At 43.5% G+C, this 72,089-nt stretch overlaps 3 protein-coding genes and 1 pseudogene across 3 annotated transcripts in view; 1 reads left to right on the plus strand and 3 right to left on the minus strand.

Moving 5' to 3' along the window:
* Positions 1-6,999: 6,999 nt before the first annotated feature.
* LOC140554332 (GTPase IMAP family member 5-like) lies at positions 7,000-11,454 on the minus strand (annotated as a pseudogene).
* Positions 11,455-31,786: 20,332 nt separating this feature from the next.
* Positions 31,787-35,300, plus strand: cdkn2a/b (cyclin-dependent kinase inhibitor 2A/B (p15, inhibits CDK4)). Its single transcript, XM_072677175.1, has 3 exons — positions 31,787-31,870; positions 31,981-32,122; positions 35,007-35,300. Exons 1-3 carry the CDS (start codon positions 31,824-31,826, stop codon positions 35,274-35,276), a joined length of 459 nt encoding a protein of 152 aa, XP_072533276.1. The 5' UTR covers positions 31,787-31,823; the 3' UTR covers positions 35,277-35,300.
* A 6,179-nt stretch (positions 35,301-41,479) lies between these two features.
* Positions 41,480-58,486, minus strand: mtap (methylthioadenosine phosphorylase). Its single transcript, XM_072677176.1, has 8 exons — positions 58,389-58,486; positions 57,441-57,527; positions 57,201-57,259; positions 55,597-55,764; positions 54,416-54,518; positions 53,208-53,447; positions 43,661-43,783; positions 41,480-42,197 (listed from the first exon to the last, which is right to left on the minus strand). The coding sequence occupies exons 1-8, from the start codon at positions 58,425-58,427 to the stop codon at positions 42,159-42,161; spliced, it is 858 nt and encodes a 285-aa protein (XP_072533277.1). The 5' UTR covers positions 58,428-58,486; the 3' UTR covers positions 41,480-42,158.
* Positions 58,487-68,575: 10,089 nt separating this feature from the next.
* The window catches only part of toporsa (topoisomerase I binding, arginine/serine-rich a), a 6,158-nt gene continuing 2,644 nt past the window's right edge, over positions 68,576-72,089 (minus strand). Inside the window, exon 3 of the mRNA XM_072678620.1 lies at positions 68,576-71,379. Within this exon, the coding sequence (XP_072534721.1) occupies positions 69,164-71,379 (2,216 nt within the window). The 3' untranslated portion in view covers positions 68,576-69,163. The remainder of the gene's footprint in view (positions 71,380-72,089) is intronic.

The raw sequence follows: 72,089 nt of genomic DNA on the forward strand, positions 1-72,089 counted from the left end.
ACATGTTACCACTGGGCTCAGTTATAAGCAGACATGGCGTTAATTTCCACTGTTCTGCAGATGACACACAGCTCTATATATCAGCCAAACCTGACGATAAATTTAGACTACAGAAAATGGAGGACTGTGTAAAGGATATAAAACTCTGGATGTCACATAACTTCCTTCTTCTTAATAGTGACAAAACCCAGCTTCTCCTTTTAGGTCCAAAAGACTCTAGAAATAAACTATCAGACTTAATGTTAGACTTGGCTGATTCTTCCATCATTCCTGGTTTAGCAGCTAAAAATCTTGGCGTCACATTCGACTCAGATTTATCATTTGAGCAACATATAGCTAATATTAGTAGAACAGCCTTTATGCAGCTTAGGAACATCTCCAAACTAAGAAACTCCTTATCTCTACAGGACGCAGAAAAGCTAGTACATGCTTTTATTACCTCAAGGCTAGATTACTGTAATGCATTACTGTCAGGTTGTTCCAGCAGGAACCTCAATAAACTTCAGCTGGTGCAAAATGCTGCAGCCAGGGTCCTTACTAAACCTAGAACATCTGACAATATCAGTCCAGTTCTATCAGCACTTCATACAAAATTCTTCTATTAACATATAAAGCTCTACATGGCCTCGCTCCTGAGTACCTGCAGGATCTTATAGTATATTACGAACCATCAAGACTACTTAGATCTCAGGGTGCTGGACTCTTACTCGTTCCCAAAATTCAGAAAACCTCAGCAGGGGGAAGAGCCTTTTCTTATAAAGCCCCCCAACTCTGGAATAACCCTCCAGATAATGTTGGGGACTCAGACTCAGTCTTAGTCTTTAAATCTAGGCTAAAACTCATCTGTTTAGTTCAGCTTTTGGTAATTAATGTTTCTTAGATAAGGGCTGCAGGTCCAGGGTTCGAGGACACAGGGAATTGTAGTACACTGAGATGCTGGAGCTGTCTTCTCGCTGCTTACACGCCATCACTCAGGTTTGTTGACGGTGGAGCAGATAAATGCTGGTGTTTTCAGGGTGCGCCCGTGTCCGTGTTACCTTCTGGCTCTCCCCTTTTAATTAGGCTGTTATAATCAGACCTACCGGAGTCATCAGACACTCTCTGATGCTGATGCTCAACATTCTCCGCCCTCCATAAAATTCCTCTCAGAACTAACTTTCTCTTTCTCTTTTTACCTTCTCAGAGTAAATGACCACCCAGCCCGACCTGCTGGAAGATTGCCCGCTGAGGTCCCCTCTACGCTGCTTTGTGACGACAACAGTTGTAATAAATATATAATATATATTATACAAATAAATCTGACTTGACTTGCATGTTTTGTTCTCGTTTTGTTCCATGTTGCACCTTATTCTGGAAAAAACATAATTTTTTTTCACTGTGTACTGGTACAGAGCTGAAATGACGATAATAGCCCCTTGACTTAAACTGACTTGAATTAAACAGCATGTCCTTGTAATCCCTCTATAGTACTTTTATATATCTATGCTGATGTAATACGATTTCAATCCAATACACATTTTGCAGCAATGAGGAGCGTTCATTTTCATGAAAAGGATCAGGGGAAAGGAAAGGGTAGGGGAGACTGTATGTCTGGCACTTTCTAACTACATGTTGAACTACATGCATTGCAAAGCCTGAAACTTTGTAGTAACATATAATAAAATCTTGACTTACATAATCCTTTTCCACTGAACACAGGAAATCACCATTTCCTTTTACTTTCACTTCTGCCTTGAAGAACGTCTGAAATGGGAGGTTAAAAATCAGCTCTGCATTTTGCTGCCAAGGGAGGGTTTCCTGGATTTCCTTCTCATTACTAACACACTCCTTATTTAATTCTCTAACCTTAACTGGGCCAGAAAAGTATTTTCCTTTTTTGATATACAAATACCAGGGTTGGGAAAAAAGGCCAGGCCCTCACAAATCTAGGATCCAAACTAAGGAACTACGAATCTGAAAGAATACCCAAAACAAAATATTGTACTGTGTTGTGTTGTCAAATAAAGCCATGGATCTCTGTGGTGTAGAGTAAATATCTGTCTGTATACTTCCTAGGATTCTGTTAATTGGAAAAACAGGATTCTGTCACATTAGCCACAACTATTTATTCTCAGCTGGAAATGTGGGGTCTTCATTAACTTGCTTGGAGACAGGGTTATGATAGGGCCTCAACAGTAAGCGTAAAAATTAATGTGCAGAAGATAAATCAGCCAAATCCAACCAAATCTCTGTACAGTGTAGGAGTCATGCTCTTAATCTTTTCTTGGTACATGGATGTTCAGATATTCCATTACTGAGAAACACAATGCTGAACAGAATTTCTGTATCTGCCACAAGTAAAAGTGCACTTCAAGCACTTTGGGAAACCAGAGAGAGTAACCAACCATCCAGAAAAGCAGGAATCCCTATATGACACTAGACAGGGTTCTAGAGTGAGAACACTGGAAGCATTTGTTGAGAAGTTCACTGCTGAACTTCACATCTGAAGCCACTGACCACAGAACATCAATCTATCAACACTGGTGTAACTGGAGCAAACAAAGAGGTATAAAAAGTAAAAAAAAAATTCAGATGCTTTTAAAAAGCCACAGAGCTAATTCCAGCAAAACATACAGAGCTCGCATTCCCACACAGTCTACTGAAGAGCATTTACTGGTTAATGTTTCATCCTTTCACCACATCACTGGTGAGCTGGATTTGAGATTTGCATTGCTAGCAGTTCTCTTGGTACCAAAAACAATGCACCATCTCACAGACGAGGAAGAGGAAGATCCAGACATTCAGACACAGTGGAACAAGACATTCTGAGCTGGAGGCACACGTTTTCAGAGACCCGGCAAAGATATATAAGCTTTTCCTGTTACTGCACTTAAAACACTGAAACACGGTCTTGACATTCTCCCTAACATTAGGAGAAGACTCCAGATCTTTCTGACACGTCCTGTCACAACATGTTCAAGATTACAGTGGAGCCAGAGAAGATTCTCACACACTGGGATGCTCTGGGCACTGGAGGATTGTTTGTGCTTTAATGAGGAAGAGTTAATATGTTTGTTTTGCTGTGGAAGGCCTAGTTCCTTAACCTATTCCTAAAGTGAACGTGTTTGATTATTAATAGTATTTTTATTTATGCTTTTCAGTAGTCAGTAAGGAGTGAGAGAGAGCAAAATGTAAACCAACATAAATACAAATTACGTAGTCTACGTGAAGTCAAAGCAGTTTATGGGAGAATAGATGAGTAACAATTTAGAAACTAGACTTTTACTGTAACCTATATACTGTCAATATACTTAATTCCATGTCATTTTGGATAATTAATAAACATCAACTAGTGTCTTTAAATGTTAAAAAATAGAGCTACATATTTTCTGGACAGTGATGCTGCAGATCCAACTTACCTCTTCAGGAGAACATCTTCCTCTCTCAGTGAAACCAGCCTTTATGGCTGTTCTGGAGGAAGTAGGGGTTTTAAACAGGGCAGAAAGAGCTTTCAGTTTCAGGTTGAGAGACTGGGCTGTATTTTGGAATGTGTGACGAGGAGTGTTTGGATTATTAGACCCCACCTCCTCAGGTTCACCAAGTTAAGTGGTTGGGACAGAACTGAGCCAGCTGCAGTCAAGTCAAGTTCAGTCTGAATAAATAATTGTGTATTGTTTGTAATCCATTCTTCAGACTAGTCAGTACATGTTGTGTGGTATTTTTTCTCAAGCAGTACGAAGAGCAGTCCTCAGCCAGGCCGTCAGCCCAGCCGCCAGCCCAGCCGCCAGCCCAGCCGTCAGCCAATGCTTCTCACAGGATGGAAAACAGACCTCTGCAAATTTCTGAACTGGACTTCTCACAGACACTGACAGAGGGTTGTTTATAGTGTAAATTATTTATCTACATTTTTTTGTATCTGAGTGTCTTGCTCTCCCTTTTCTGCTGACACTGAGAATTTCCCCACTGTGGGACTAATACAGGACTATCTTATCTTGTCTTATTTTATCTTATCTTATCTTATCTTTATGATGTTCAGATGAAACAGTTGAATGAGATGGTGATGATGGAAGAACTTTCTGATCAGGAAACTGTTCTTCTGTCTATTAATCATTTTATTAAAGTTATAACTTACCTATGAGCAGAGGTGACAAATGGAAAAGCTAGGATAATTCTAAGGGCCTGTGACTGATAAGGGCCCAAAAGGACATAATTATTGATACAGAACATTTACACTGAGTTTATTTCATCTTTTCACTGTGATCTGAGCTTGTGCCATGCCCTCTCTGCTTCTTTAAATCTGATGTGCTTCTTGCAGGATCAGCATCCTGACGAGCCCTGTATCTACATTTACATTTACAGCATTCAGCAGACGCTCCTCTCCAGAGAGACCTACAGAAGACTTTCACTGTTTACTGAAGAAGAACCTCAGCTCCATTTTGCTGGGGTTGAGTTATGGGTTGGGGTTAAGGTTAGGGTTAGGGTTAGGTTTTGGGTTGAGGTTAAGGTTAGGATTAGGATCAGGATCAGGGTTAGGTTTTGGGTTGAGGTTAAGATTAGGATCAGGATCAGGGTTAAAAAAAAATCCATAACAAATACAGATCAGGTGCGTACGTATCTCCAGTGGTGGAGAAGATGTTCCTGTGTTGATTATGTAAACCATCTTCACCTCCTGCAAATCCTCGTATGTGCCGAATGTCCTGAGATCCTTCAGCTGTAGTTGAGTTTACAGAGAGTGAAGCTCAGGGGTTTAAGCTGCTCTCCTCACTGGTTTTACAGATGAAACTCTTGTATGTGGCGGGTTGAGTCAGGTCTGAGTTTGTTTAGAGAGTGAACTGAAGACTCGTGTTTCTGTCTCCTACAGTCCTGTCCTTCTACTACAGCCAGAGGAACTGAGACAGTTCTTCAGTCTGAGCATCTGAACTAATATAAACACTGATACCCAAACTTTTGACTGCTTTCTGTAAGAGCTACAGAACACAGTACAGAGCAATGTACTTTTACTCAAGTCTGGGTCTCTAGTCATTTATACATGTCTGTAACTCGCACTGCACGTTTGGCTTGTTCGTCATGTACAGATAAAGCCAGGTCACACGGTAGGAAAGCAGTGGGTCTGACTGGCGCTGCGCTGTGAAACGCTGCCTCTAGGTACAGTTCTGTCTACATACAAGCACTCAGTTCAGCAGAATACGCTGCCCTGTATTTTAAAAATGATGAGAAAGCACATTGCTTTGCTAACTTGTGCTGAAATTTCATGAAAAGACAGTACACAAACATGGACCCATAGGTGGCTGGAAAGATGTGGACAATGTGTTTTGTCTGTTTTGCAGACAGAACTGGAGGTAAGCTACAACTTAACTGCATGTGTCTAGCAGTGTCCCATTTCAGCTCGGGCTGTGTATTCTGTGATGGACTTTCTCAGCTGGCAAATGAAACTGTCAGTATCAGTACGTAATCAGTAACTGTCTATAATCAATAAATCAATGTGCATCTTTCCAAAGCAAAAAGGTTGTGAAGTGAAGAAATTGGCTCGTGAGACTGCTCAAACTGTCAGAAACCCATCCACTGACTGCTCACTCAAAGCACTCAAAGCTTGTTTGGGCAATAATCGGATGGCCCAGTGTAAGCCTGGCTTTAGGGTGAATCTCATTATTTAAAGTTATGCCTTCTCAATTTCTCCGGTCCTAATTATTCAAGGTCTGCCATGCTTCATGAGTTTATAAGGCATTATAAACGGTATTTGTAATACTGCATAATGCCTGGCATAAGATTTTGCCATTTTGATTTGTTTATAAAAACAGTTGTGGGGTAAGGCTTTCATACACTCATTATGAAGGTCATATCAGTGTGAATGAAAGAAAAACTAAACTTTATCTAGAGCAGAATGAGTGACATCATACATTTATACCAGAAACAAACATCAGTTTGGATCAAGTGTTCATTTTATGAGGTTTCTGAAAATAATACAGTATTAAAAATGGGCTTAATTTTTCAACAGGGTTGAGGTCAGGACTTTGGAAAGGTCATTCCAAAAGCTCATTGTTAGCCTGTTATTCATTCCACATCACCTCTGATGTGTGTTTGGGGTCACTGTCCTGTTGGAACCCAACTGTGTTCAGGTTTCAACCGTCTAGCTGATGGTTTGAGGTTCTGCTAAAGAACTCCATCCACTCTGTGTAATATAGCGGTTCCACTGACAGCAGAACAGCCCCAGAGTATGATGCTCCCACCACCATGCTTAACAGCTGCTACAGAGTTCTTGGGATTAAAGGCTTCACCTTTACTTCTCTAAACATCCTTGTCTCATCTGACCATAAATCTCTCCTCCAGAAAGTTTTTACCTAATAAGTAACTTACATACACTGTTTTTAATTTGTAATATTGTTCATTGGTTCGACTGTAAATCTACAACTGTCTCTCTCAGATCCTCTCACATCCTACTCTGAGCTCATTGTCTTTGCCATTGTACTGTGTTGGTCAGTCCAATCGGAGCTGTCAACAAACCCTTCTAATGTGACACAGAGAAGCTACCAACTGTAGTCCATCCTGATCACTAACAGGAAGTTAAGAGCGCTTGGTCTTGGCAAGTTAAAAAAAAAAAAGTTCAAACAAATAATGGAAATTATCCCAGTATTACAGTGACCTTCCTCCCCAGAACTGAACAGTCAGATCTTGAAGGTGATGAAGGTGATGAAGCATGAAAAATGGACAAGCATAAGAATCTGAGACACTTTAACAAGAACAGAATGTTCTAGACAATGACTGGGTCACAACTATCAGGACTTAAAGGATCTGCTGCTAACGTTAGTCTTGGTGCCAGATACCACAGGTCTTGTGGGATCCATGCCTCGATATGTCAGAGCTGTTTTGATAGCATGAGGGGGACCTACTCAGTATAAGGCTAATGGTGCTAATGCTATGGCTGATCGTGTACGTATTAATATCTGTTTGTAATAGTGTTGTATTTAAGAACAGTGTAACAGCAATCTCACTTCCCGATTACACTGATGCTCACATCCAGAACTAACTCTCTGACTTCTTTGTGATGATTTTCTCGAGGACATCAAACAAAAACTGTGTGATTATGGAGATGTACTTGTTATTCTTCTCAGCTTTCTCTCTCGCCTCTTTCTCTTGACTCTCCAACAGCTCCAATCTAGCTTCAAGAAGAGCCTCCTGCTTCAGTGCCTCAAGCAGTCTGCAATGCTGCTCTTCATGTTCCTTCAGGATGCGCTGTTTCTCCTCCTTGATTGCTTGCTCTGCCATCTGAAGCATTTCATTTCACTGAACCTCATTGTTGAAAACGTGGTATCGCCTTCTGAAGTTGTTGAACAGTCTCACCAGTTCTGGGTTGTGGCTGATGAACATCTGAATGTTCTTCTCTCCAAGCCTGTCTCCATGGGTGAAGAGCACCACAGTGTGTCTGCTGGAATCTTCTCCAAAGACCTTCAGAAAGATCTCCATCACCTTGCTGTCCTCCTCAGTGAACCTGCCTGGTGTAAGCACCACCAGGAAGGTGTGTGGACCAGGAGCAGAGAGGGGGAAGCAGAGCTTGACCCTGTTGACCGTCTCCTGCAGGGTAAAACTTGGGTCAAACAGGCCTGGCGTGTCGACGACAGCAACCTTCCTCCCACTGACTTCCTTGGTGACCTTATGGCAACCCTGTGTTACAGAAGATGCTGATAGATCAGATTTGAAGACATCATCCCCCAGAATGGTGTTTCCAGCAGCACTTTTACCAACTCCGGTCTTTCCCAAAACCACTATACTGAGCTCTTCACATGGACTCTGGAGGTCTTGCTCTGTGTAAAGGAAACAGGAACAGAGTATTGCTGTAACTGTAGTGATGCACAACACAGCTTATTAGGAAAAAAAAGGTTTTGAGTTTTGTCCTGTCCATGTTTTAACACTACAGCATTGAGCTGAATATTGATTTGGAAAAATGTAATTGTTCCCTAAAATTATCATTAAGCTTAACAATACTTACATTATATTATAATAATATTCCTTATATTAGTTTATTAATTTCACTATTCCTTTTCTTATTTCTTTATTAATTCTTTATTATTAATGTATGGGCAGTATGGGGCAGTGGTGGCTCAGCGGTTAGAGCGCCGGGATATCGATAACAGGGTTGTGGGTTCGATTCCCGGGCTCGGCAAGCTGCCACTGTTGGGCCCTTGAGCAAGGCCCTTTACCCTCTCTGCTCCCCGGGCGCTGGAGTTGGCTGCCCACCGCTCTGGGTGTGTGTGTGTACTCACTGCCCCTAACACATGTGTGTGTGTGTGTGTGTGTGTGTGTGTGTGTGTGTGTGTGTGTGTGTGTTCACTACCAGATGGGTTAAATGCAGAGGACACATTTCGCTGTACAGTGCACACTGTACAGTGACAAATACGTGCACATTTATCCTTATGTATTTGGAGCACTGCTATGTTAGTTATAAATATTAGAAACAATTATATTGTGTGTACATGTAACAGCGTCACAAAATCAGGATACAAAAAAACAGAAAGTGTAATTCGTTACAGTTAAAACAGCAAGTAATCAAACTCCAGCTGCATGTTAAACCCTGATAGGAAAAGCATAGCGGACCATTGTTAGCCCAGCGTTTTCTAGGCTGGTGCTTACAGAGAGTATTACACTGCAGTCAGGGTTCTTACTTAAACTAGAACATCTGACCATATCAGTCCAGTTCTATGCACTGCTCCAGTTCAGTTCAGCACTGATGATAAAAGACAATCTGCCCACCCTCCCGCCACTGCTGTCGGCCTAATGACTGCGTAGAAGGATCACTACTCTTACTATGTTTGTTTCTGATTGAATGAGTGAGTATGTTTGTGACACGCTGTTGTTGTTGTTGTTGTTGATGTTTTAATGACTCGTATGGGGCTAGTTGAGTAACTGTGGGGCAGTGGTGGCTCAATGGTTAGAGCGCCGGGATATTGATAACAGGGTTGTGGGTTCAATTCCCGGGCTCGGCAAGCTGCCACTGTTGGGTCCTTGAGCAAGGCCCTTTACCCTCTCTGCTCCCCGGGAGCTGGAGTTGGCTGCCCACCACTCTGGGTGTGTGTGTGTGTGTGTGTGTGTGTGTGTGTGTGTGTGTGTGTGTGTGTGTGTTCACTACCAGATGGGTTAAATGTGGAGGACACATTTCAATTACGTGCACCACCCTTTTACTGGGATTTTTAGCTTTCTTTCCTGACCGGCTGTAAAAAGGCATTATGGAAAATTCTAAAGAAACATTTTTTCAACCGAAATGGAAAAGAAACCTGCAGTAAATCAGAAGACTCCAACCAGCATACACCAGCAAACCAGCCCAGCAGCAGACCAGCAGAAACCAGTGTACACCACTTCAGATGAAGCTGGAATTCATGCTGGTTGAAGCTGTTGTTTTCAGCTGGATGTTTGAACATTTCATCAAACTTTGAATGAATTCATTTAACTTTTTACAATTGGTATTTGATGTAGACGCACACCTTCATTTATACATTTTTCATTTTGTCTTCATTTGAATATGTGGCTTTAAAATGTAATCTAGAAGTAACTGAAAGTAATCAGATTACATATCTTTAATATAGTAATATAATTACAAGTAATCAGTATCTGTAACAGCCCTGTACAACCCTGCAGAATACAGATACCATGATGAACCACAAACTTTCATTAACTTTCCCAAAACCTCCGTTCTCACTGTATTCCTTACTGCTCATTCATTTGCACCTTTATTAGGATAAAACAGCAAACCAATCATCGTATGTTCACGCACCCAAGAGTGAATCAAATTACACAACAACATTGTATCACCTATCCAAATACCCTCCCGCTACTTCTGCTGGGAGCGTTTGCTGATATGGTGCCAAATGTCAAATAACTATTAGTTACCCATATAGGACTCGTGTAACGATTTAACACATGATTTATTAGGCTGTAGGCCTAAATTTATCAACTCCACAAAATAAATGCAAATTTAATTTAATTAATTAAATAAATAAATGAATAAATGAATAAATGATGCATTTTAACATTTTAAGTTACAGCAGAAGCTTTAGGAAGCAATGCCGTTATTTCTCTTTCTAAAAAGAGCCTTAAACCTCAGAGCCTGAACCTTAAAACCTCGTTTCCTCATCCAATTCAATCCTAATTATTTAGATTGTATTTATAGATAAATCACTTTCTTTTATTTCATAGTAGAGTGAACAAATTAAAGGTATTTAACTGCTTATGTTATAAATCACAGCTATCGTGTGGAACACCCAGTAACTGTATAATTAAATCATTTAATCACTGATTAATTACAAAATAAAAAACAATTAAATCAACATGCATTATGTTCTGTTTCCTTATTAAGCCACGTGCTGATTGTTTAGTCCTGAGTGTAAATCTGCAGTAAAAGCTGCTGATCTGCTCAGTAAATCACTGATATCAGAATAACCTCTAATAATATAATATATTAATAATAATAATATAATATAATAATAATATATAACAGAAAGTGGTGGAGGTTCTCCATCACTGTGTTCATCATTAGAACATCTCCAGAGTTCTCCTCATGGAGTCTATTGTTATTTAGAGTTCTCCTCAGATCAACACCTGGTTTGGTGGTAAATCAGGGCTTAATGATGGTAAATCAGGTGAGCTGCTGCTGCTGCTGCTGCTGCTGCTGCTGATGGAGTTGAACACATCCTCCACGCTGTGCTGGCTGGACTGGGGGGCGTCCAGGAGAACCCTGGAGGAACCGACCGAGCTCTGTTCTTCAGACTAGCTCACCGACAAGATCTCACTACTTTCTTTCTTCAGAATGAGAAGATCTTGTTTCTCCTTTTTACTGGATTCATGTTCAGCTGCTTTATCTGATCTGATGAGATCTGGAGCTTCTACAGTAGAACCCTCTCACTGCTGAGAGACATTAATACACTTTAATACACCAGCTTCACCAGTCCTCATCCTAAATGTCTATTTTTATATTCTCTTTTATATTTATATTTTTGTGTCTAGATTTTTATTTGTTATATCTACATGTATTTATCATTTTATTCTACGTATTTATTGTGGCTTTTGTCCTCTATATATTTGATAGTCTATATTTTTATGTCTATTTCTTATCTCTGTATTTTTTTGTATTTGTATATATAACATATATTTCTAATAACTAAAATGTTCTTTATTTCTTTATATTTATATTCTTTATTTCTATGTTCATTATTAATTAGATTTTATCCATCTTGCCTTTTTTAGTTTTTCATGTGATCAGACAGTGACCAAAGCAGTTTCTCTGTTATTCGTATGGATGGGTATGTGACAGATGCTGAGTTTCTGAGGTTTTTCTTAGCTTCTGTTGTTATGAGTTCCTGGTATCTTTGCAACAAAATAAACTAAAATAAAGAATAAAGTGTACTTACTGTTTGTAGTTTCTGCTGCGCTCATTTTCAGTGCTGGTGCTGTGTCCGGTATACTCACAGAATCCCCGTCTTTAGACATTTCTGCAGTTACAGACCTTTTATATCCACTCTGGGTTTGCAGTCCTCTCTCTGTCCAAGACCTCCCCCTTCATCACTGTAAACATATGTGGGGTTTTTCCCAGGTACATTGTATCTGTAATAGTATTTTTATTAGGAATGAAGAGAGGATTTGGATCAGGGGAACGAGGCTCCACGCAGTGAGTCACTTGGCTCTGATTTTCTTTTTAACATTTGGGTGAAAACTGGCACAACGTTATTTTTCCTCATATACAAGCAGATGCAGTATAACTAGTATAACTAGTATAACAAGGCTCATACTTAAATAAAAGTGCAGATACTCTTAGAAAAAACTTTCTAAAAAGTTGAAATATGGTTTGTATTTTTACTCAAGTAAAACTTGATTTTACTATTAAAGTACACACTCCTAAATGCACTTAAAGTCAAAATAAAGTAAAAGTACTTATTTTTAAAGAGTCTGCCAACTGTAGTTTTTACTTGATGAACACAGGCATGACAGTGAGTGTAAATAATGGTTTATGGTACAACTAAACGTTACATACGTTACATTTTAATTGAAATGTTAATTCTACACATTCTAAAATCAGCTTTTGGTACCAATACACTGAATTGACCAGTTTCATGTTCAGTTTATTAAGTGTGGTAATAAATGGTCCTCAGCTCTAATATCCTGAACATGTTATTATCCGGTGTGGACCTGAGGTGGACGGGTTCCCCTTTGAGTCCTGGTTCCTCTCAAGGTTTCTTTTTCTCAACCCAAGGGAGTTCTTCCTTGCCAGCTGCTCAAAATAGGCTCGGACCTGGATCATTCGTTGTGAAAAAAAATATAGAATATAAAATGGAATTTAATTAAATTAAATTAAGAGTAACAGCATGTTACTGTCTGTTCATTCATTCTAACTTAACTTATTTTACTAAAATTCTGTTTTAATGTCCAATTTGGCATCAAATCATAGTCATTTTTGTAATGCACTACTGTCAGGTTGTTCCAGAAGGAACCTCAATAAACTTTAAAATGCTCAAAAATGTTCAAAATGCTGCAGTCAGGGATCTTACTAAACCTAGAACATCTGACCATATCAGTCCAGTTCTATCAGCACTTCACTGATCCCAGTTCAGTTCAGCACTGATTATGAGACTCTGTCTGTCCCCCGAGTTAAACATAGTTTTAGAAAAAATCAGAAAGTCTTTAACAACGTAATCCAATTAAACGTGACCTACCGGCACCTTTCATCCAGAACTGGGACTAACAAAAGATCACGAAGATCTAAAACAGAAGTTATCAATGAAATTATTACTGATTAGGTCCTCCGCAGAACTTCTCTAAACATGATAAATGCTTTCATAGAGGTGTGTTATCATGAAGACCCATACATGTGGTAGGGTCTAACCCTAACCCTAACCCTAGGGAGAGTCCTGGGCATTTGTTTACAAAGACTGGTGTGCAGGCACTGATGAAGGATGAAGGTCCCCAGCCCAGAGAGAAACAAGCCTGATGCAGAGGTCCAAGCAATGTTTCACCATGGTCCTGATAGTCCTCCAACTTCATCAAACATCTGTGGATTGACAGCAAAAGAGCACAGTAGCAAAATGACCCAAGAACCTCACAGAACTTCACAGAGCTAGAACCTTCTGCAAGAACTAGGAGGCTCTGAGCTACTGAAGAAAAGGCTTTACAAGCTGTGCTGCTCACCGAAGGGGGGTTACTCAGTACTGACCATGCAGGGTGCCCCAAATGTTGCTTTGTGCTCTTTTCCTTCAGTGACTAAGTGTGCTGGATGTTAGAACGCATTACGGTTCTGAAGAGTTTCCCGAAGGTGATGCCTGCCATACTGTCCAATGAGAGAGGGACCTTTAAAGGCAGTGATAAATTAGGCAGCTGCCTCCTGAATAGACCACACTGTGTGTGTGTGTGTGTGTGTGTGTGTGTGTGCGCGTGTGAGCAGTTGTCCGTTAAACCCAGAGGCAACACGTGTCTCAAGACGTTGAGTAGCGGCATGTGGTTAAATACACACACCCTGACGAACGGAATAACCCTCTCTCTCTCTCTCTCTCTCTCCCTCTCTCTCTCTCTCTCACAAATGCATCCTTGTTCTCTAGAAAGATGTGTGTGTGTGTGTGTGTGTGTGTATTGAAGTAGAGGCTGTTAAAATGTGCTTCAAAAGCACTTAAGTAAATGTCATCCAAGCAAGTCTGAACAATTCCCCACCTCTCAGACACGACCGCAGCGTCCAGCAGCTCAGAGACACTGAGCATCTGTTAAAGCAGTAGAAGAGGACTCTCTGGACGCTCTGCAAAACATCTTTCCTCTCTAATCTGCAGGACTTTTATCAGGCAACAAGACAATGACCCAAACCACACTGCCAGCACCACCACAGGACTTCATCAGGGGGGACAGTGGAAGCATTTAGACTGGCCACAAAAGTGCATTCAGAATCATTCATATCCTGTATCTGAATCTGAAGCTTTATTTAAGTGTGAGTTTCTACTCCAGCCTCTATTCGTCCCTTAGATTAAACAGACCGTTTCTGGGTGATAAACACTGAAGACACTGGTTTTACTGGTTTACTGGTTTTACTGGTTTTACTCACGTTCTGACAGTATTGGATCACATTGTGATAAATTTCATTACTGTGATGCATAAATACACTCTTCCTGAGCACCTTGTGGGGATCGTCGGTGCTTAACGAGAACACTGACCCACCTGTTTCATTACAGAGAGATTGTAATTAGTAGAGTTTGATTGGATGTAGATCAGACTGTAATAAATATGGAGTGTTGGGATGTTTAGTATCTGCAGCTGCGTGTGAATTTTCTCTGCATGTCAGAATATGAGGCTTCATGAAAATGTCTTTAAATATTGTGATATTATATTATCTACTAATTCAAATTAAAGGCTGTGCTGCGCTTACATACACTCAGAACAGGGCAGCCAATCAGAACAGAGCTCATTTGCATATATTAATCTTACAGGTACAGTCTGATTCATTTTAAGGGAGGTCGATTGAAAATGAGCTCTGACTGGTTTTGGTTTATAAGCCCTCCGGATGCTGCAGGTGGAGCTCAGGATGCTGCTGCAGGTGGAGCTCAGGATGCTGCTGCAGGTGGAGCTCAGGATGCTGCTGCTCTGCAGGACTGGAGGTCTGCTCACGCTCTCTTTATGATCAGTGTGTTTTTTGGTGTTTCCAGGTTATGGCATCATGGCCTCAGCAAAGACGAAACTCACCGTGCTGAAGAAGAGCTCGTCCACGACCGCGCCAAAGACCATCTCCAAGGAAGCGTCTCCGGACTCGAAGTGCCCCATCTGCCTGGACCAGTTCAAGAACATCTCCTACGTGGACAAATGCCTGCACCGCTTCTGCTTCCGCTGCATCCACGAGTGGTCCAAGAACAAAGCTGAGTGCCCGCTGTGCAAGCAGCCCTTCAGCTCCATCTACCACTCCATAAAGGCTGAGGATGAGCACAGCTAGGTCTCCTCATGGGCAGCAGTGCTAATAACAGTGATGCTAATGATGCCAGTTCCTCTAACATGACTCCCAGCATCCCCGTCCACAGTGTGAGCCTCACTGCTACCGATGCTAATGGTGCTAATGATGCTAATGATGCTAATGGATCTAATTCTACTGGAATGCCTTCACACAGCCCTGAGCGAACATCACGACCAGACCCTGCAGAACCACCAGTAACGCTGCCCAGCCACACGCTGTAGAGCACAACACATTAGCCTTTGCTGGACACAGGTCATCTAGTGACCCCTGGTGACGGCAGAGCTGCTCAGCAGTGCGACTTCTCGCGTAATGCCTGGGAGCAAATATACCCCACGCTGATGCCAAATTCATTTCAGAGTGGAGAAGATTCTGAACTACAGTTCTGTTACCCTTATTATTGTGTACACCGATCAGCCATAGCATTAAAACCACCTGCCTGACACTGTGTAGATTCCACTTGTGCCTTCATGACAGCTCTGACCCATCGAGAGACCCATGGACTCCAGATCCACGACCTCTGTGACTAAAGGTGTCCTGTGATCTCTGGCACTCAGACTTTGGGGTTTCACTGGTTGTTCATCTTAAAGAACTGACTGTTCACTTTCTGCCCAAGCTGTCCACTTCAGGAGCCACTGGAGCCAATCAGGGCTGTTCTGTTCAGCTGGTGGTCCTAATGTAATGGCTGATCAGCTCGGTGTTTGTTTGACACGTTTGTGTAAAAGCTGGATGATCTCAGGGATACAGACTCTCTCTCTGCTCCTCGCTGCTGATCGAGTCTGAATGCAGAATAAAGTTGTTTCTGGTTTAAACTGTAGATTCATTGGATTTCAGCTCGTTTCAGAACCGCTGGGCTGAATCGAGGGTCAGAGCTGGAAGCAGAAACACGTCCCCTACAAAAACAGCCGCACTGATGACGATGACCTCGAGATCAGGTTCACTGTAGACTAGACGGTGTGTCCGACTGGTGGCCGAACTCCTCTAAAGGTCCATAAACCTTCCAGATGTTTAAGAAAGGCTCTAGGTTGAGAGCAGAGGGTGACCAGAGGGCCCACGTTTATGTCCAGCGGTGGACTTCACTGGTGTGGATGGTGTTTATGGGGGCAGAGAGTAGAATATTTATCATCAGCAAAAACAAATCACCCAACCCTGATCTCAGTTTTTAATGTTAAACGTTATGTTTAGCTGTTTTGGCCTCGTCCCCGACCCCGACCCCGACCCCCGACCCCGACCCCAACCTCCACCCTTCTCTGCACCAGTAAAGTAATAAAAAGTGATCAGATTATGAATAAATCACCTTATTTTTAATAATAATTAAAAAATATAAAATAATAATAATAATTAATAAGTACTGTCGTGTTTCTCCTGATCATGAAGTGGTTCAGTGTTGTTCCCGTTCACACTGTTCCAGCTCTGTCTGTTATTTAGCTGTGCGGCTCCTGGCAGCCGTGTAGGTGGTCAGAACCCCCACAGCCGGAGCAGGTCACTGCCGGCGCTGGGCTGGGCTGGGCTGGGCTGGGCTGGGAAGGGCAGGTCTCCAGGGTCACCGTTAGTGTTTTTAATAACTGTTCATTACAAACTCACTCAAACTCATCCTCACTTTTTTGGTCAGTGTGGTCATTAGACATCAGCAGAGCTCCAGAGAACACCGAAAACAGTGAAATGTGCAAAAGTAAGTGAACCCCTGGGAGCTGAATTTCCCGGTCTGTGTTGGGTCTGGACGTCAGTAGAGCTACATTGTTGCTAGTTGTGTTTGTGTGACTGTGAAGGAGCCTCAGATAGAGGGAATCGGCGGCTCCCTGGAGGCTCTGCTGAGGGTCGTGTGCAGGGCTGGCTTTAAAGGCTGGGGCTGAAAGGATCCCTCTCCACGTTTTAGGACACTGTTGTGTAAATCAGCCACTTCTCTCCGAGTGTCCGACTCCTGGAGTGGAACTGGGCTGATTTTGAGGAGGCCATAATCTCCCACAATGCACTGGTGATTTGTAGTGAACAGCATTGCACTCAGAGCTGCTGCTGCTGTGAGGGAGGAGGCGCACCGGAGACCTGTACACCGTCCAGCCCCCACACCGTCCAGCCCCCACAGCAGTCCAGCCCCCACAGCAGCAAGGCCTCCCAGCGTCCAGCTCCCACAGCAGTCCAGCCCCCACACTGTCCAGCCCCCACAGCAGTCCAGCCCCCACAGCAGTCCAGCCCCCACAGCAGCAAGGCCTCCCAGCGTCCAGCTCCCACATCGTCCAGCCCCCACAGGGCCCCTATAGCACCAAGGCCTCCCAGCATCCAGCCCCCACAGCGTCCAGCCCCCACAGCAGTCCAGCCCCCACGGCACCCCTACAGCGTCCAGTTGAACAGCGGTTGCTGGAAGGTGGATTTAGGGGCTTTTGGCTGTAATGTCTGTATTAAAGCTGGTGTTTCTGGGAAATTCAGTTTTGTGCTGAAACTTTATTAATATAGTCTTAATCAGGAATCATTCATCTCTAATAAAAGAATTAGGAAGGAAAATACACGTCTTTCAGACACCAGGACCACGTTTCAGACTTTCAGACATGCTGAACGTGATGGACGTCTGAACTCAGTTTTTAGGTCTTTGAATAACCGGCACCACATTTGGTATTAAGAGTAAATGTTAGTGAATAATTAAACACAGGACTTTTCATCTGCAGGTGCTGAATCTGTTGTTGTTAGGAAAACATGTTCTGTTCAGTGAAGAGTTAGATAAGCAAAAAGCTTCTGGAGCTTAATGAACACAAATCAGTCCCTGATTCAATTCAGTCCCTGATTCAATTCAGTCCCTGATTCAATTCAGCCCCTGATTCAATTCAGTCCCTGATTCAATTCAGTCTCTGATTCAATTCAGTCCCTGATTCAATTCAGTCTTTGATTTAATTCAGTCCCTGTTTTAATTCAGTCTCTGTTTTAATTCAGTCCCTGATTTAATTCAGTCTCTTATTTAATTCAATCCCTGATTTAATTCAGTCCCTGTTTTAATTCAGTCTGATTTAATTCAGTCCCTGTTTTAATTCAGTCTCTGATTTAATTCAGTCTGATTTAATTCAGTCCCTGTTTTAATTCAGTCTGATTTAATTCAGTCCCTGTTTTAATTCAGTCCCTGATTTAATTCAGTCTCTGTTTTAATTCAGTCTCTGTTTTAATTCAGTCCCTGATTTAATTCTGTCCCTGATTTAATTCAGTCTCTGATTTAATTCAGTCCCTGATTTAATTCAGTCTCTGATTTAATTCAGTCCCTGATTTAATTCAGTCCCTGTTTTAATTCAGTCTCTGATTTAATTCAGTCAGCGGCACGCACTCACAGCGACACGCCCCCACAGTGGGCCGCCCTCACAGCGACACGCCCCCACATTGAGCCGCCCCCACAGTGGCCCGCCCCCACAGTGGCCCGCCCCACAGCGGCACGCTCACGCAGCGACACGCCCTCACAGCGACACGCCCTCACATCGGCCCGCCCTCACAGCGACACGCCCTCACATCGGCCCGCCCCCACAGCGACACGCACTCACAGCGACACGCACTCACATCGGCACGCTCACGCAGCGACACGCCCCCACAGTTCCCCCGGTTCTGTAAAGTGTTTTGTTCTAGAACGCAAACTGGAGCGCGAGTGACGTAACAATCACAGGGGGCGTGGCTTGTGTCGATTCTCTAATGTGTTTTGTTCTGGAACCACTACAGCGCGAGTGACGTCACAATTACGGGGGGCGGGGCTAGCGCTGTTGCCTATAAATACGGCCCCACAGCGCCACCTGGACGCAGTCGGACTACAAGGGACTGAGAGAGAGGTGGTCCAGGATGAGTGCGAGCAGCACAGAGTCAGGGTTCGAGGAGATGGAGTTCACAGGGAGTCTCAGAGAATCCACAGGGAGGGTGTACTTTCTGCTGGATAGGAGGGCGGAGCTAAGGCAGGACACAGCAGCTCACCAGGTGGAGGAGCTGGTCAAAGAGGAGCCAAGCCAGCTCAACAAGAAGGAGAAGAAGAAGAGGCAGGCCCTCCTGAAGAAGGAGGAGAAGAAGAGGCAGGCCCTCCTGAAGAAGGAGGAGAAGAAGAGGTTGGAGCTTCAAAGGAAGAAGGAGAGAGCTCTACAGAAAGCAGAACATCAGTCAATGAAAGCTCTCTTCAAAGAAAAGGAGAAGAAGCTGAAGAAAGAGCTGAAAGAGCTCAAGATCCAGTACAAGAAGGACATCAGGAGCATTAGAGAGAAGAGGAGGGGGGTGGAGAAGCTTGAGGAGGAAGAGAAGCAGGAGGTGGAGATGCAGGAGGTGGAGAAGTTTGAGGTGGAGGATCTTGAGATGGAAGAGAAGCAGGAGGTGGAGAAGTTTGAGGTGGAGAAGCTTGAGGTGGAGGATCTTGAGGTGGAAGATCTTGAGGTGGAAGATCTTGAGGTGGAGAAGCAGGGGGTGGAGATGCATGAGGAGGACTGCAGGGGGGACGAGAGCCAGCACAGCAGCTTTGGTAAAGTAAAGACCACCTGGCTCCTCACACTCAGAACCAGGGTCCGTTTATGGTTCACGAGGGTCCGGATGGGTGTGAAAAGCTAAAGCTGCAGAAAGAGGAGGAGGACAGAAACCGAACTGAAACCGAACCGAAACCGAACAGAAACCGAACTGATAGAAATAATCTACTATAGGAGAGATGGAGAAGGAAGAGGAGAGATGGAGAAGGAAGAGGAGAGATGGAGAAAGAATAGGAAGGTGGAGAAAGAATAGGAAGGTGGAGAAGGAGAGATGGAGAAGGAAGAGGAGAGATGGAGAAAGAATAGGAAGGTGGAGAAGGAGAGATGGAGAAGGAAGAGGAAGGTGGAGAATGAGAGATGGAGAAGGAAGAGAAAGGTGGAGAATGATAGATGGAGAATGAAGAGGAAGGTGGAGAATGAGAGATGGAGAAGGAAAAGGAAGGTGGAGAATGATAGATGGAGAATGAAGAGGAAGGTGGAGAATGAGAGATGGAGAATGAAGAGGAAGGTGGAGAATGATAGATGGAGAATGAAGAGGAAGGTGGAGAATGAGAGATGGAGAAGGAAAAGGAAGCCCCCTCAAACAGACCAGACAAAAATATGATGTAAATAAAGTAAAAAGATGAATTAATGAGCTCGTTTTCTTTCTTCTTTTATTAACTTCATTTTCTGATTCAGTTCTTTAAATCTACATCTAAACGCTGTAAATTATTACTATTAATAAATGATTGATAAAAGTCACTGAACCACCTAAACTGTCCTACTAATAATCATAACACAATATAAATGAATATAATCATAGTAGCAGCTGCAGGTAGCAGTGGTAGGAGGGTGTGCAGCTGGTCTTTTATGGGTGATGGTGGTGGGGGGAGGCTGCTGGTCTGACACAGGTAGAGGGGACCTCAGCGGTCAGTCTTCCAGCAGGTCGTGCTGGATGGTCATTAACTGGGAGAAGGTAAAGAGACAGAGTTAGTTCTGAGAGGATTTTATAGAGATCAGAGAATGTTGATCAGTATCAGACTGTGTCTGACGACTCCGGCAGGTCTGACTGTAACAGTCTAATTAAAAGGAGAGAGCCAGAAGGTAACACAGACACGGGAGCTCCCTGAAACACTAGCGTCCATCTGCTCCACCGTCCACAAACCTGAGTGATGGCGTGTAAGCAGCGAGACGACAGCTCCAGCATCTCAGTGTACTACAATTCCCTGTGTCCTCGAACCCTGGACCTGCAGCCCTTATCTAAGAAACATTAATTACCAAAAGCTGAACTAAACAGATGAGTTTCAGCCTAGATTTAAAGACTGAGACTGAGTCTGAGTCCCCAACATTATCTGGAGGGTTATTCCAGAGTTGGGGGGCTTTATAAGAAAAGGCTCAGTTAACGTCATGTCTGCTTATAACTGAGCATTTTAATAGTGCGTTGTCCATCACTGTCCACGTCTAAACTCAGTTATTATACGTTAAACAACTCAAAAATCCCTTCTGATAACAAATAGAAATCAAAACAGCCGAGTAACGTGACAAACTCCATCTTATTTCTTATTAGAATCTGGAAATAATACCAATAATCACACACTTACACTACACACACACACTTACACTACACACAAACACACACACACACTTACACTACACACATACACTTACACTACACACAAACACACACACACTACACACACTTAAACTGCACACAGACACTTACACTACACACAAACACACACACTACACACACTTAAACTGCACACACACACTTACACTACACACACACTTACACTGCACACACACACTTAAACTACACACAAACACACACACACTACACACACTTAAACTGCACACACACACTTACACTACACACACACACTGCACACACACACTTAAACTACACACAAACACACACTACACACACTTAAAATGCACACACACACTTACACTACACACACACACACTTAAACTACACACACACACACACGCTACACACACTTAAACTACACACACATGTTCAGGGAACAGAGATCCCTCAATGTAAAAATACTATGTGTAATAACCCCCCCCACACACACACACTTAAACTACACACAAACACACACACACACACGCTACACACACTTAAACTACACACACACTTAAACTATACCCACACACACGCTACACACACTTAAACTACACACACACTACACACACTTAAACTACACACACACACACACACGCTACACACTTAAACTACACACACACACGCTACACACACTTAAACTACACACACACACTACACACACTTAAACTACACACACACACACGCTACACACACTTAAACTACACACACACACGCTACACACACTTAAACTACACACACACACACACTTAAACTACACACACATGTTCAGGGAACAGAGATCCCTCAATGTAAAAATACTATGTGTAATAACCCCCCCACACACACACACACACTTAAACTACACACAAACACACTACACACACTTAAACTACACACACACACTTAAACTACACACACACACGCTACACACACTTAAACTACACACACACACGCTACACACACTTAAACTACACACACACACACTTAAACTACACACACACACACGCTACACACAATTAAACTACACACACACTTAAACTATACACACACACACACGCTACACACACTTAAACTACACACACACTCACACTTAAACTACACACACACTTAAACTACACACACACTTAAACTACACACACACTACACACACTTAAACTACACACACACACTTAAACTACACACACACACACGCTACACACACTTAAAGTACACACACACACACTTAAACTACACACACATGTTCATGGATCAGAGATCCCTCAATGTAAAAATACTATGTGTAATAACCCCCCCCCACACACACTTAAACTACACACACACACACACACAAACACACTACACACACTTAAACTATACACACACACTTAAACTACACACACACACACGCTACACACAATTAAACTACACACACACACTCAAACTACACACACACTTAAACTACACACACACACAAACTACACACACATGTTCAGGGATCAGAGATCCCTCAATGTAAAAATACTATGTGTAATAACCCCCCCCCACACACACACACTTAAACTACACACACACACAAACACGCTACACACACTTAAACTACACACACACAGTACACACACTTAAACTACACACACACACACTTAAACTACACACACACAAACACGCTACACACACTTAAACTACACACACACTACACACACTTAAACTACACACACACAAACACGCTACACACACTTAAACTACACACACACACTACACACACTTAAACTACACACACAAACACGCTACACACACTTAAACTACACACACACACTACACACACTTAAACTACACACACACACAAACACGCTACACACACTTAAACTACACACACTTAAACTACACACAAACACACACACACGCTACACACACTTAAACTACACACACACACTTAAACTACACACACATGTTCAGGGAACAGAGATCCCTCAATGTAAAAATACTATGTGTAATACCCCCCCCCCCCCCACACACACACACACCTGTGCAATTAAGAGTTATTTGTAATAATCTGTAAATAATATTGTTATTGATTTTTCTTCTATTATTTATTTTGTTTATAGAGTAAATGATTTATCCAGGTTTTTGTATCTGAGGGTCTTGCTCTCCCTTTTCTGCGGACACTGAGAATTCCCCCACTGTGGGACTAATACAGGACTATCTTATCTGAAGCGATACCATACCCTATTCAGGACCCGGTTCTGATGGGTCCACAGCAACGGTACAGTACTAGCAGTAGTCCAGAAGTATCTGGACACCAGTTCCTCCAGCGTTCCTCCTGAACCCTTCTTCTCTGCCTCTGTTAGGTGTCTTGCATTAGCAGGAAGACGCTGTTACGGAGTGTGATCGCTGGGGGGCGCCACCCTGCGAGACCATAGAGGCAGTCTGGGAGTGACGTCACCGCACGTGCTTCCATGCGGCAGAGGAGCAGTGCTCGCGCGCGGTCTGAGCAGAAATGGCAGCAGCAGCAGCAGCAGGGCAGATTAAGGTGGGTTTCCAGCTTCTGGGAGATCTCTGTGGTTCTGCTTAAGCAGTTCAGAAGCTTAAACCGCTGCTTGTTGGAATTTTCCGCTCCACCTTAAAAACATGCAGCCGGAGCTCTGCGCCCTTTAAGGTGGAGCAGGCAGTTAGGATCAGCAGCAGCTCCAGCCGTGTGCTGCTGCTTAGGGGAGAGGTCCGGAGAGGTGGTGCTGCTCATATTGCAGTAATGACCCTCTACACCAGCAGCAGTGTGATCTGTCCCACCTGAACTCCAACAGTTCCTGCTCCTCTCACTGCTGCCTGCCTGCCTGCCTGACTCCTCCCATAATCTCATTTTAATAAATAAAGCTTCAAACACTGCTTATTAATCATACCTTTTAAGAACATTAGCTACAGCACTGTTTAAGATCTAAGGATGCTGATTCACATTTACATTTACAGCTTTTAGCAGACGCTCTTCTCCAGAGCGACTTAAAGTGCTTTGCTATTTACCCAAGAAAAACCTCAGCTAGTCTGAATAGACTAATAATTCAAAGGATACCTCTAAGCTTTAGACATTACTAAACACAAGACAATAAGGCGACCATAGAACTATTCGTCCAAGTACTCTCTGAAGAGGTGGGTCTTCAGTCTGCGTTTGAAGACAGCGAGCGACTCGGCCGTTCGGACACCCAGGGGCAGCTCGTTCCACCACTTTGGTGCCAGGACAGAAAAAAGCCAAAGTCAATTAATAAACTTTATCAATATAGCACCTTTCAAAGAAAATTATTTGAAACATAAAGTGCTTTAAAATCGATGGCAAAACATAATAAAACAGGTGTAAAAACAAACAATTCCAACTGAAAACAAAAGATGAATAGTTCTACACTAAAGTGGAATGGGAACTAAAATTAAAATAATAAAATGTAGAACATTAAATATAATAAAAACAGACAATGCTTTCAGAAAATACCTGAATACTAGGACCATAATATTTAAGAAAACGCTACATAAAATCCAGGTTGAATAACCAGGTTTTCAGTTCAGTTTAGGTTTAGGTTAGTATTTCCAGATCCTTTAAACTCTACTCAAATGTTTTGCTTTGAAGAACTAGAGGGTCGAGCCTCCTGGTTCATAAACATCACATACAGAAGCATTTTTGAGAGGTAGTCTGGAATGAGGCCATATATAGGTCTGATGAAGTATTACACGACTTTTGAAATGGATCAGTAACAGGTAGCGTGTGTAAAGACTTTAGAATAGGTGTGGTGTGAGCTCTCCTTTTGATCTTCTACATAAGAAATCTGAATAAATTGTAACGGATCATTCGTAGTCTTTGGTAGACCAGATCGGACAGTAGCCTGACCTGCGGGTTTTAACAGGATGCCTCAGACTCTCTGTGTTTCTCAGAGAGAGAGGATATGCCTCACTGTGGAGATAAATATATTATGCAGTTCTGAGGGCAGACCGAGCCTTAAATTCTCCACAGCTAATTACCTTTGAAGGAAGTCCCAAACAGAAGCATCTGGTTTAAAAGTGCCCTGGACCGCCACCGGACAGGGATGAGTGTTCCAGTAAAGCTCTAAATACTGCTTGTGCTAGAAGTAGGCTATGGAGTAAACAGCTGCCTGCACCCAATTAAACACTTTAGAAATAACTCTAAATAATACATAAATAATACATAAAGAAATAAATATATTTACATATTTATAAATATACAAACCGGATTCCAAAAAAGTTGGGACACTAAACAAATTGTGAATGCAATGATGTGGAGATGGCAAATGTCAATATTTTATTCGTAATAGAACATAGATGACAGATCAAAAGTTTAATCTGAGTAAATGTAACTTTTTAAAGGAAAAATATGTTGATTCAAAATTTCACAGTGTCAACAAATCCCAAAAAAGTTGGGACAAGGCCATTTTTACCACTGTGTGGCATCCCCCCTTCTTCTTACAACACTCAACAGACGTCTGGGGACAGAGGAGATCAGTTTCTCAAGTTTAGAAATAGGAATGCTCTCCCATTCATGTCTAATACAGGCCTCTAACTGTTCAATCGTCTTGGGCCTTCTTTGTCGCACCTTCCTCTTTATGATGCGCCAAATGTTCTCTATAGGTGAAAGATCAGGACTGCAGGCTGGCCATTTCAGTACCCAGATCCTTCTCCTACGTAGCCGTGGTGATGTGATTGCTGCAGAATGTGGTCTGGCATTATCCTGTTGAAAAATGCAGGGTCTTCCCTGAAAGAGATGATGTCTGGATGGGAGCAGATGTTGTTCTAGAACCTGAACATGGTTCTCTGCATTAATGGGGCCTTTCCAGACATGCAAGCTGCCCATGCCACAAGCACTCATGCAACCCCATACCATCAGTGATGCAGGCTTCTGAACGGAGCGCTGATCACAGCTTGGGTTATCCTTGTCCTCTCTGGTCCGGATGACATGGCGTCCCAGTGTTCCATAAAGAACCTCAAATCGTGACTCATCTGACCACAGAACAGTCTTCCATTTTGCCACACTCCATTTTAAAAGACCCCTGGCCCAGTGCAAACATCTGAGCTTGTGGAGCTTGCTTAGAAATGGCTTCCTCTTTGCACTGTAGAGTTTCAGCTGGCAACGGCGGACGGCACGGTGGATTGTGTTCACTGACAATGATTTCTGGAAGTATTCCTGAGCCCATTCTGTTCTTTCCTTGACAGTGGCATTCCTGTTTGAGGTGCAGTGACGTTTAAGGGCCCGGAGATCACGAGCATCCAGTAGAGTTTTACGGCCTTGACCCTTACGCACAGCGATTGTTCCAGATTCTCTGAATCTTCTGATGATGTTAAGCACGGTTGATGATGAGAACTTAAAAGTCTTTGCTATTTTACGCTGGGTAACGCCATTCTGGTATTGCTGCACTATCTTTCTGTGCAACAATGGTGGAATTGGTGATCATCTTACCATCTTGGCTTCAGAGAGACACTGACACTCTGAGAAGCTCCTTTTATACCCAATCATGTTGTCAATTGACCTAATTAGTGTTAATTGGTCTTCCAGCTGTTCGTTATATGCTCAATTTCCTTTTTCCAGACACGTATTGCTACTTGTCCCAACTTTTTTGGGATTTGTTGACGCCATGAAATTTTGAATCAACATATTTCTCCTTTAAAATGTTACATTTACTCATATTAAACTTTTGATCTGTCATCTATGTTCTATTACGAATAAAATATTGACATTTGCCATCTCCACATCATTGCATTCAGTTTTTATTCACAATTTGTTTAGTGTCCCAACTTTTTTGGAATCCGGTTTGTATATATATTTACATTACATACATATACAACTCTACACTATGTACTAATAAATTTTTAACATGGTTTATATTATAAATAAAAACATTTACAGCACTATTTAAATTATGAATATATACTTTTCTAACATTTACACTACATACATGTATAACTTTTTACATTATAGACAAATACATTATCACACTAATTACAAATAAAACAATTATAAGACTGTTTCTGATATTATTACACTACACTACATAACATAATTCACTTAATTATGTGTTAATAATAAATATTATTGTCAACTGTTGCCAAATCATTAAGCAGCTCCAATACATAAATAAAAAGGGGCCCCACATTTCTCCATACGGTTAAAGCTCAAATTAAATATTATGTAACATATAAAATTCACATTATAATGCCATTCTAATAACACTCTGCCCTCCTCTTCTGAGAGGACTTGGGTGAAGAGTAGAGTATTATGGTCTCCATATTGACTTGTGTTTAGTAGAGTCTAAGATTAGAGGATCTGAATTTTAGTCTATTTAAACTAGCTGAGGCTCTTCTTCAGTAAACAGTGAAGATCTTCTGTAAGAACTCTGGAGAAGAGAGTCTGATAAATGCTGTAAAGGTAAACATCGTCAGGAATGAGAAGTATTCCCAGATCATATTGTGGCCCTAAACCCTCACTGCTGAAAGAAGTGCATTACATCAAATACTGATATTTGATCTTTTTATACCAAGATACAATTAACACATCATAACCCAGAAAGTTCTTAAGGAATTCTTTAATCTTATTGTGAAATGATGGTTTGTTCATTTTGAAGATCCTGTTTAAAAGTATATGGGGTTCATGATGAACCACAGGGCTCCATACTGTGTCACGTTCAGATCTTACAGTTGTGAAAAAATCTTATCATTAAAACAAAAAAACGAGATGCAAGGTTTTTGAACAACAGTAAAGATAAACGTCCTGTTCCTAAGTATTTGGACAGAGAGATTAGTAACACTGCTGCTGTACCTCACCTGACAGTGTTAACAGTGCTATGAATTTATCTGTACGTCCAAACTGAACTGAAGTCTTTTACAGTTGTTTTTACAGCTGAACTTTATACAGTTGTATCCATACCCACACCTTTGGCACCAGGAAGTCCCTGCAGAAGGTGGTAAAGAATGCTTAGCATGTCACTGGTGCACAACTCCCTACCAACAGAGATACTAGAGATACAGGAGCATTATCACCAGAGCCAGTCGGTTCAGGACCAGCCATTTTCTATCCACTCTGATTTTACTGAACTCCACCACACCCATAAACACTACTGCCCACATACCATCCACATACTGCATACACTGGGCTTATTTATAGCTGCCATTATACTGTACATATCCTTCATATTTATCCTGTATAATTTCAATAGACAGTCGACAGAATTATACAATTTTATACAGAGAGCCATCAGACTCTTCAGCTCCTCCCAGAGGGAGGAGGAGGGTGGAGGACGGAGTCTCTTAGGTTTAATCTGCACTATTTACACTTTACTGTCCATCCTGTACATCTGCACACTCCTCACTCCTCAACTTATTTATTCAGTATTGTCATATCTGCTGATACACACTCCTACTGCACATTCAAAGTGAAGTGTGCCACAGCTGTGACAAAAAATCTGGTGTGGTACCAGTACCAAAAACCCAGCATCCCAGAGCCCTCAATAGCTACTGAGCGGTAGATCCGGACACTGCATCTGATTAAGATGCTGCAGAGGCTGGTCTTTGCCCATCTTCACCCACTGATGACCACATGAATGGAGCACTGAGAGAATCATGTTTTGTGATTTCTCCACTTCCTCTAATTCCGTCCATTCCATGCTTCCCCTTTTGCTAACATCAGCAAATTTCCCCACTGGGGATCAATAAAGCATTATTTCATCTTAATATTAGTGATTTAATAGGTGAATAAAAGAGCTTTTCATTCTAAGTTGTTGCACAGTAATATATATATATATACAGTCTGTCAAAAACAAAGTACACCCTCTCTGAATTCTATGGTTGTACGTATCAGAACATGATCAGAAATGAGGTCAATACAACCTCACAGCAACACACAAATGGTTCTGTTTCATTTTCATTTTTTTTATGTATGAAAAACTAAGTACAGACCGTACGAGCGTAAGACCTGCTACCGATCAGATGGTATAAATTTCATAACGTCACGGCCAGCCGAGCTGGACCCAGAATCTACTCTGCTAGCGAGGTTATCTACTGTTTAACATCAAAGTAAACAAAAGAAATAATGTGATACCAATGAAACTTATGTTATATAAGTGCCCCCCACCTCTACAGTCACTATAGCAATACTCCTAAACCTCTACAATTCCCAGAATACCCTGGACTACAGCTTGTGACTTTAGCATATTTATTCACCCTTATTCGTGTGCAGTGTATATCAGCGAGACTGAGTGCACCGGGAGTAGAGTCAGGCAGGGCTCTCTTAGGAAGCTCAGGACTCTCCTACTGTCATTGCAAACCTTTCACACTGTCGCTGCTGTGGTTTAAAGTTCATCACCCCTCTGAGGCCCCCACTGGCCTGGGGCCCTAAGCAGCTGCCTGCCTTGCCTGCTGGCAAACTGTGCTCTGAGACCAAGGCAACCACATACAGCAGCTATGTCGCAGGTGCCACACGTCACTCACCTAACTCCTAACTGTCCAGACTGCTGATGCCAACGTGTCTTCAGTGAACACATACTTTCATTTTTCAGCCTGAGAGCTAAAGGACCTGCTTGTCAGCTTGCTGAAGTGAAACTGACTGTCATTCAGCTTCTTTGTGAAACAATGTTTTGAGAAACTGATTTATTAATAAGCTTGTTTTGGTCTGATGGACACTCTGGCTCTTGGTTTGGACACTGAGGATCTCTGGTAAGTCTTTGTTTGTGTAAGCTGTCTGTTTCAGGGAGGAAATATATTTAAATGAAACCATGTAAGAATTACGCTGTTATACACTCACCGTCCATATACACTCTTACCTTCACACACACACACACACACACTGGTCACTTCACATGACAACTACACGAAAGAGCAATTACACTGTAAATGACCTGGGCTACATTGTCAGGGTTTCTAATAAAGTGGCCAGTGTGTGTTTTTGGTGATGTAGTGTGAAATCTGTAATCACTGACCGGATCTGAGTAAGAACTGAGAACCGGGTCTAATGTTCTAATGAACACACCAGGCCGACGTCCTTCTGTCCAGGACTAAACAGGAGCGCTGCACGACGCCGCAGGCCGGGATTCCTCTGCACATGTTCTGTCCTGTTGAAGCTGATTTCAAATCAGTCAGAAGAACCACCGCTAGATAACCTCCAAACACTGACCGAGAGCAAAGCTAATTAGCATTTGCTAGGTTAGTTAGCATTCGTTAGGGGAACTGTTTGCTTTGGCTCGCTAGCGTAGCTTTCGCTCATTACACCAGTTTTACTCAAAACACCAGATTTCCAGATTAGGAGCACCGAATCTTTACAATACCATCAGCTACAATCAATCAATCATCTGTTCAAAAACCACGTGAGCACATTAGACGTACCTGTAATATACAATATTAGCATTTATTAATATAGCAACCACTAAAAAACTATTGTTCAAAATATCTAAAATAATATCTATATTAAATCTCCAGCCAGACAGTGAGTGGAAGGCTTATCATAGCTGCTCGCACAGATTTCTGGACTGAGCTATGCAGAATAATCCCCACGTAGCCAGCAGCACTAACCGACAACCCATTGAGTAGAAAGTCACCAAACAGTAAATCACCCCACATACAAGACTCAGCAGTCTGCACCCTGCACCTAAACACTGCACAGAGCTACACCCACACCATGTACCACTGAGAAGCAGTCAGCACGCCTTAACCAGCCGTATCCAGCCGTATCCAGCCGTCCCCTTCACTCTGTCTGTTAGGAGACACATCAACATCCAGCCTGATAAAAGAGACAGAAAGCTCTATACAGCCTGATCTCCCCAAAATACCGTCCCCAGGACCTGCAGGACGCTCTGACTGGATATCCACACTGATAATAAACAGAGAGATTCACCACAGCCAGGGTGGAGTTCCCCATAGAGCTACTCCATACACACACATACACACACACACCACACATATACACATACACCACACACACATACACCACACATATACACATACACACATACATACACCACACACACATACACCACACATATACACATACACCACACACACATACACCACACATATACACATACACACATACATACATCACACACACATACACCACACATATACACATACACCACACACACACACCACACATATACACATACACCACACACATACACCACACACACACACCACACATATACACACACACACATACACCACACATATACACACACACACATACATACACCACACACACACACACCACACATATACACATACACCACACACACACATACACCACACATACATACACCACACACACACATACACCACACATATACACACACACACACATACACCACACATACATACACCACACACACACACACCACACATATACACACACACACACATACACCACACACATACACACACCACACATATACACATACACCACACACATACATACACCACACATATACACATACACCACACACACACACACACACACACACACACACCACACACACACACACGCGCGCGCGTTAATGTCTAGTACCAGCTCATTCAGACAGTCTGAGAAGCAGTTTTTTGTTTCTCCGCCTGTTTTCCGGTTAAACCACACCCACATTCCGCTCGGCCCCGCCCCTCCCTTACGTTGATTGGCTAGTGCAGCTACCCTGCCCCAAAAGCCTTCGCGATAAACGCTGTCCAATAACAGCGCGGAGGGGCGGGGCTCTGTCGAGCTGCGGGTGGGGAGTGAGAACCGCACCGCTGCTCCGGCGCTGAGTGACGTCAGCGCTTAAAAAAATAATAAATAAATATATAAAACACGGACATGTCTGAACACAGACCGCGCGCGTGACCTGCTCCAATGAATAACAAACCGCCAGGCAACAGTTCAGACCCTGCGCGAGGAAGGTAAATAATAATAATAACACTGTTAATTAAAGCGCTCATTAATACAGATCAGTAATTACTGTAATAAACAGTCCTGACGGGGGTAACCCGGATGTGCTGCTACCTGCCAGGCGGACTGCTGGGGCTCGCGCGCGGATGCAGGACTCTCTGGCAACGGCGGCGGCCACCGGAGACACAGCGCGCGCTGAGGAACTGCTGCGGGACGGAGCTGACGTCAACGGCACCAACAGGTTCGGGAGAACACCTGTACAGGTAATCATCATAATAATAATAATCTAATTATTCAAAACAATAATAATAATAATGATAATAATAATATTAATAATGATAATCTTCATCATCATCATCATCAGTTATACAGGAAATTATCATCATAGCTCGTGCCGCCTTAAAAGGGTTCTTGAATGGTTCTTTAATCAAAGCACTGGTTCCATAAGGGAACCTAAAGAACCCGAGGAACCTGAGGAACTCTAGATGCTTTACTGGTAATGCGAGGTTCCACCGGGTTCTGTAAAGCACCACACATGGTTCCCCTGCTGGTAGGAGTGTGGAGAACCTGTGAGGGACCTGGTGAGGGACCCGGTGAGGGACCCGGTGAGGGAGCGGGTGAGGGAGCGGGTGAGGGAGCGGGTGAGGGACCCGGTGAGGGAGCGGGTGAGGGAGCGGGTGGAGCAGGCGGAGGCTGATCATCACTGTGACAGATTTTAGCTCCTCAACCTCTGACCCAGAGCACCATTACTCTACACGCCCAGCGGGCCAGAACCGAGCCGGGACAGCTTTCAGAACCCTCTAGTAGAGCCGAGTGTAGCAGTATGTATCGATCAGTATCTGCTACCTTAGACCTCTGTGAATAAACTGTTCCACATGAAACAGAACCAGGTTCCACCTTTCTGCGTGCAGTGGAGCTGAATCAGCAGATCTGTGGAACTGAGCGGAACCAGGTGATGAACTGGGTCCAGTTCAGTTAAACGGGTCAGTTGAAGCTCTTTAGTGAAGCTGGGTTCTGTAAAGAGTGTAAAACCAGCCCCAACCAAACCCAGCTGACCCAACATCACTGAGCAGAGCTGCTCTGGTCCGGGTGGGGTTGGTCCGGGTGGGGTTGGTTCGGGTGGGGTTGGTCCGGGTGGAGTTAAAAGTGTTAGGAGTGAAAATTGTTCAGCGAGAAGAACCGAGGTAATAATAATATCAACAATAATCAATATTTATCGATATAATTAAATGATTGTTTATTAATCAGAAACACTTTGGAGTTAGAATTATTCTTTGATTAAATTAAGCACAGTCGCGTGCAAAAGTGTGGGCCCCCTCTTTAAAGGGCGCGTGTGGTTGATGTGTGAGTGATATTAGTGAATTAATGAGCTGATCAGTCATTTTAATGTTGCGCTCAGTTCAAACACTCTGTTATTTACTGAACTGATTCACTGAAGAAACGCAGCAGATCCATTCAGTACTTCAGTACTTTACATTAGTTTAGGCTGGTCAGGACAGGACTGACCGCTGCGCGCGCTGCGCCATTACATCATCCTGTTTTATTATTATTTACAGTAAACACGAACATTAAAGTAGTGTGTGTGTGTGTGTGTGTGTGTGTGTGTTCTTTTTATTGATGAATAACAGATAACGTTCCGAAATGAATAAAATAAATAAAATAAATAAAATGAATAAAATAAATAAAATAAATAAAATTAATAAAATAAATAAAATAAATAAAATTAATAAAAATTAAAAATGAATAAACGAATGAAAGTAATGAAGTAAAGACCCGGATGAAAGCGCTGTAATGAAGCAGAGGAGCTTTTGGCACCCCTGTGTAAATAATACAGTACAGAAACACACACTGCTGAACACACTGCTGAACACACTGCTGAACACACAGCTGAACACACTGCTGAACACACAGCTGAACACACACTGCTGAACACACAGCTGAACACACTGCTGAACACACAGCTGAACACACACTGCTGAACACACAGCTGAACACACACTGCTGAACACACACAGCTGAACACACACTGCTGAACACACTGCTGAACACACTGCTGAACACACACTGCTGAACACACACAGCTGAACACACACTGCTGAACACACAGCTGAACACACACTGCTGAACACACAGCTGAACACACACTGCTGAACACACACAGCTGAACACACTGCTGAACACACAGCTGAACACACACTGCTGAACACACACAGCTGAACACACTGCTGAACACACACTGCTGAACACACAGCTGAACACACTGCTGAACACACACTGCTGAACACACAGCTGAACACACACTGCTGAACACACACTGCTGAACACACAGCTGAACACACTGCTGAACACACAGCTGAACACACTGCTGAACACACTGCTGAACACACACAGCTGAACACACTGCTGAACACACACTGCTGAACACACTGCTGAACACACAGCTGAACACACTGCTGAACACACTGCTGAACACACACAGCTGAACACACTGCTGAACACACACTGCTGAACACACAGCTGAACACACTGCTGAACACACACTGCTGAACACACAGCTGAACACACTGCTGAACACACTGTAACTGCGCTCTAACACAGTGTCTGTAATGTCCCAATACTTTTGCACAGGCCACGTTTAATATCTTCACCACAATGTGATGAATGTACAGAGCTGTGTGTCTGTAGAAGATGGAAGTGTGTGTGTGTAGGAGTGTGTGTGTGTGTGTGTGTAGGAGTGTGTGTGTCTGTAGAAGATGGAAGTGTGTGTGTGTAGGAGTGTGTGTGTGTGTGTGTGTAGGAGTGTGTGTGTCTGTAGAAGATGGAAGTGTGTGTGTGTGTAGGAGTGTGTGTGTGTGTGTAGGAGTGTGTGTGTGTGTGTAGGAGTGTGTGTGTAGGAGTGTGTGTGTGTGTGTGTTTATTGTAATATTTGATAAGGAGAGGTACAGACAGACCCTCTCACTGACCCCTGACTTCTTTATTTATTACTTTGATGTTCTTATTTGTTTCTATTTCACTGTTACTAATCTCTTATTTTTATAAACACCTTTAAGATTGTAAGACATTGTTATTTATATGCATATAATAATTAGAATTATATTGATAATAATGATGAATATTATTATTATTATTATTATTACTGTTGTCTAGGTGATGATGATGGGCAGTACCCGGGTCGCGCGCTTGCTGCTGTCCTGCGGAGCGGACCCGAACGTGTCGGACGCGAGCACAGGTGCGACTCCGCTGCACGACGCGGCGCGCGCGGGCTTCCTGAGTACGGTGCGCGCGCTGCTGGAGTTCAACGCCGATCCGGAACGCAGGGATGCTCGAGGCAGAACAGCTGCGGAAAGCGCGCAGGAGCACGGGCACGAGGACATAGCGCAATACATCAACAACATCCCATCATCTAAACAATCATAACAACCCATAATAACAACAATAATAATAATAATAATAATAATAATATAACAACAATAATAATTATAATAATATAACAATAATATAATAATAATATAACAATAATAATAACACTCATAATTACCCATAATAACAATAATAATTATAATAGTAATAATAATAACAATATAATAATAATAATAACAATCATAATAACAATCCTAACTACCCACAATAATAATAATAATAATAATAATAATAATAACAATAATATAACAATAATAATTATAATAATAATAATAATATGACAATAATAATAACACTCATAATTACCCATAATAATAATTATGATAATAATAATAATAACAATATAATAATAATAATAACAATCATAACTACCCACAATAATAATAATAATAATAATAATAATAACAATAATATAACAACAATAATAATTATAATATAATAATAATATAACAATAATAATATAACAACAATAATAATGATAATAGTATAATAATAATGATGATAATAATAATAATTATAATAGTATTAATAGTATTATTATTAATAATAACAGAATGTTTAATCAGAAACACGGATTAAATGTAAATGTGGTTCATTTGGCTGGTTTTGGTTCAATGCTGATCTGAGGTTTGCTCAGTGTGTGGATGAATAAACCGCCTTCTGCTCTGTTCACAGTTTATTAATTTTTATATTTTAAAATAATTTACATTAAAAGAGCAGATCAACAGACCACGACTTCATCCGGTAACAAACACACAATTAAACTCAGTTCTGTTTAATCAACACAAGACTGGATACAAAGCCTTATTATTATTATTATTATTATTATCATCATTATTATTATTATTATCATTATTATCATCATCATTATTATTATCATTGTTATTATTATCATCATCATTATTATTATTATCATAATTATTATCATTATTATTATTATTATTATCATTATTATTATTATCATCATTATTATTATCAGTATTATTATTATTATTACTATTATTATTATCATTATTATTATTACTATTATTATTATTATCATTATTATTATCATTATTATCATCATTATTATTATTATCATCATCATTATTATTATTATCATAATTATTATTATTATCATCATTATTATTATCATTATTATCATCATCATTATTATTATCATTATTATTATTGTCATCATTATTATTATTATCATAATTATTATTATTATCATTATTATTATTATCATTATTATCATCATCATTATTATTATCATTATTATTATTATCATCATCATAATTATTATTATCATCATTATTATTATCATTATTATCATCATCATTATTATTATCATTATTATTATTATCATTATTATCATCATCATTATTATTATCATTATTATTATTATCATTATTATTATTATTGGTTTGTGCAGACACGTATTAAAAGCTTGAGTTTTTTGTGTGTAATATAATGTGTGTGTGTGTGTGTGAGAGAGAGAGAGAGAGAGAGAGAGAGAGGTTAGTAATAAAGGACAGGAATTTACTGCAGTATAAACTACAGAATCCCTGTAAACTGGAGTATTACTGCTCGCGCTTCTCTCAGCGGATTATTATTAATAAACTGATGTAAATCACACTGGGAGAAATGAATCGACTCTCTTTGACTGATTCGATTCACTGATTTTAATGATTTCTACTGAATTTATTTAAATGTAATTCAGTGTGTTATTTAAACAGACCTGTCTCGCTGTGTGTGTGTGTGTGTGTGTGTGTGTGTGTGTGTATTTAATGGCAGATTAAAGTCTGAGCTGAAACTGAGCTGCGTTTGAGCTTTTATTTTACGTTTTTCTATAAATGAACAACCATCTCTTTACTATTAAATCATAGTTACTATTATTACTATTATTATTATTATTTTATACTCTGAAACAGAGCTGTGTGTGTGTGTGTGTGTGTGTGTGTGTGTGTGTGTGTGTGTGTAAGGACGTAAACACAGATATAAAGCAGGGTTAGATATACACAGGTTTATATTATATTATTATGAGACTGTATAATATAGATGTTGACCATTTCTAGAGCAGAATGTTTTATTAAATAATCAATAATGAATTCTGGTCACGCGCCTGTTTGTTTTAATATATGTAAATATTCAGTAATCAATTTCATTCATTTATATCTATAAATAAATGATCTTTAAATTATATATATTTATTATTATATTATAGCTGCCTTTTAAATATGGGAGAATACACCCCTAAGTTTAAATATATACCCTGTTCTATACATGCAGGGTATACAGCCTTGAGCCCTCAGACCACCCGCTTCAGCACCCTCTATTACAGATGTTATCAATGTTATATTAATGTTATATTAATGTTATCAATGTTATATCAATGTTATTAATGTTATTATCAATGGTATAATAATGTTATCAATGTTATATTATGTAATCAATGTTATATCAATGTTATTAATGGTATATCAATATTATATAAATGTTATATTAATGTTATCAATGTTATATCGATGTTATTAATGTTATATCAATGTTATTAATGTTATGTTAATGTTATATTAATGTTATCAATGTTATTAATGTTATATTAATGTTATAAATGTTATATTAACGTTATTAATGTTATATTAATGTTATCAATGTTATGTTAATGTTATATTAATGTTATTAATGTTATATTAATGTTATCAATGTTATGTTAAATTAATGTTATCAATGTTATATTAATGTTATTAATGTTATATTAATGTTACTGCCAGCAGAAAACTCCATGTTTTAATCGTTAAATCGGTCGCGAGACATTCAGCGCGCGAGCAGAGAACCGAAAGCGGGTAGAGCAGCGGGAAGCGGCTCCGTGTTGAGCTCGCGCACAGACAACAGCTCCATTGTTGAACTCCAGAGCTGGTTTGATCTCATCTCTGCCGCGAGCGCTCGAACTCCTGCTACTGCATAATCCCAGAAAACATCTATTATATCACTCCCATATTCATATTCCACTATCAGTGCTGTATTTTATATTTGATTAATATATTAAATATATATTTTGATGTTTATAATTACACTGCTGTTTCTGTGCCTGACATCAGTGCATACTGTTAAATCGAATAAACCTTTAATACCTTAAATAAACAAAACATGAATCTGATTTTCTTCTTTTCAAAAGCAGGAAGAGGCTCAAAAATGTGACGTCATCTCCAAAAAAAAAAAGACTTCATCTCAACATAAGTTAGCATGAACATCTCAAGCAGAGATCTGTTCATTACTCACAATTTAACCATCTACATGAACCCCCTGAAGACAAACCCAAGCTTCAGGAATGCTCCTCAGTCCACTGATACAAACAGACTTCACACAAGCTGCGCCCTCCTCAGCCATGAGCTCCTCAACAGCTGCCTAAACTCTCACACAGGCCGGGAATGTTCAGGGGAACTGTGGAGAGAAGACCAGATCTGGAAGACCAAGAAACCTCTCAGAGAGAAAAGCTCGTATGCTGGGAAGACCGGCCAATCCGAGCCAAATATTACCAATATCTCAATATCTATAATCAGAGATACAAATGTCAAACCATCTGTTAAAAGAACGGCGCTGAAAGAGGATGCTTCTGATCAGACCGACATGTGTCCAATAACTCCTATTGGCTCCATGCAGCCTAATAATGCCAGGTGTGGGCTAGAGGGGTATAAAGCCCCCCAGCATTGAGGAGCTGTGGAGCAGTGGAGGAACTGTGTTCTCTGGAATGATGGTGGAGGAGCTCCATCCAGTACTTTTGGGATGAGGTGGGGATGATGAGTTGGGGATGATGAGGTGGGGATGATGAGTTGGGGATGATGAGGTGGGGATGATGAGGTGGGGATGATGAGGTGGGGTGGTGATCATCCTCCAACATCCTGACCTCACTGATGCTCCTTTTAACTAAACTAAATAGGAGGATCAGAGGAGCCCAAACAGCAGAGCTGACCAGAGGTCCGGCCGAACCATCGACAAGCAGCACTCATGAAGACACTCCATAATGCAGTCCGCTTAATGTGTCTCTGAAAAGCCTTTATATCTTTATATATATATATGTACATAATGTGGACAAAAGTATTGGGACAGCTGCTCTATCACTGTTTCTCCTGAATCATTAAGGGGATTAAAGAGTCTCTCCTGCTTCTGTTGGAGTAACTGTCTCTACTGTCCAGAGAAGAAGACTTTCTACTAGATTCTGGAGAAGCACTGCTGTGAGGATTTGATTGAATTCAGTGACAAGGTATAAACATTATTGGATGGAGCAGAGCTGATCATGGGTCCGGCTGCACCATCAACATGCAGTTCTCCTCAGGTCACATGAAGACACAGTATGATGCAAACCATGTGTTAATGTAAAAATACTATGTGTAATACCCCCCCCCCCCCACACACACACACCTGTGCAATTAAGAGTTATTTGTAATAATCTGTAAATAATATTGTTATTGATTTTTCTTCTATTATTTATTTTGTTTATAGAGTAAATGATTTATCCAGGTTTTTGTATCTGAGGGTCTTGCTCTCCCTTTTCTGCGGACACTGAGAATTCCCCCACTGTGGGACTAATACAGGACTATCTTATCTCATCTTATCTTATCTCATTTACTGGAAAATGAAGTGTTCAATAAAGATATGAGAGAACGTAACATACAGTCAATAGGAAAAACTTTAAAACTAGATTTAAACATCTGGACACATAAAACTGTCTTTAAAAATCAATGAATCACAAGATGGAATTACGAGAAATGTCATTTTCCCGTGAGGACACCCTGTGTCCGAATAGCAGCTCCTTCTCCCCCCTGGCTGAAATAAGCAGTTACACGTTTCCAATAATAATAATCTACCGGTCTCTGACATCCACTGGGAGAACGTTCCCACTCCTCCATGCAGACGTTTCAGCTTCAGCTGCAGTTTTCAGACGGATGTTCTCACATCTTCCTCAGGCAGCTCCCTCTGATTCAGTAAAGAACTCCTAGTGGATTCTATGTTGGAGACACCTCCACCTCCTGGCTTCCCAGCTGTTCTGGGTTCTTGTGCTCAAATGCTGTGTCTGGTTCACACCAAACATGTCCTCTGTTACTGTGTCCAAATAATTCTGCTTTAGATTCATCTGTCCAAAGCACACTGTTCCAGATGTCCTGGTCTTGGTCGGAGGGTTCTCTGGAGAACAAGGGTTTCCCCCTTAAACACCTCCCATGAGAATCTAGAGAATTCTGCCTGTAGATCCTGTGAGGAGATTTTAGGTCTGTTGGAGTCTTTTTTACTGATCTTGAGGTTCTGCTGGTTCTGACCTGGTCATGCTGGTCAGCTGTTCCTCTTGTAAATGATTTAGTGGACGGTGGAACGTCTCATTATAAAGAATGATGGGCGTTTCTTCAGGTGTGAGTTTAGTCAGATCACCTCCGTCTATCAGTGCTGATCACATGAAGATCAGTTGTGTTCAAATATATAAAAAAACAAAGGTTTTCATGGGGTGAAGAGACGACCTTGCAACAGGTGTGTGTGGATGGTGAGCATCAGGGCACATTCGCCACAGAGGTCATCTTATTACAGTTGTACACTCTGCTGCTGGGTGCTGCACACACACACACACACACACACACACACACACACACTTCCCCATTTACTGAAAACCCTTCCTTGTATCTCCACGGTGTTGGTGGAGTTAGAGACGGTAGTTCAGCTCTGTGGTCTGTGGTGTGGTTATTTTAAATCTGCTGCAGACAGCGATACATACATAATCCATGCAGTTGTGCGCGCATGCACACACACACACACACACACACACACACACACAGAGAAAAATATTTAAATGAACACACTCATGTGCGTCTCTCTGTGGGTCTGTTTATATATTTCACTAATAGTGTTTGTGTCTAATTTATTTATTTATTTATTGATTGTGTATCATCCTTCTCACAAATTATTCAAGTTAATAATCAAGTTTTATTTCCATTCTTATTTTTTTCTTTTATTGTTAATTCAATTCATATTTTTCGATCCTGTTTATCTGACATGCTCTTCAGTTGTTTTCATTACTGTACAGCACTGTGCAGAGGTCTGGGGAACCTCACTGCAGCCCCTCGGTGGTCACTGACCCTGTTTGAAGAACGCTGCTCCAGCCTGTGAAGGTCATTCTGTGTAGAAGTGAATCGGCATCACTGCACGAATAAACTTTCATCTCAAAAACAGAGTTCTCAGAACCGTCAAAGCGGAAAGATTTTATTCCAAGTCAGTTTGGAGTGTTTCTATTGGTCAGAAACAGAAACAAAGTAAAAAAACAATGAATAATGATATCATGATGATAATCAAATAAAAAACAGAGGTCCGTTTCTGACCACAGAGCCACAGAGTCCAGATATTTCTGAGTGGTGGACCCACTCTTAACCTAGCACTGCCCACACACAGTACCACCAACACCACTATCACTGCTGTGAACGGACCACCACCCAATAATATAAACAGCAGTGGTCCTGTGGTCAGAACCTGACCTGTGATGAATGGGTGATGCATTAATAACAGGTGGGCTGCAGTCTGTAACTGCACATCTGCAGAGTGGAGTTACAAGGTTGGTGGCCAGAAGAAGCAGGACGTGGGTGGCCAACAAACACACTGTGAATGTGAGGAAGTCTGAAACATGCTCATTAGGCACTTTTCATCTGGTAATTATGAAATGTGTGTGTTTGTTTGAGAAAGAGAGAGAGAGAGAGAGAGAGAGAGAGAGTGAGTGTGTGTGTTTGTTTGAGAGAAAGAGAGAGTGTGTGTGTGTTGCTTTGAGAGAGAAAGAGAGAGTGTGTGTGTGTGTGTGTGTGTGTGTGTGTGTGCAGTGTGCATATAACTGGGCGGACTTTTCTCTTCAGCATCAGAGGAGCTTCAGTGTTTGGGCAGCATAACAGAGGACTGCGCCATGGCCTGGAGAACACACACACACACACACACACACACACAAAACAGGGTTTAAAAAACTAGTAATCTCATTAACAGCCAAACACCATTCCTGATCTGAGGGAGTTTGATGGTTCTGCTGGTCAACTAGCATCAACAACCTGACCAACCGAGACAGTATGAACAAGGTGGCTAATCAGTGTGGTGGTTGACCAGTAAGGTGGTTGACCAGCATGACCAACCTAACCACACTGGTCCACTAGAATGACTAGCTTGGTCAAGTTGGTCATACTGAATGACCAGCTGAACCATGAACACTTGCGCTATACTGGTCAACCAGCTTAACCAGTGTAGGGTATGTTTTTGCCTGGGTGCCCAGCCTACCACTACAGCTCCCTCCACAGCTCCCCACTACAGCTCCCACTACAGCTCCCTCCACAGCTCCCCACTACAGCTCCCACTACAGCTCCCTCCACAGCTCCCCACTACAGCTCCCACTACAGCTCCCCACTACAGCTCCCCACTACAGCTCCCTCCACAGCTCCCCACTACAGCTCCCCACTACAGCTCCCACTACAGCTCCCTCCACAGCTCCCCACTACAGCTCCCTCCACAGCTCCCCACTACAGCTCCCCACTACAGCTCCCCACTACAGCTCCCACTACAGCTCCCTCCACAGCTCCCTCCACAGCTCCCACTAAAGCTTCCCACTACAGCTCCCTCCACAGCTCCCTCCACAGCTCCCCACTACAGCTCCCACTACAGCTCCCTCCACAGCTCCCCACTACAGCTCCCACTACAGCTCCCACTACAGCTCCCTCCACAGCTCCCCACTACAGCTCCCTCCACAGCTCCCCACTACAGCTCCCACTACAGCTCCCTCCACAGCTCCCCACTACAGCTCCCTCCACAGCTCCCCACTACAGCTTCCCACTACAGCTCCCTCCACAGCTCCCACTAAAGCTTCCCACTACAGCTCCCACTACAGCTCCCCACTACAGCTCCCACTACAGCTCCCTCCACAGCTCCCCACTACAGCTCCCTCCACAGCTCCCACTACAGCTCCCCCCTACAGCTCCCTCCACGGCTCCCTCCACGGCTCCTTCCACGGCTCTTCTAAAGCTGGCTGTGGTCTGTGCCTCTGTTGATAAAGCTAATGATCAGGGACACTGACCAGACCAGAGGTCAGTGTTTAGAAGAACGTCTCTTTGGTCTGCAGTGGAATCTGCTGAGTCAGCCTGCCCAAACCACGTGTGGCGTAAATTGACGCCTCTTCACTTGAATTCTTAGTGTCTGTGATCCACCCCCAAAACACACAGGGTCTACGGGCCGAGCTGGACTCCAGACCTGGCAGTGTTCCCCGTGTGGGCTGGGTTCAGTGTGAACGGAGCAGTAGAGTGATTCTGAGGGTCAGCCAAGCCTGGCAGGACTCATCCTGCCGTGAGGAAGGAGGACAGGAATCCCTCTCAGGGTGTGTGTGGAACACTTACTCTGTGTCCGGCGATGGTTTGCTCCCAGTCCATCTGGCAGATCTGAGGGATGGCCGTTAACAGGATGCTGCTGGCTTTGTTGGCATTCTCCTTCATGGTCTTCAGGACGTTGTCCACACAGACCTGGAACAGCCACACCCACCAAACTCAGTTACAGATGAACGGGTCTCTGATTAACTCAGATCTAACAGTCGAAAGAGGTTTTAGTCGTAATCTGGATTAAAGAGACTCGCCGCTGTCCTCCTGTCCCCTTCTAGAAAGACCACGAGAGAAACGATAGAGCAAAGGCACGCATGTTCGAACCCACGATCCTCAGTGAAGGCTGCCTGGGCATTTACTAGTAATGTATTTTCAGGGTGGGGAAGTACTGAACACATGCACCAGCTGTGTAATCAGGATATAAAACAACCAACTGTGATCTGATACAGTAAGTAATTCAATTACAGGTATAATTACAAGCAGGATTACTTTACAGCCTAAACAGGATCACTACTCTTACCATGTTTTTAATGGCTGAGTGTGAGAGAGTGAGAGAGTGAGTGAGAGAGTGAGAGAGTGAGAGAGCGAGCGAGTGAGGCTGTATGGTTAGCTGGTTGCCGTGTGGCTAGCTGAGGTCTGTGTGATGGCGGTTGTGAGAGTATGTGTAAATCTGTAAACAGAGAAAAAACTGAATAATAAACATAATTACATTGAACAGGTAATCAGTAATATGTAATTGAATGCTTTTTCAATTCAATTCAATTTTGAATTCTGTTCTAGTGAAGCTGAATTCATGTGTTTTCATTGCTATTTATTATTTATTTATTTATTTATTTAGGTGAAGGGGTTTTACTTGGTGGGCGACTGCATGTCTGCTTTTACTTACGGGGGAAAAACTGCTGCTGTCTAAAGCCGACTCCTCCATGTTTACAAGTCTGCCGGATTTCAGCACTTTAAAGATCGCCTCTTAGTAATTTACATAAACCTAGTCCAGGATTCAGACCCAGTCATACACTCAAATAAACACCAGACTTTCAGCCCCTCCGGAAATACCGCCATGATAAAGCGCCGGTCTTCAGCAGTCTGATGTAAGTGAGACTCTGAAAACTGCAGGAAAGATGAAATAATCTTAAATCTAAATATCTAATCTTTCACATCTTAGATTAAATTATTGTCTTTAGTTTTTGCTTAAGCATTACTTTTTAAAATGAGCAAAATAATCTGCCAATAGAACAAAACACCTTCAGTAGATAAAGTGACTTATTCTATTGGCAGTAAAAGTCTGTGTCTTATGTCTAGAAATAAGTTCATTACAATATTCTCAATAAAGGAGTGTGAAGGGGCTGCGAGCGGCGCGGTGGGCTAAGACGCTGCCTCTATGATCTGAGCACTGAAACCAATCTCAATTTTCATTTCCGAGCGCTGTGAGATCTGGAGCTCCGGGACAGAAGACTCATTCAGAGCACAGGGACTCTGTTCTCTCTGAATTCTGTAAAGGGTTCGTTTGGATCTTTTCGGAGCTCAGCAGTCTGCTGACTAATACAGTAGCTGTGGTGACTTGGTAACTCTGGAACGCAGAGAATTCCCCAAATCTCCACCCTGTGTGTGTGTGTGTGTGTGTGTGTGTGTTCTCCTGCAGCGGTGAGTCCGCAGACGAGGGGACGAGGGCGGCCGGGTCTACAGAAACTCATGGTTTGTTTGTTTTGAGGATCACTTTTGAAAAACGCACGATATTAATGATGGTGTCCCTCAGAGCTCCACACTGTGCCCCATTCAGATCTTTCCTGTCTCCGCACAAAACCTATGAGCTGGACTTTCAGTAGAGAGTCCGGGTAAAAGATTTCACTCCAGGTCATGTTGGAGCATTTCTATTGGTCCGTTCATCCTGAAATTCTGATCCAGTATAAAGAAACAGCTGAACTGGAGATACAAGGTTTTTGTATGAGTGTGACAATGTGTTGTTTTCTGCGTACTGAGCTGTTCCTGTTGGTTTTAACTTGAGCTCTTTCAGGGTTTTGAGTGGTCCTGTTGATTTTTTGAAAAATGTGACCAATAATTTAAGAAAAAGAGTCATAATGTGCCAAAATAAATCTAAATGAATAAAGTAAACAAACAATGATCATGTATTACAACAATTTCATATTTCCCATCAGTTTGTAACTCCACCCAGGACTAGCAACGGAGACTAACCTGAAGAAGGCATGGCCAGTTATATATACATATATATATATGTGTGTGAATGAAAAAATGAAGAGACCATCCTACATGATCAGTTTCTCTGGTTCTACTATTTAAAGGCAGTGTGTTTAAGGGAAATTAACATTTGTTGTATGTCATAAACCATGGACAACATTTCCCCCAAATAAAAAGATTTGCAGAAATGACAACTGCTCAAAAATAACTGCTCAAATAATGCAGAGAAATGATTATAATAATGATAATTTAAAGAAGTTATTACACAGTACTAATATCTGAACTTTAAGAGCAATCAGAAATCACTATGGTGAAATAACCTCAACGGCCAATCACAGCCCTCATGTCTCTGAGGAGTCCGGAGGTCTCTCAGTGAAGTGTGTTTACTTTCAGTTTCTGATTCACGTCTGCTGAACCCACACGTTCAGCACACAGCAAACGCCCAACGAGCCGGTTTAACCACAGCAGCAGAGACGGGTTATTCATTCAGAAGTGGGAGTTAAATTATCATCATCATCATCATTATTATTATGATCATCCTCAGTTTTGATCTAAATGGTCTCTTTAAACCCTCTGTGGTCTCTACTGGGTCAAACTGATCAGAACTGTGTGTGTAATATAAACCCATATTAACAATAAATTCAAATTCTGCTAAAACAAACAGAAGTACGGTGATGTTCTGCTCTGCAGTGCTGTATCGATCCTCAGAATCACAGTATTGATTATTATTAATAGTTAAGATGTAAAGAGTGGAGTCAGACAGGGGTTCATTAAGTGTTGTTTAAACTCTGAACACTAGAGAGCAGTGCTGTACTCTGATATTATTATTATTATTATTATTATCATTGTGGTTGTTTAAAAGGTAAAGCTAAAGGTGCACGTATTTGTCACTGTACAGCAAAATGTGTCCTAAACTTTTAACCCATCTGGTAGTGAACACACACACACACACACACACACACACACACAGAGCGGTGGGCAGCCAACTCCAGCGCCCGGGGAGCAGAGAGGGTGAAGGGCCTTGCTCAAGGGCCCAACAGTGGCAGCTTGCCAAGCCCGGGAATCGAACCCACAACCCTGTTATCGATATCCCAGCGCTCTAACCGCTCAGCCACCACTGCCCCCTTAGTGCAGAGCAATGCACAATGATGCTGTTATTCAATTTATATTATTATTATGGATTTTCACTGCATCTCATATCCTGCAGTTTCTTATTATTATTAACTACCTGGGATACCAAAGCAACTACCTAGCAAACAACATAGCAACCACTTGGAATACCAAAGCAAACACACAGCAAGTGTTGAGTTGTGCAACCATTCTGCATTGTCTTTCAGTCTCCAGGAACCCTGATTACCCAGAGACTGGAGCTTCCAGACAGGTGTGTTTACACTACAGTCACCTGAGACTCCTTCACTGATCTCCATTCCACTGACTGTGAGACTACCAGCGCCACCTGCCTGCTGGAGCTCTGCTGAATCAGCCCAGTCTCTTTAAAGGGGGTGAAGATTTAAGCAGACGCTCTGATTCACTTTTAGAGTTTTTTGTCAATTTTTGAAAAACATATATTGACCATGTAAAAAGTGTAAGAGCTGCTGATCTTCTCAGTAAAACTATCAGAATAAACACTAATAATAACACTCTCCGTTCTCCATCACTGTGTTCATCATTAGAACATCTCCAGAGTTCTCCTCATGGAGTCTAGTATTATTTAGAGTTCTCCTCAGATCAACACCTGGTTTGGTGGTAAATCAGGGCTTAATGATGGTGAATCAGGTGAGCTGCTGCTGCTGCTGCTGATGGAGGTGAACACATCCTCCACGCAGTGAAATTCAGTGAAATTCATCTGAAGCACAACTAACCCACTGATCTCTGGGACAGAGCCGTTTCTGCCCCTTCCGTTAAGATGCCTGGCGGTGGCTGAGTGAGTCAGAGTGAGTCAGCCTTCTCAGCAATCACTCCGGAGATGGTGGTGGTGAAGACGGGGCCGGAAGGATGCTGCGTGGGCGGGAGAGGAGGGTGGGATGGAGGTCAGTGGAAGGAACTCGGAAGGAGGTTTTAAAATGCAGCAGGAACCAAAGCCTGCGTTCCAAAACACTCACAACACCTCGCTTCCGGGCCGGCAGTCCGGCTGGTGTAAACCCCAGGCAGCAGAGAGTGAGCGTGAGCCTGTGTGTGTGTGTGTGTGATAGGGAGGAATAACCTCAGTAATGTCTGTTCCAGCACTGATACTGTTCTTATTAAGGGTGATTTTATGAGAATAACAGGAGGCCAGGTCGGTCCTGATGAACAATGCATGCTGATAAATCCCCAAACAGTCTACAGAACATCCTCCTGCAGTCGAGCCTAATTCTGCAGCAGGCACCGGGGCCACTGGGTCAAACTGATAAGAACTGTGTGTGTAATATAAACCCATATTAACATTCAATTACTCCATTCACATTCTAAACTAACTAAACCCAGCAGAAAAGGTTTCATGCTCCAAAAATAAGAGCAGTAAAAATAGTGATGAGATCAGAACCAAAACCCCTGCAGCGGCACCAGAACCATCGCTCCCAGGAGAATCTTATCTTTAGAAGCCTGGAACAAAAAAACGTGTACGTACTGCGGAAATCCCTCTCTAAGATCCAAATAAAACAAACAGAAGTACGGTGATGTTCTGCTCTGCAGTGCTGTATCGATCCTCAGAATCACAGTATTGATTATTATTAATAGTTAAGATGTAAAGAGTGGAGTCAGACAGGGGTTCATTAAGTGTTGTTTAAACTCTGAACACTTCAGATCCCACTGTTCTGATTGGATATAAATGATGATGATGATGATGATGATGATGATTTTTCCTTAAATTAGATTAAAAATGGCAGAATATTGTCCTGCTAACAGCCTCATAACATACTGAACTGTAACTCCAGTCCTGTGATAAGTATCACAGCTGGAATTGCAAGTATAGATTTTTTAGACTGTATTGATTCAGAATTTCAAACGGTGACAAGTTTACACTACTATTTACATTATACATGTTACCACTGGGCTCAGTTATAAGCAGACATGGCGTTAATTTCCACTGTTATGCAGATGACACAAAGCTCTATATATCAGCCAAACCTGATGATAAATTTAGATTACAGAAAATGGAGGACTGTGTAAAGGATATAAAACTCTGGATGTCACATGACTTCCTTCTTCTTAACAGTGACAAAACCCAGCTTCTCCTTTTAGGCCCAAAAGATAAACTCTCAGACTTAATGTTAGACTTGGCCGATGCTTCCATCATTCCTGATTCATATTTGACTTTATCATTTGAGCAACATATAGCTAATATTAGTAGAACAGCCTTTATGCAGCTTAGGAACATCTCCAAACTAAGAGACTCCTTATCTCTACAGGACACAGAAAAGCTAGTACATGCTTTTATTACCTCAAGGCTGGATTACTGTAATGCACTACTGTCAGGTTGTTCCAGCAGGAACCTCAATAAACTTCAGCTAGTTCAAAATGCTGCAGCCAGGGTTCTTACTAAATGCATTTCAGGGAGCTCCCGTGTCTGTGTTACCTTCTGGCTCTCTCCTTTTAATTAGACTGTTATAGTCAGACCTGCCAGAGTCGTCAGACACAGTCTGATACTGATCAACATTCTCTGATCTCTATAAAATCCTCTCAGAACTAACTCTGTCTCTCTACCTTCTCCCAGTAAATGACCGTCCACTCATCCAGCCCGACCTGCTGGAATACTGGCCGCTGGGGTCCCTGGCACCTGCATCAGACCAGCTGCCAACTACCAGTCCAACCAGCAGCCTCCCCTCCACCACCATCACCCATAGCAGACCTATCTGCCACTATTAATATCACCACTATTACCCATCATTCCTCTCTTCCATTACTCTGACCATCACTGCTTTTATCAATAAATTATAAATAGTTCTGATCAGAGGAGGATGGGTCGGGTTCCCATTCAGAATATTGGTTCCTCCCAAGGTTCCTTCCTCCAGCTCTGAGGGAGCTTCACCAGCACGGTGGTCTTTGGCTGCTCACTGGGGGTCTAATGTTTAATGTCTATGTTTACTGATTGTGTGAAGCGCTGTGTGACAACAGCAGCTCTAAAAAGCTACACAAATAAATCTGATTTGATAAGCTAAGCTGCTGCACACTGGATGGAGTTCACTGGTGTGTTTGAGGGGTTTTGGTCCTATGAGGTCAGTTCAGTGAACAGCAGTGTTAGCTTAGCGTAGCAGATGGAGCTCGTAGTTCAGAGACTATTCCGAGCCATTCCGAAAGAAAAATCTTGTAGGATTTTGTGAATAATGGTGAAAAACAAGTATTTGGTCGCCCACAAACAAGCAAGATTTCTGTCTCTCACAAACATGTAACTTCTTTAAGAAGCTCTTCTGTTCCTCCACTCGTTACCTGTATTAATGGCACCTGTTTGACCTTGTTATCTGTATAAAGGACACCTGTCCACAGACTCAAACAGTCAGACTCCAAACTTAACCATGGTCAACACCTAAGAGCTGTTGAAGGACACCAGGAAGCTTGGTGTCCAGGCTGTGATCCAAACTTGATCCAGGCTGGGAAGAGTGAATCTACAATAGGCAGCAGGCTGGTGTGAAGAAATCTACTGTGGGAGCAACTATAAGAAAATGGAAAACGATGATCTCATCCCGTGGGGTTAAAATGATCATGAGATCGGTAAACAGAAATCCTAGAACTATACTGAGGGACCTGATGAATGACCTGCAGAGAGCTGGGACCAAAGTAACAGAGGCTACCATCAGTAACACACTACGCTGAGAGGGGCTCAGATCCTGGAGTGCCAGGCCCCCAGTGTCCCCCTGCTTAAGCCAGTACATGTCCAGGCCCGTCTGAGGTTTGCCAGAGAGCGTAAGGATGATCCAGAAGAGGACTGAGAGAAGATCATGTGGTCAGATGAAAAATACAAAATAGAACTTTCTGGTAAAAACTCAACTCGTTGTGTTTGGAGGAGAGTGAATGCTAAGTCGCATCCCAAGAACACCAAACCTACTGTGAAGCATGGGGGTGGAAGAATCATGCTTTTGGGCTGTTTTTCTGCAAAGGGGACAGGACAACTGATCCATGTAAAGGGAAGAATGAACGGGGTCTTGTATCCTGAGATTTTAAGCCAAAACCTCTTTCCATCAGTGAGAGCATTGAAGATGAAACGTGGCTGGGTCTTCCAACATGACAATGATCCCAAACACACCACTCGGGCAACGAAGGGCTCTGTAAAAAGCATTTCAAGGTCCTGGAGTGGCCTAGCCAGTCTCCAGATCTCAACCCCATAGAAAACCTTTGGAGGAAGTTGAAAGTCTGTGTTGCCGCCGACAACCCCAAAACATCACTGCTCTAGAGGAGATCTGCATGGAGGAATGGGCCAACATACCAGCAACGGTGTGTGCCAACCTTGTGAAGACTTACAGAAAACGTTTGACCTCTATCATTGCCAACAAAGGATACATAACAAAGTATTGAGATGAACTTTAGTTATTGACCAAATACTTATTTTCCACCATTATTTGCAAATAAATTCTATAGAAATCCTACAGTGTGATTTCCTGGTTTTTTTTTCATTTTGTCTCCCATAGTTGAAGTGTCCCTATGATGAAAATTACAGATCTCTCTCATCTTTCATCTTTCACTATGTGTGCCCATGTCACTCCCACATGTGGCCATATTAGAGCCGTACATCCACATTACACATTAGACTAGATACAAGTCCACACAGCCAAGCTAAAAGAGAGGGTGTGCCTCACACAGTTGTGCTTCTAAATGACTCATGTCTCGTACGGTTAACTCAACCCTGTCGACCAAAGGCAGCTCTGTGAAGCTCTTAAGATGGTTTTTGCTCTAAAAGAAAAAGAATCTGGTGGTCAACCCCGGAGAGTTGATGCTGGAGTTTGTCAGGACGTTAGAACAGCTGTTCAGTCTCTGATCAGAGAGCCCAAAAGGCCAGAGGTGAAAATAGGAGCTATAAAACGGTCAGGCCGTATTGGGTCAAAGACATGAGAAAGGACACCCCCCCCAGCTCAGATCCAGCCGGCCTGCCAGGACACACTTAACTCTTCAAAGTTTGCTTGTTTACTTTGACCTGTTCTGTAATCGCTTTCATGGGGTTTCAGAGTCTGTATGACTGTCTGTCGCTGTTATCTAGAACATGGGCTGAAGTATGAAGTCTCTCACTCTCTCTCACTCTCTCGCTGTTTGAAGAGTCACTGACGTGTTGGGGAGAGAAGTCCACATCGGGACACACTTAGCGAGGACCACCGGACTGCTGATAGCCACACTGCTATCACCTGCTGACCTGTTCACAGCATAAGTGTGTTTACCTGTGAACAGCTCTACAGCTGTAAATCCCGGGAGCTCACAGACATGTCATAGGTGCAGAACCTCCAATTCTTCAACACAGCTCTAACAGCAAAGACACTTACTCACTGGACCAAACTGGACTTCACTGCAGCCCAGTACTGATACATAACACACACACATGTACACTAGGATTATTTGCACAGCTGTACAGATGTTAATGTTCTGTAAATGTTTCAATAATGATATCTGTATATAATAGTTGTTGTTTTTTTTTATTTTTTTATTCTATTTATTGTTCAGTGTATTTTTCTCTCTGTGTAATGCTTGTTAACAGTCTGTGTGTTTGTTACACGTCATACTTGTGTTGCTCTCACCAAATTAAATTCCCTGTATGTGTCCCAAACATGGTGAAATAAAGAGCTTCTGATTCTGACCTCACAGAGCAGACTTCATTTGCATAACGTTTACCTCCCATTAAAGCAAGATTTCACATTTATATGACCAATGTCAACATCATGAAAACAAGCCCGTGTGTGAAGTTTGTCTGAAGTGAAGCAGAAAGTGGACTGTAGGATATTTTACAGTCTTAACAAGAGCAGATTAGCCCGTTTCTGCTGCCCTGCCTGGGTGAATGTTATTAGCATGGCTAATCCAAAACTAGGCATGGATCCGACGATAACGTGAGCTGCTTCAGAGACCTCAGACACCATCACTAAAAGCAAGTGAACAGAGTACAGAGTACCTCCAACATGGAGCTAAACTTACGTGGTCTGTCAGTGACGGATGGAGCAGTTTAAAACATCTGCAGCATCTGGAAGCTTCAAATCTTCAAATCCAAAAGCTCCATTTTTAGAAAGAAACGTGCCGCCACTCAGCTTTCCTCAAAAGCAAGCCAGCACAGGTCTAGTGCCCCTGCTGGCTGGCTGCAGTATGAACAGGCGGTGAGGGTGTGTGTGTGTGTGTGTGTGTGTGTGTGTGTGTGTTACACCTGTTAGATGTTCTAGATAACAGCGATGATGGTCAGCAGTCAGACAGTAAGCGAGCTCACACTCACCGCCTCCTCGTGCTCCTTCCAGCAGTCGTAGTCGGTCGCCATGGCGATGCTTGCGTAGCAGAGGCCGGCCTCCTTGGCAAGGACGACCTCAGGCACGGTGGTCATGTTGATGACGTCTGCCCCCCACTGGCGGAACATGAGACTTTCAGCGCGGGAGGAAAAACGTGGACCCTCAATGGTCAGCATCGTCCCCCGGGGATGATAACGGATCCCCAAACCCTTCACCACATCCAACAGCACCTGAGACATACACCAAGTCAGTGGTCAGTGAGAGTGTCTACCTGTAATGAACTCTATATAACATTAGAATAAACCCAAATAAACATAAAGTCAGTGGTCAGTGAGAGTGTCTACCTGTAATTAACTCTATATAACATTAGAATAAACCCAAATAAACATAAAGTCAGTGGTCAGTGAGTGTCTACCTGTAATTAACTCTATATAACATTAGAATAAACCCAAATAAACATAAAGTCAGTGGTCAGTGAGAGTGTCTACCTGTAATTAACTCTATATAACATTAGAATAAACCCAAATAAACAAAGTCAGTGGTCAGTGAGAGTGTCTACCTGTAATTAACTCTATATAACATTAGAATAAACCCAAATAAACATAAAGTCAGTGGTCAGTGAGAGTGTCTACCTGTAATTAACTCTATATAACATTAGAATAAACCCACATAAACAAAGTCAGTGGTCAGTGAGAGTGTCTACCTGTAATTAACTCTATATAACATTAGAATAAACCCACATAAACAAAGTCAGTGGTCAGTGAGAGTGTCTACCTGTAATTAACTCTATATAACATTAGAATAAACCTAAATAAACATAAAGTCAGTGGTCAGTGAGAGCGTCTACCTGTAATTAACTCTATATAACATTAGAATAAACCCAAATAAACATAAAGTCAGTGGTCAGTGAGAGTGTCTACCTGTAATTAACTCTATATAACATTAGAATAAACCCACATAAACAAAGTCAGTGGTCAGTGAGTGTCTACCTGTAATAAACTCTATATAACATTAGAATAAACCCAAATAAACATAAAGTCAGTGGTCAGTAAGATTATTGAGATGATGGATAGAAGATTAGATGGAGGGATTTTACAAAACAGATTCAGCTCAGTGGTGTTCGTCTCTTGAACCGTTACAACAATCACTGCAGGTCATGTCTGAGAGAGAGAGAGAGAGAGAGAGAGAGAGAGAGAACCTCTCTGGTCTGGGAGCAGAACGGTTCAGCCATGGGGATGTGACACACTCCTTGTGGGCTGCTGGGAGAGCCATCATAAAACGTCTGAGCTCTCTTAGTGGTCCTGTAAGAGAGAGAGAGAGAGAGAGAGAGAGAAAGACACTAAGTTAAGACTTACCACACTCTAGTCTCCCACAGCAGCGCTCAGCTTTACTTCACTTTCCAGGACTTATTCTGTGTGTGTGTGTGTGTGTGTGTGTGTGTGTGTGTGTGTGCGTGTGTGCATGTGTGTGCATGTGTGTGTGCATGTGTGTGTCAGGTCTGTTCGTGCCAAACATTACTCAATAGTCCACCTACATGTCTCGCTCCTACACCACTTTCCAAAACAACTGCTTAGTTTCCAGATGGGAGCTGAGGAGTCCTGCAAGCCTCTCTATTACAATCAATGTCCCTCTGTGTGTGTGTGTGTGTGTGTGTGTGTGTGTGTGTGTGTGTGTGTGCAAAGCAGGTAGGTAGTATTTGGGTGGTGGGTCATTCTCAGCACTGCAGTGACCCTGACTGACCTGGTGGTGGCGTGTGTGTTAGGGTGTGCTGGGCTGGTGGTACGAGTGGAGCGCTGCTGCGTCTGACGGGACGCTGTTGGCTGGATGTTCCTGATTGGTGGACTATTCTCAGTCCAGCAGCGCTGCTGTGTCTGATCCGTACCAGCAGCACAACACAATCACACAAGCGCCGCCACCACCAGGTCAGTCAGCGTTTAATGAGTTAAATGAAGATCAGATACAATTCAGCTCATTATTTTACAGTGTGACTAAAATAAGAGGAATCAATTCTCATGGGAACACTTCCTTTACTTTCACATTATTTATTTATTTAGAATTGGAATGATGAACTGATTATATCTGCAGATGGAGAAGAACAGTACCCCCCTCTTAAAGAGCTTCACTAATAAATTCTCTTTCATAAGAACCACAGAGTGCATCGATACCAGTTGTCCAGCAGAGGGCCACACAGAATCCCTCTCCCTCTGATATCTGGATCAGCCTTATCCAGACTCAAATGATCTTTGATTGGAAAAGGTGTCTGATGATCCGGACGATTCAGATCTGGATTAGACTCTTTGAAAAAACTCACAGAGGCACTGGGTGGCGCTCTGGAGCAGAGAGGAGCATGTATGAGTGCTGAGAGGACATGCGCTTTACCGGTCTATGAACTGGTCCAGCAGGACAATGTCTCCGGGCTGGATGTCCTCTCGCAGTGACCCACAGGCTGTGGTCACGACTATGTGGGTGCAGCCCTCCTGCTTCAGCGCCCAGATATTAGCCCTGTAGTTCACGTTAGACGGCATGATGGTGTGCTGTCTCCCATGCCTTCCACACACACACACACACACAATATCCAAATAAACAAGATTACAAATGACAGGTATGAATAACAAAGTACAAATAAACAATAAAATAAAATATAAAAATATGTTTTATTAAATTATTAAAGCTGTTTGTGGTGCGTGATTATAACTATACTGGACACACAATGCTCTATTAATAATACTGTAAATGTAGGTATTGTGATATACACTGAGGAGGAGGAGCTACAGTCTCTCATTAGGGTGAATATTAATAACTCTAAATGTAGGTATTGTGATATACACTGAGGAGGAGGAGCTACAGTCTCTCATTAGGGTGAATATTAATAACACTCTAAATGTAGGTATTGTGATATACACTGAGGAGGAGGAGCTACAGTCTCTCATTAGGGTGAATATTAATAACTCTAAATGTAGGTATTGTGATATACACTGAGGAGGAGGAGCTACAGTCTCTCATTAGGGTGAATATTAATAACGCTCTAAATGTAGGTATTGTGATATACACTGAGGAGGCGGAGCTACAGTCTCTCATTAGGGTGAATATTAATAATGCTCTAAATGCAGGTATTGTGATATACACTGAGGAGGCGGAGCTACAGTCTCTCATTAGGGTGAATATTAATAACTCTAAATGTAGGTATTGTGATATACACTGAGGAGGAGGAGCTACAGTCTCTCATTAGGGTGAATATTAATAAGGCTCTAAATGTAGGTATTGTGATATACACTGAGGAGGCGGAGCTACAGTCTCTCATTAGGGTGAATATTAATAACGCTCTAAATGTAGGTATTGTGATATACACTGAGGAGGCGGAGCTACAGTCTCTCATTAGGGTGAATATTAATAACTCTAAATGTAGGTATTGTGATACACTGAGGAGGCGGAGCTACAGTCTCTCATTAGGGTGAATATTAATAACTCTAAATGTAGGTATTGTGATATACACTGAGGAGGCGGAGCTACAGTCTCTCATTAGGGTGAATATTAATAACTCTGTAAATGTAGGTATTGTGATATACACTGAGGAGGCGGAGCTACAGTCTCTCATTAGGGTGAATATTAATAACTCTGTAAATGTAGGTATTGTGATATACACTGAGGCTGAGCAAACAACAAATTGGACAAAATAACAGAAACTATTAAAAATAGCAGAACTATTCATCCCCCTCTAAAGTTGGTACTTTGCAGCAACTAAGACATTACATTGCAGGTGGTAATGTAACAAAACAGGCAGAAAGCCAAGGGGGTGTAAACTTCTGCAAGGCACTGTACATCGAGGCGGAGCTGCAGAACTTTCTGGGGTTGGATGGGATGTTCACCTGGATCGTGTGTCAGGTGTAGTTCTGATGTTCAATAGTGCTTTTATAATAGTGTCCTACAACATCGGCTCTTTCTGAAACACTGTAGTAACGACGGTCCAGGAGAAGGTGCGTTACCTGGCCAGGAGGAGGCACTCCACATTTTTGATCTGTCCCACAATAAGAGCGTCGGACGGCTGTTAAAGAGGAGGAGAGATCAGTACTGCACTCAGGTGATCAGTGGAACAGTGGGAGGTTAGTAAAGCTCCTCTGTGGATCTGAAGAGGATTAGCTCAGGATTAGGCCTAGTCTAAAGCCATGTGTTCACAAAGTGACCCCAGCCTTGTTCAGTAACCGTGGGTTAAAGGCCAAACTGACCTTTCCAAAGGGCGTGTCAACAAAGCGCTCGGTCCTGCCCTCCAGTATGTCCGGATCATCCAGCCCAGAGCCGCCGATGATGCCGATCTGAGGGGAAACAGATGATCCATAGTGGACCGGGTTCGATTAGTCTGCTCTTTTGTACTGGTTTAACTGGTTCTGTCCTGCTTTATTATAAAATCACCTCCTCACTCCAACCGGGTCATTCACTGACCCAAAGCAAAAAAGACATTTTAAATCCCCGCTTTTACATACATCCATCCCCTTACCCTACACCAACTTAGCCCCGCCCATTCATTCTAAAGCAGCTTAGCCCCACCCATTCGTCCCACAGCACTTTAGCCCCACCTATTCAGCCTACAGCAGTTAGTTAGTGGGGAACATGTGAGGCCAATCTCAGATAAGTTTACTGTTTTTACACCTTTTACACACTTTTTATTTGAAGTTAAGTTAAAAACTGATTTATTACATTTATTAGATGTATTTTTATTTGAAGTTAAGTTACTAAGCGAAAGCTAAACATCACCCAAATATTTCACATTTAGGATCTTAAACAGTGCTGTAGCTAATGTTCTTAAAAGGTATGATTAATAAGCAGTGTTTGAAGCTTTATTTATTAAAATGAGATTATGGGAGGAGTCAGGCAGGCAGGCAGGCAGCAGTGAGAGGAGCAGGAACTGTTGGAGTTCAGGTGGGACAGATCACACTGCTGCTGGTGTAGAGGGTCATTACTGCAATATGAGCAGCACCACCTCTCCGGACCTCTCCCCTAAGCAGCAGCACACGGCTGGAGCTGCTGCTGATCCTAACTGCCTGCTCCACCTTAAAGGGCGCAGAGCTCCGGCTGCACGTTTTTAAGGTGGAGCGGAAAATTCCAACAAGCAGCGGTTTAAGCTTCTGAACTGCTTAAGCAGAACCACAGAGATCTCCCAGAAGCTGGAAACCCACCTTAATCTGCCCTGCTGCTGCTGCTGCTGCTGCTGCCATTTCTGCTCAGACCGCGCGCGAGCACTGCTCCTCTGCCGCATGGAAGCACGTGCGGTGACGTCACTCCCAGACTGCCTCTATGGTCTCGCAGGGTGGCGCCCCCCAGCGATCACACTCCGTAACAGCGTCTTCCTGCTAATGCAAGACACCTAACAGAGGCAGAGAAGAAGGGTTCAGGAGGAACGCTGGAGGAACTGGTGTCCAGATACTTCTGGACTACTGCTAGTACTGTACCGTTGCTGTGGACCCATCAGAACCGGGTCCTGAATAGGGTATGGTATCGCTTCAGATAAGATAGTCCTGTATTAGTCCCACAGTGGGGGAATTCTCAGTGTCCGCAGAAAAGGGAGAGCAAGACCCTCAGATACAAAAACCTGGATAAATCATTTACTCTATAAACAAAATAAATAATAGAAGAAAAATCAATAACAATATTATTTACAGATTATTACAAATAACTCTTAATTGCACAGGTGTGTGTGTGTGGGGGGGGGGGGGGGTATTACACATAGTATTTTTACATTGAGGGATCTCTGTTCCCTGAACATGTGTGTGTAGTTTAAGTGTGTGTGTGTGTAGTTTAAGTGTGTGTGTAGTTTGAGTGTGTGTGTGTAGTTTAATTGTGTGTAGCGTGTGTGTGTGTAGTTTAAGTGTGTGTGTGTAGTTTAAGTGTGTGTGTATAGTTTAAGTGTGTGTAGTGTGTTTGTGTGTGTGTGTGTGTAGTTTAAGTGTGTGTGGGGGGGGTTATTACACATAGTATTTTTACATTGAGGGATCTCTGATCCCTGAACATGTGTGTGTAGTTTAAGTGTGTGTGTGTAGTTTAAGTGTGTGTAGTGTGTGTGTAGTTTAAGTGTGTGTGTAGTTTAAGTGTGTGTGTAGTTTAAGTGTGTGTAGTGTGTGTGTAGTTTAAGTGTGTGTAGTGTGTGTGTGTAGTTTAAGTGTGTGTAGCGTGTGTGTGGGTATAGTTTAAGTGTGTGTGTAGTTTAAGTGTGTGTAGCGTGTGTGTGTGTGTGTTTGTGTGTAGTTTAAGTGTGTGTGTGTGTGGGGGGGTTATTACACATAGTATTTTTACATTGAGGGATCTCTGTTCCCTGAACATGTGTGTGTAGTTTGTGTGTGTGTGTGTGTGTAGTTTAAGTGTGTGTGTAGTTTAAGTGTGAGTGTGTAGTTTAAGTGTGTGTAGCGTGTGTGTGTGTGTATAGTTTAAGTGTGTGTGTGTAGTTTAATTGTGTGTAGTTTAAGTGTGTGTGTGTAGTTTAAGTGTGTGTAGCGTGTGTGTGTAGTTTAAGTGTGTGTGTAGTTTAAGTGTGTGTGGGGGGGGTTATTACACATAGTATTTTTACATTGAGGGATCTCTGTTCCCTGAACATGTGTGTGTAGTTTGTGTGTGTGTGTGTGTAGTTTAAGTGTGTGTGTAGTTTAAGTGTGTGTGTGTAGTTTAAGTGTGTGTAGCGTGTGTGTGTAGTTTAATTGTGTGTAGCGTGTGTGTGTAGTTTAAGTGTGTGTGTAGTTTAAGTGTGTGTGTGTATTTTAAGTGTGTGTGTAGTGTAAGTGTGTGTGTGTAGTTTAAGTGTGTGTAGCGTGTAGTTTAAGTGTGTGTGTAGTTTAAGTGTGTGTGTGTGGGGGGGGGTTATTACACATAGTATTTTTACATTGAGGGATCTCTGTTCCCTGAACATGTGTGTGTAGTTTAAGTGTGTGTAGCGTGTGTGTGTGTGTAGTTTAAGTGTGTGTGTGTAGTGTAAGTGTATGTGTGCATTTTAAGTGTGTGTAGTGTGTGTTTGTGTGTAGTTTAAGTGTGTGTGTGCAGTGTAAGTGTGTGTGTGTAGTGTAAGTGTGTGTGTGCAGTTTAAGTGTGTGTAGTGTGTGTGTTTGTGTGTAGTTTAAGTGTGTGTGTGCAGTGTAAGTGTGTGTGTAGTGTAAGTGTGTGTGTGCAGTTTAAGTGTGTGTAGTGTGTATGTTTGTGTGTAGTGTAAGTGTCTGTGTGCAGTTTAAGTGTGTGTAGTGTGTGTGTGTTTGTGTGTAGTGTAAGTGTATGTGTGTAGTGTAAGTGTGTGTGTGTGTTTGTGTGTAGTGTAAGTGTGTGTGTGTAGTGTAAGTGTGTGTGTTTGTGTGTAGTTTAAGTGTGTGTGTGCAGTTTAAGTGTGTGTAGTGTGTGTGTGTGTTTGTGTGTAGTGTAAGTGTATGTGTGCAGTTTAAGTGTGTGTAGTGTGTGTGTGTTTGTGTGTAGTGTAAGTGTATGTGTGTAGTGTAAGTGTGTGTGTGTGTAGTGTAAGTGTGTGTGTTTGTGTGTAGTTTAAGTGTGTGTGTGCAGTTTAAGTGTGTGTAGTGTGTGTGTGTTTGTGTGTAGTGTAAGTGTATGTGTGCAGTTTAAGTGTGTGTAGTGTGTGTGTGTTTGTGTGTAGTGTAAGTGTGTGTGTGTAGTGTAAGTGTGTGTGTAGTGTAAGAGTGTGTGTGTAGTGTAAGAGTGTGTGTAGTGTAAGAGTGTGTGTGTAGTGTAAGTGTGTGTGTGTAGTGTAAGTGTGTGTGTAGTGTAAGTGTGTGTGTGTAGTGTAAGTGTGTGTGTAGTGTAAGTGTGTGTGTGTAGTGTAAGTGTGTGTGTGCAGTTTAAGTGTGTGTGTGCAGTGTAAGTGTGTGTGTGTGTAGTGTAAGTGTGTGTGTGTGTAGTGTAAGTGTGTGTGTGCAGTTTGTCTGCTGGAAGACTGACCGCTGAGGTCCCCTCTACCTGCATCAGACCAGCTGCCTCCCCCCACCACCATCACCCATAAAAGACCAGCTGCACACCCTCCTACCACTGCTACCTGCAGCTGCTACTATGATTATATTCATTTATATTGTGTTATGATTATTAGTAGGACAGTTTAGGTGGTTCAGTGACTTTTATCAATCATTTATTAATAGTAATAATTTACAGCGTTTAGATGTAGATTTAAAGAACTGAATCAGAAAATGAAGTTAATAAAAGAAGAAAGAAAACGAGCTCATTAATTCATCTTTTTACTTTATTTACATCATATTTTTGTCTGGTCTGTTTGAGGGGGCTTCCTTTTCCTTCTCCATCTCTCATTCTCCACCTTCCTCTTCCTTCTCCATCTCTCATTCTCCACCTTCCTTTTCCTTCTCCATCTCTCATTCTCCACCTTCCTCTTCATTCTCCATCTCTCATTCTCCACCTTCCTCTTCCTTCTCCATCTCTCATTCTCCACCTTCCTTTTCCTTCTCCATCTCTCATTCTCCACCTTCCTCTTCATTCTCCATCTCTCATTCTCCACCTTCCTCTTCATTCTCCATCTCTCATTCTCCACCTTCCTCTTCATTCTCTATCTATCATTCTCCACCTTCCTCTTCATTCTCCACCTTCCTCTTCATTCTCCATCTATCATTCTCCACCTTTCTCTTCCTTCTCCATCTCTCATTCTCCACCTTCCTCTTCCTTCTCCATCTCTCCTTCTCCACCTTCCTATTCTTTCTCCACCTTCCTATTCTTTCTCCATCTCTCCTCTTCCTTCTCCATCTCTCCTATAGTAGATTATTTCTATCAGTTCGGTTTCAGTTCGGTTTCGGTTCGGTTTCAGTTCGGTTTCTGTCCTCCTCCTCTTTCTGCAGCTTTAGCTTTTCACACCCATCCGGACCCTCGTGAACCATAAACGGACCCTGGTTCTGAGTGTGAGGAGCCAGGTGGTCTTTACTTTACCAAAGCTGCTGTGCTGGCTCTCGTCCCCCCTGCAGTCCTCCTCATGCATCTCCACCCCCTGCTTCTCCACCTCAGGATCTTCCACCTCAAGATCTTCCACCTCAAGATCTTCCACCTCAAGATCTTCCACCTCAAGATTCTCCACCTCAAACTTCTCCACCTCCTGCTTCTCTTCCACCTCAAGATCCTCCACCTCAAACTTCTCCACCTCCTGCATCTCCACCTCCTGCTTCTCTTCCTCCTCAAGCTTCTCCACCCCCCTCCTCTTCTCTCTAATGCTCCTGATGTCCTTCTTGTACTGGATCTTGAGCTCTTTCAGCTCTTTCTTCAGCTTCTTCTCCTTTTCTTTGAAGAGAGCTTTCATTGACTGATGTTCTGCTTTCTGTAGAGCTCTCTCCTTCTTCCTTTGAAGCTCCAACCTCTTCTTCTCCTCCTTCTTCAGGAGGGCCTGCCTCTTCTTCTCCTCCTTCTTCAGGAGGGCCTGCCTCTTCTTCTCCTCCTTCTTCAGGAGGGCCTGCCTCTTCTTCTTCTCCTTCTTGTTGAGCTGGCTTGGCTCCTCTTTGACCAGCTCCTCCACCTGGTGAGCTGCTGTGTCCTGCCTTAGCTCCGCCCTCCTATCCAGCAGAAAGTACACCCTCCCTGTGGATTCTCTGAGGCTCCCTGTGAACTCCATCTCCTCGAACCCTGACTCTGTGCTGCTCGCACTCATCCTGGACCACCTCTCTCTCAGTCCCTCGTAGTCCGACTGCGTCCAGGTGGCGCTGTGGGGCCGTATTTATAGGCAACAGCGCTAGCCCCGCCCCCCGTAATTGTGACGTCACTCGCGCTGTAGTGGTTCCAGAACAAAACACATTAGAGAATCGACACAAGCCACGCCCCCTGTGATTGTTACGTCACTCGCGCTCCAGTTTGCGTTCTAGAACAAAACACTTTACAGAACCGGGGGAACTGTGGGGGCGTGTCGCTGCGTGAGCGTGCCGATGTGAGGGCGGGCCGCTGTGAGGGCGTGTCGCTGTGAGGGCGTGTCGCTGTGGGGGCGTGTCGCTGCGTGAGCGTGTCGCTGTGAGGGCGTGTCGCTGTGAGGGCGTGTCGCTATGGGGGCGGGCCGATGTGAGGGCGTGTCGCTGTGAGTGCGTGCCGATGTGAGGGCGTGTCGCTGTGAGGGCGGGCCGCTGTGAGGGCGTGTCGCTGTGGGGGCGTGTCGCTGCGTGAGCGTGCCGATGTGGGGGCGTGTCGCTGTGAGGGCGTGTCGCTGCGTGAGCGTGCCGATGTGGGGGCGTGCCGATGTGAGGGCGGGCCGATGTGAGGGCGTGTCGCTGTGAGGGCGTGTCGCTGTGAGGGCGGGCCGATGTGAGGGCGTGTCGCTGCGTGAGCGTGCCGATGTGGGGGCGTGTCGCTGTGAGGGCGGGCCGATGTGAGGGCGTGTCGCTGTGAGGGCGTGTCGCTGTGAGGGCGGGCCGATGTGGGGGCCCACAGGCCCTCCTGCATCAGACACTCTGTCCTGCATCTCTCATTCTCCACCTTCCTCTTCCTTCTCCATCTCTCATTCTCCACCTTCCTCTTCCTTCTCCATCTCTCATTCTCCACCTTCCTCTTCATTCTCCATCTCTCATTCTCCACCTTCCTCTTCATTCTCCATCTTTCATTCTCCACCTTCCTCTTCATTCTCCATCTCTCATTCTCCACCTTCCTCTTCCTTCTCCATCATAGACACTCTGTCCAGTATTAGACACTCTGTCCAGTATAAGACACTCTGTCCTGCATCAGACACTCTGTCCAGCATCAGACTCTCTGTCCAGTATAAGACACTCTGTCCTGCATCAGACTCTCTGTCCAGTATAAGACACTCTGTCCTGCATCAGACTCTCTGTCCAGTATAAGACACTCTGTCCTGCATCAGACACTCTGTCCAGTATTAGACTCTCTGTCCAGTATAAGACACTCTGTCCTGCATCAGACACTCTGTCCAGTATTAGACACTCTGTCCAGTATAAGACACTCTGTCCAGTATTAGACACTCTGTCCTGCATCAGACACTCTGTCCAGTATTAGACACTCTGTCCAGTATAAGACACTCTGTCCAGTATTAGACACTCTGTCCAGTATTAGACACTCTGTCCTGCATCAGACTCTCTGTCCAGTATAAGACTCTCTGTCCAGTATTAGACACTCTGTCCAGCATCAGACACTGCTCTCCTGAGTCCACTCTGATGGTTATATCAGATACAGCTGCTGTACCACAGTGCTTACCCCGCTGGCAAGGCAACCACCAACTCCTTCAACCAATTAGAAGACAGGAGGGAGGAGCCAGTAAACTAAATATTATCTTTCTATGATAAACACGAGCGCAGACGAGAGACCGTCTCAACCCAAGCCCTCAGGCCCTGTTTTTCTGTGATGACCGAAGAACCCAAACTAATGAACTGCACAGTCTGATTAGACTGTCGGAGCCCCCCGCAGAGAGACACTGTGGAATCCCCAAAGCTTGCAAAACCTTCACTGTCCTCAAACAGTGTCTCACCAGCCCTGTTCAACACAAACACATACATACATACATACATCCAACCACTGTACTTCACCAATCCACCAGCATTCTGTCAGTGTAACAACAACAACAACAATAATAATAATAATATCAACCTTAGAACCAATTCATGTTTTATTATATTTACAGTGATATATCTGACGCTGGCTCGATCTCAGGCATTTGGCACTGATCACAAAAAGGCCCCTTATAAAGTAAATGACAGTTTACATTAATGACCGAATTAAAATAGGGACTGAATTAAAACGGACAGAATTGAATCAGGGACAGAACTGAATCAGGGACAGAATTAAATCAGAGACTGAATTTAATCAGAGACTGAATTAAATCAGGGACTGAATTAAATCAGAGACTGAATTTAATCAGGGACTGAATTAAATTAGAGACTGAATTAAATCAGGGACAGAATTTAATCAGACTGAATTAAATTAGAGACTGAATTAAATCAGGGACAGAATTTAATCAGACTGAATTAAATCAGAGACTGAATTGAATCAGGGACTGAATTAAATTAGAGACTGAATTAAATCAGACTGAATTTAATCAGACTGAATTAAATCAGAGACTGAATTTAATCAGACTGAATTAAATCAGAGACTGAATTTAATCAGACAATTGAATCAGGGACTGAATTGAATCAGGGACTGATTTGTGTTCATTAAGCTCCAGAAGCTTTTTGCTTATCTAACTCTTCACTGAACAGAACATGTTTTCCTAACAACAACAGATTCAGCACCTGCAGATGAAAAGTCCTGTGTTTAATTATTCACTAACATTTACTCTTAATACCAAATGTGGTGCCGGTTATTCAAAGACCTAAAAACTGAGTTCAGACGTCCATCACGTTCAGCATGTCTGAAAGTCTGAAACGTGGTCCTGGTGTCTGAAAGACGTGTATTTTCCTTCCTAATTCTTTTATTAGAGATGAATGATTCCTGATTAAGACTATATTAATAAAGTTTCAGCACAAAACTGAATTTCCCAGAAACACCAGCTTTAATACAGACCTTACAGCCAAAAGCCCCTAAATCCACCTTCCAGCAACCGCTGTTCAACTGGACGCTGTAGGGGTGCCGTGGGGGCTGGACCGCTGGGAGGCCTTGCTGCTGTAGGGACGCTGTGGGGGCTGGACTGCTGTGGGGGCTGGACGCTGTGGGGGCTGGATTCTGGGAGGCCTTGGTGCTATAGGGGCCCTGTGGGGGCTGGACGGTGTGGGAGCTGGACTGCTGTGGGGGCTGGACTGCTATGGGAGCTGGACCGCTGTGGGAGCTGGACGCTCTGGGGGGTCCAGCTGTGGGGGCTGGGCTGCTGTGGGGGCTGGACGCTGTGAGATTATTCTTAATAAATGATGTAGAATACACAAACTGCATATCTGTAATTTCTAAATATTTGTAAGCAATTTCATTTTTTAGAAATATCAGTAAAATTAATAACTTGCTTAAATATCTTATATATTAATAAACACATACATTTCAGCAGAGACCCGTCCCAAAAACACCTTTCATTTATGGAAGCTCTGAACTTCTCACTGCTTTTTGTGCTAATTTGTAAAAGTTACTTTTACGGAGCGAAATGCCAGCGGGAACTCATCAATGACCTCATCAATGACCTCATCAATGACCTCATCAATACTTCAGCACAGTACTTACATCAACATTTCAACCTCAACCAGTATGATTATTCTGATCAGAAATCAATGATCTATCGCCACCACCAGGCTCTCTGGGATGTGCTCCACCCAGGACGTCTTCAGGCCCGTCCACAGGAGTGCTGTGAGTCTGGAACAGCGTCTCTGAGTCTTTTCATTCCCACCGCAAACACTAAGAGCCGCTCCGCCGGTGTTCCACAGGTTCCTCAGGGAGTCGGTGTTTGTGTGAACTGGGCAGTGGGAGCTAATTAGTTGTCAGGCATCAGCTAATGTTGGCGCAGTGAGACGCGCTGGATGTCTGGACCGAGTCCAAATAGCATTTAAAACATTTAAAACATTGAAAAGGTCTCCGGTGCGCCTCCTCCCTCACAGCAGCAGCAGCTCTGAGTGCAATGCTGTTCACTACAAATCACCAGTGCATTGTGGGAGATTATGGCCTCCTCAAAATCAGCCCAGTTCCACTCCAGGAGTCGGACACTCGGAGAGAAGTGGCTGATTTACACAACAGTGTCCTAAAACGTGGAGAGGGATCCTTTCAGCCCCAGCCTTTAAAGCCAGCCCTGCACACGACCCTCAGCAGAGCCTCCAGGGAGCCGCCGATTCCCTCTATCTGAGGCTCCTTCACAGTCACACAAACACAACTAGCAACAATGTAGCTCTACTGACGTCCAGACCCAACACAGACCGGGAAATTCAGCTCCCAGGGGATCACTTACTTTTGCACATTTCACTGTTTTGTGTTCTCTGGAGCTCTGCTGATGTCTAATGACCACACTGACCAAAAAAGTGAGGATGAGTTTGAGTGAGTTTGTAATGAACAGTTATTAAAAACACTAACGGTGACCCTGGAGACCTGCCCTTCCCAGCCCAGCCCAGCCCAGCCCAGCCCAGCCCAGCCCAGCCCAGCCCAGCGCCGGCAGTGACCTGCTCCGGCTGTGGGGGTTCTGACCACCTACACGGCTGCCAGGAGCCGCACAGCTAAATAACAGACAGAGCTGGAACAGTGTGAACGGGAACAACACTGAACCACTTCATGATCAGGAGAAACACGACAGAAGTACTTATTAATTATTATTATTATTTTATATTTTTTATTTTATTAAAAATAAGGTGATTTATTCATAATCTGATCACTTTTCATTACTTTACTGGTGCAGAGAAGGGTGGAGGTTGGGGTCGGGGTCGGGGACGAGGCCAAAACAGCTAAACATAACGTTTAACATTAAAAACTCAGATCAGGGTTGGGTCATCCTAAGCAGCTGCATCACTGCCTGGTTTGGGACCTGCACAGCCTCTGACCGCAAGTCCCTCCAACGCATTGTGAGGACAGCTGAGAAGATCATCGGAGTCTCTCTCCCCTCCGTCATGGACATTTACACCACCCGCTGCATCCGCAAAGCAACCAGCATTGTGGATGACTCCACCCACCCTTCACACAGACTGTTCTCCCTCCTGCCATCAGGAAGAAGGTACCGCAGCATCCGGTCCAACACAACCAGACTCTGCAACAGCTTCTTCCCCCAAGCCATCAGACTCCTCAACTCAACTCAACTTCTGAACTGATATCTTTCTGGTACATGTACACTCTCCCCCTCTCTCTCTCTCTCTCTCTCTCTCTCTCTCTCTCTCTCCAACCGTTTACCCCAGATAACATGGGAAGCATTTTTTTTGCACAAGCATTTGCACTAATAACTTTACGACCTCACTGGACTCTATTTATTGCACATTGCACAACTTGCACACTACCGTCATTATTTATTATTCTCTGTCTGTACTGTGTTGTGTTGTCTGTCCGCACTTGTATTGTGTTGCACTTGTGTTTTGTATGCACTGTCTATGTTGCACCATGGTCCTGGAGGAACGTTGTTTCGTTTCACTGTGTACTCTGTATGTAGCTGAAATGACAATAAAACCCACTTGACTTGACTTGATTTGTTTTTGCTGATGATAAATATTCTACTCTCTGCCCCCATAAACACCATCCACACCAGTGAAGTCCACCGCTGGACATAAATGTGGGCCCTCTGGTCACCCTCTGCTCTCAACCTAGAGCCTTTCTTAAACATCTGGAAGGTTTATGGACCTTTAGAGGAGTTCGGACACCAGTCGGACACACCGTCTAGTCTACAGTGAACCTGATCTCGAGGTCATCGTCATCAGTGCGGCTGTTTTTGTAGGGGACGTGTTTCTGCTTCCAGCTCTGACCCTCGATTCAGCCCAGCGGTTCTGAAACGAGCTGAAATCCAATGAATCTACAGTTTAAACCAGAAACAACTTTATTCTGCATTCAGACTCGATCAGCAGCGAGGAGCAGAGAGAGAGTCTGTATCCCTGAGATCATCCAGCTTTTACACAAACGTGTCAAACAAACACCGAGCTGATCAGCCATTACATTAGGACCACCAGCTGAACAGAACAGCCCTGATTGGCTCCAGTGGCTCCTGAAGTGGACAGCTTGGGCAGAAAGTGAACAGTCAGTTCTTTAAGATGAACAACCAGTGAAACCCCAAAGTCTGAGTGCCAGAGATCACAGGACACCTTTAGTCACAGAGGTCGTGGATCTGGAGTCCATGGGTCTCTCGATGGGTCAGAGCTGTCATGAAGGCACAAGTGGAATCTACAGAGTGTCAGGCAGGTGGTTTTAATGCTATGGCTGATCGGTGTACACAATAATAAGGGTAACAGAACTGTAGTTCAGAATCTTCTCCACTCTGAAATGAATTTGGCATCAGCGTGGGGTATATTTGCTCCCAGGCATTACGCGAGAAGTCGCACTGCTGAGCAGCTCTGCCGTCACCAGGGGTCACTAGATGACCTGTGTCCAGCAAAGGCTAATGTGTTGTGCTCTACAGCGTGTGGCTGGGCAGCGTTACTGGTGGTTCTGCAGGGTCTGGTCGTGATGTTCGCTCAGGGCTGTGTGAAGGCATTCCAGTAGAATTAGATCCATTAGCATCATTAGCATCATTAGCACCATTAGCATCGGTAGCAGTGAGGCTCACACTGTGGACGGGGATGCTGGGAGTCATGTTAGAGGAACTGGCATCATTAGCATCACTGTTATTAGCACTGCTGCCCATGAGGAGACCTAGCTGTACTTCGTTGTTTTGGCTGGAGGCGGTGATCTCTGAGGTTACGCTACCTGATGTAGCCTCAATAGCTTCATTAGCACTGGGGTGATTGACAGCCGTATCGTTTACGTGTCCATCATCATCGCTCTCGCTGTTGATGGTGATGACGGTGGGCGACTTCCTCTCCCTCCTCTCCTTGCTCCTCTTCCTCTTGCTCTTCTTCTTGTGTTTCTTCTTCTTATGATGGCGTTTCTTCTGTAGAGCTTCTCCAGAGTCACCCTCATAAACAATCTCCAGGCTGGGGCTCGGGCTGCTCCTGCGCTTCCCCTCCCGCTTCCCCACCCGCTTCCCTCTGCTGCGCCTCTTCTTGCTCTGAGCGAGGTCTTCGGTGGTCTCGGCTCCAGAAGGTTCCAGATGCAGAGATTTATATTTGCGCTTCCCGCTGGGTTTGTCATGCCGTGACTTTCTGTGACAGGAGGAAGGGGAGGGGTGTTGGGTCCACCTCCTGTCCCTGCTGCGGCTCCTCCTGCTGCGGCTCCTCCTGCTGCGGCTCCTCCTGCTGCGGCTCCTCCTGCTGCGGCTCCTCCTGCTGCGGCTTCTGCTGTGGGAGCGAGCCTGAGAGCTGTCCCGCGATCGTGGGCGAGAGCGAGCCTGAGAGCGCTCGTGAGAACGACACCGGGAACGCGGGGGAGAACGAGCGTGCTTTACCGAACTTACGAGGAAACTGCTGTAGTGCGTGTGACTGTGATACCTGCTGCTTGAGTAGCTATGGCGCGTATGAGGCAGGGGTGCGTGTGATTGGTGAAAGGGCGAAGTCTCTTTACTTCGCTTCCTGTCCTTAGAGCGAGAGCGCCTCTTGTGGCCACGTGAGGAAACGTCTCTGTTTCTGGACCCGTCTTTCTGTTTGTACTTCGAATGCCGTCTTCCTTCGTCCCTGCTGTTCCTACACTGGTGGTGTTTAGAGGAACGTCTTGGGGACGCCGAATGCCGGTCAGAAGATCGTTCATGGGATGCCCCGTTTCTATCAGCAGCTGTGGGTCTGTGAGGGGCTGCTGATTGGCTGGAGCCAGGGGAGTCTGGAGATGACGTGAAGCGAATGTGCTGAGGTTGGGATGTTTTTATGAGGTGATTGTTCTTGGTTTCTTCCTCTTCTTCGTCATCTTCGGAGTCAGACGAGAGCTGAACCAGCTCCGGAGTTCTATCCGCCGTCGGTTTAACATAGCCCACGATCATGCAGTCTTCCTCACCGCCACTGTGGTCTTCCTCACCCGTCACAACTGTGGCTGGGACCACAGGAGCCGCAGAAGGCCCTGCTTCTTCCTCGCTGTCTGAGTCACTGGAGTTGACGGAGACGGTTAAAACCCGAGGCGGCTCGGTGGAGTAGGACGGACCTGGAGTTTCATCATCCCACGGCGTCTGGCTCAGCGCTGCCGCAGGAGGCAAATTCACCTCGTCCTCGGAGACGGTGATGACGGAGGAGTCGGAGCCGCCGCTGCCCTCGACCGAAGGAGCCGGACAGTCGTAGACCGCGCTTTGGTCGTACGCCTCCATGTTGAAGGGCGACCGCGCGAAGCTCAGGAACTCGTGCAGGAAGTGCTCGGTGCGGGACAGCAGGAAGGGCCGCAGCTCCTGCAGCACAGCCGGGTTCTGCATGTCATAGCGCGTGATCTGGGACATTACGATGTGCTGAACGATGTTGACCAGCGAGCCGTGCGTGCCATACAGCACCGTGAGTTCCCGTTTGAGCCACGGCACCAGCCGGTGGAGGCACGCCGGGTTCCCCCGGAAGAACTCGGCCGAGGTTTCCCTGGACCGTCCGCCATCCCTCACATCCTGGACACGCAGGCCCTGCCGGTAAAGCGTCCGCCGGAACTGGATCATCTCCTGCTCCCGCAGAGTCCGCAGGGTTCGGCCTTCACCCTGCGCCAGCTGTCGCGCTGCCAGTCTCGCCAGCATCCGGCGGAAACCACGGTCATTCCCATGGGACACAGAACCTGAAAGTAAGGAAACAAAAGAGACTCTAGAGCTTTTCTTACATTTACAGTCTTACATTCACACACAGCCTCTGATCCAGAGCTCACACCGGACGGCTTTCTGATTCTGTGCCGGTGCCTGGTTCACCACAAGGGGGAGTCACAAACACACACCATGGCTGTGACCAAACTGGGTCCCTATAGACCTTTCCTCCAGTCACACAGCGCCGTCCAGCTGAGCCGCCGGCCTGCACTCTCACCGGTCTTCAGCATTTCAGGCAGTGGTGCTCAGCGGTTAGAGCACCAGGCGATTTATGGGCTTGGCAAGCTGCCACAGGGCTGAGCAAGGCCCTTGATCCTTTATGCACCTCGAGCGCTGCAGCGATGCCTGCCCACCTGTCCTGGCGCGTGTGCTCACGGTGCATGTGTTCACTTCGTGGATGGGTTAAACGCCACCAGTGTCCAACAGTAATGGTGAAGATGGGTTTCTAGTCTTGTAGTCTAATCTTAGTCAGGAAGTCCCTCCAACACGGACCAGAGGCTAGTCTGTCTTGGCCGAACTTCAGTACATCTGTGTGACCCCTCTCGCCTGCCGCAGCGCGCGGTTTTCCACTGCATGGAGCTCAGCAGCAGATCAGTAAACAGTCCAGTCCCACAGGGTTCATTAGCAGCATTAAACCTGTCCCACCCTTCAGCCCTGCGGTCACTCCGGTTCAGACTGAGGTTACTGA

Source organism: Salminus brasiliensis, chromosome 4 (genome assembly GCF_030463535.1).
Source record: "Salminus brasiliensis chromosome 4, fSalBra1.hap2, whole genome shotgun sequence".
NCBI classification, from domain to species: domain Eukaryota; kingdom Metazoa; phylum Chordata; class Actinopteri; order Characiformes; family Bryconidae; genus Salminus; species Salminus brasiliensis.

Excerpts from the sequence above, each read along its gene's own strand:
- cdkn2a/b (XM_072677175.1), top strand. The coding sequence starts at position 31,824 with ATGAATAACAAACCGCCAGGCAACAGTTCAGACCCTGCGCGAGGAAG. Across the intron at positions 31,871-31,980 it reads TCAGACCCTGCGCGAGGAAG|GCGGACTGCTGGGGCTCGCG; the intron begins GTAAATAATAAT and ends GCTACCTGCCAG. Across the intron at positions 32,123-35,006 it reads TCGGGAGAACACCTGTACAG|GTGATGATGATGGGCAGTAC; the intron begins GTAATCATCATA and ends ACTGTTGTCTAG.
- mtap (XM_072677176.1), bottom strand. The coding sequence starts at position 58,427 with ATGGCAGCAGCAGCAGCAGCAGCAGCAGGGCAGATTAAG. Across the intron at positions 43,784-53,207 it reads GGAAGGAGCACGAGGAGGCG|GTCTGTGTGGACAACGTCCT; the intron begins GTGAGTGTGAGC and ends TGGCTGTTCCAG. Across the intron at positions 42,198-43,660 it reads AAACCATCGCCGGACACAGA|GCCATGGCGCAGTCCTCTGT; the intron begins GTAAGTGTTCCA and ends TGTGTTCTCCAG.